The sequence below is a fragment of the Malus domestica genome, chromosome 01 (assembly GCF_042453785.1).
Source record: "Malus domestica chromosome 01, GDT2T_hap1".
Lineage (NCBI taxonomy): Eukaryota > Viridiplantae > Streptophyta > Magnoliopsida > Rosales > Rosaceae > Malus > Malus domestica.
This window is the reverse complement of record NC_091661.1, coordinates 30,626,579-30,696,142: the sequence shown is the minus strand read 5'-3', so window position 1 is coordinate 30,696,142 and position 69,564 is coordinate 30,626,579. Positions and strand designations below refer to the sequence as shown.

The following is a 69,564-nucleotide window of genomic DNA, read 5'->3' as shown; positions in this document are numbered from 1 at the left end:
GGTTCACCGTCTTCTTCATCGAGAAGCTCGGCAGGTTCAAGATCCAACTTATGGGATTCTTCATGATGTCCTTGTTCATGGCCATCATAGGCGCCAAATATCATGACCTCAAGCAAAACAAGTTCATGTTTGGAACCTTGTACGGCCTCACTTTTTTCTTTGCAAACTTTGGCCCCAACAGCACCACGTTTGTGCTTCCGGCCGAGCTGTTTCCGACTAGGGTTAGATCCACGTGTCACGCGTTGAGTGCGGCGGCGGGGAAAGCCGGGGCCATGGTGGGTGCATTTGGGGTGCAGTACTATACTTTGAGTGGTAAACCGGGAGTTATTCAGAAAGCTATGTTTTTCTTGGCGTTTACTAACATGCTAGGGTTTTTCTTCACATTCTTGGTCACTGAGACCAAAGGCCGGTCCTTGGAGGAGATCTCGGGTGAAGATGGTGGCGGCGATCACGAAGCTGGAACACAGATGACTGGTATCAATACATCGGCAACAACAGCCACGCCGTACTAGGTAGTTAATTAAGGAGTTTGATTAGCTACAAAGCTTTACTATTTAGTTAATTAGAAAAAACATCAAATAAATTAGCTCGATGTACACATGCCTTAGCATACCAAATAAGAGCTGCTCTAAGTGTTCCGAACCTTGAGGTCGAAGAAAAAACAAAAGTTGATGTTGTAGTGAAAAGAAAGAACAAGAAATAGTTAATAGTTTAGGGAGAAATGTTTCAATGTGCTGAAATATGATCTGGTGCATCAAATATCATGATATAATTGGTGGAAATTTTTTTTTAAGTTTCCAACCGGTATATTATTACATTTGATGTAATAAGTCGTATTTCTGACAGACTGAAAAATCTCTCGAGTTTGGGTGAGGTTTATATTTATTTACTTTCTTTCTTTCATTTGAATTCCTCGTTGTAACAATACATGAAATGAAAATGAAGATGTGCTTAAATGTTTACTGCTGTGATTTCCAACTTTACACGTGTAGCTGACTTTGACCACATTAAATCCCACGTGTCGCGCTTTGCAAACGCCACGTAACGAACCCGAATCGCTTAAGCCGGACCACCCCTGAAAAATTGAATTAAAAACCCTAGAAAATAAAACAGTTTGGTTTTCTTCTTCCCCCAAATTTCCCTCCATGAAATGGGACATGGAAATCGAAGAAATCGAGGCAGTCCTCGAGAGGATTTGGGACCTCCACGATAAGCTCAGCGACGCCATCCACTCCGTTTCCAGAGCTCACTTCCTCAACTCCGTCAAGTCTCGCAGAAATTCCGACAAGAAGAAGCGGCGGCGGACCAACGACGCCGCTGCCGATGAGAACCGGGCCGGATACGTGTATTTGAAGGCCTTCCGAGTCGGGCACGACGATGACTCGGCGGTTCGGGAGGCCAAGAGCCTAAATGCCATTCGGACCGCTCTCGAGAACCTCGAGGACCAGCTTGAGTTTTTTCATGTAAGTTCATGGCTTTTTTTTAAGGGGTTGTTTGGTTATGTTGTGTTTGGTTGCTGAGAAAATTGGAGGAAAATTGAAATACGAGTGACGAAATGCTTGATTAGGTCTTGTGGTTTGAGATGTATTCTTTCGAAATTAGACGTGTAGATATGTGAATGCTTGGATAATGTACATAAGGGCTCATTCGGATTCCAAATTATAAGATGTCTGCGAGGTTTGCTGCCGTTACGTGTAATTTAGTTAATTTCTGTTTGGTTGCTGAGAAAAATGGGAAAACAGGGTCGGAATTAAAGGGAAAATCAACGTATGATATATGGTTTGTGCTATTGCAATTTTATAAATGCTGCAGTAATTAGGTAAATGCTTGCAGTTTGTGAAATTTGGAAAACTGCTCTGCTTGCGTTCCTTCTTTTTACCAGAACACTAGTGATTTCGTAGATGTGATTAGATGGTGTTAGAGACACGTAGAACGGGGACTAGTTTCCATAGAGTATAAGGAAATTGTGATGAGTAAGATATAAGAAACACAAATGGTTGTGAAACTGCTGGTAATTGGGCGGGATGCACATCACGCACCTCGACACCTGTTAAAGGTAAATTCTTGAGTTCGATTGTGCTGAATGCATTTCATGTCCCGTTTTGAACACATGCTTAGAAGTTACAGTGGGGATTTGTTGCGTATTGATGACAATAGCATTGCTCTTAAAGGGTCAAATTCTCCGTGTTTTTGTTCATGCCGTGTGGCTTTGCTTGTTAGACTCTGTATGGATTTCAAATTTCCTATTGTGGCATATTTCCAAGCCGGATATTTATGTCAGTTGTTTTCTTTTAAAGACTGTGCAGGTGCAGCAGCGGGCTGAGAGAGATGCTGCAATTGCACGCTTGGAGCAGAGCCGTATTGTTCTAGCAATGAGATTGTCTGAACACCATGGTAAGAAGTACCGATTTATTGAGGAAGCCCTTGCCTTCGTTGGAGATGTCTGTGATGCAAGTCGTTTAGTATCTCCTGAAAGTCTTTGTGGCCCTCTGGTCAGTCCTTCTGGTGAGAAGTTGGTGACCTCCAAAGGGAAGAAGCGAAATATTTTGATCAGATTTCTCATTTCAAGTATCACATTTGTTAAGAAAACCCTTAAGTTGGATAATACGGGTGGAATACTTGGAAATGCTGCGTTGGTGGCGCTTAGTATGATTGCGTTTGTGCATCTGAATCAGGTAGGTATTAAGGAGCATCAACAGAAGCTGGAAGATAAAATCTACATCAACAGAAACGTTAGAAAAACTTCCCCGTCTATTGGTCATTCCAGCAACTTGGATGTTCTATTGGCTAGAGGTTAGCTCTGAAATCTTAATTCTGTTGCAGGGAATTCAATGGTAGGTGGCCATGCTGTTGTTATAGTCGTATTTCTTCTTACCACGGAAAGTTTCGGAGATTTTGGCAAAGAGTTTTTTTAGAATTTATTTGTATTTTTACTAAGAATTGATTCTAAAAACATTTTCACTAAAAACGCCTTCAATCATTTTAAAAGCACATCCAAACGAGCCCATTCATAGGTCGTTTGGCTTGTTTCATTTGTTTAGATGATGATGAATTCCGATATCTCAAGATATCGCGCCTTTTTCTTTCTTTTCTTTTTCTTCGTCTATTGGAAATTCAGTGTATATCCCAGTTATGGCGATCTCTCGTTTGGAGGGAATTGAAAGCGATTAGTTTTCTTAAATCAGTAGTTTATCTTTGATCTTCAAGTTTGCCGCATTTTTCCAGTTCTTCCTAGATTGAATTTACCATGAATTTATTAGATCTTGCTCATCAAACATGTCCTCTTTGTTGTCGAAATCAACATAATCCCTATGATCGATCACTGTAAGAAACTGTTAGTGAGGTCTCGACTTACATGAATTACGAAAGCGTATATTTTTGTGTGAGATCGGTACTAGCTTTAGCAATATCCGATTATCTGTTAAATTGAAGAAATTATCAGTTCAAGTGGAGGGGTTGATTTAAAGTACCTTTACTTTAACGGAGATTTTTCACGGAAATGCCAAAGTAATTGACGGTGGAGAATCTCAAATATTACTTGTATCGATTTTAAGTTTCATGGACTAAAGTGAAAATTTATATTAATCTCATGAACCAAAATTTGGTTAAAAAGATTATAAAAATAAATTACTATAAGCTATGAACTTATAAATTGTTAAAGGCTCAAAGCACTGGCCTCGCTCCTGAAAACTTGGGCCTGGGTGGCTGTTTATACGGGCCCGCCCTGAGAGACTTTGGAATGTCGTCGTCTGAAGTCAATAGCGTCTTTGAAGCGCAATTTGGTCAACCCTAATTTGAACACGGACTATTTAGGTGGTATTTTTCTAGCTAGTCCGACCGTTGCCACAGCATTATCACACGCAACTATGAAAACCAGAACCCATTTGTTGACGAACCCTAGCGGATTTTAAATCTCCATTCCGACTGATATCAAGATGAGAGATGCTGAGGGGACTCTCTGAAAATCGGATTCTTTATAGACTCTGTTACCACATAATTTTGGCATAGTGTTTTACAATATCGGTATATGAATTGATGTTAACTGTGAAGTGGCAGATAATCAATCAAGAACCTCACTTTTGAGATAGTTCCCTTGACATTTCTTAAGATGAGAATTATGAATGCTAACGAATGTTTAAACTCAATAAATATATAATTATGGGAAAAGAGTGCCAAATTACAAAAGGAATAAAGTCGGAAAACTATAAATTCTTTAAGCTATTTTTTTGGGTTGGGGGTTGCTTTTAACTTGTTTTATGAGGCAAAAAGGGGAAAGTTGATGAAAGGGTTTGAACACAAAATAAACGTCATAATTTTCAAGTGGTGCGTGTAAACACTTCCTCGTGCCTCCTATTGGATGCATGACTCAAAAGTTAAATGTTAAAAGAAAAAAAAAATAGAGAAGATCGACAAGGTGAAAGCATTATTTCCTTTTGTTCAACTTTTCTTTGTTTGGCGGGCCCTTTTGTGATCTTAAATTGACAACAAAGATTTTGTGTTTCTTGTAGAGAATGTCAACCAAACGAGGTACTAGCTAGGTCAACTCGAAAAAGAAAAAGGAAATTGCATGAGAATTTTGTAAAAAAGTGGGTAACGTAAAATCGAAACTATCTTTCTTTTTCTTTTGAGTTAATAAGCGGGGCACGAAACCCAACCCACCGCAACGTAAATAGACATAAAAGTAGTGCTAGATAGACTAACATTTAGATCATATTTGCACACCATGTGATACATCATTAATAAAAAATAAGCATGTTAGTAATTCAATCATCAACAACTACGTCATATAGTTTACAAAATATAATTTAAATAGATAATTTCACTAGTATTACTGGAACTCAAAAGATAAACTTAACCCGTAAAGCTAGAACAAATAGTTCTTGACCAAAGCACACCACCTAAATCATTCAAAACAGTAGCAGATATTTCGGGAGGAGATCCTAAAAGAGAGAACAATAACCCTACTTTAAAGAAAGACCGAATTAAAATGGTAGGTTGAAATACCAAGTAATTAAATTACAAAATAAAAAATAAAAAAGATGTGTTTATCTTTTCTTTTTGGAACGATTCAAACACAATCTCTTTTATGCACTATATAATGGTTTGAGTTTTGTATCTTTCTTATTTATAAAGTTTATTTTCTTTGTCTTTCTTCTTGTTCTCAAATGTAGAAGTGTTTTTTCATAAAGATACTGAGATAAACACGTGAATGCAGGCTCGCACATGTTTATTACAGAAATAATTAAAATTATATTATGCAAATATATAACTCCGCCTGTGTAAGTTTATCTTACATTGCCGGTCCCAAGCCCGGATAAAGAAGGAGGGGGAGGGCGTCAGGTAGTCAACAGCTGACACTCCTCTTTTACGTCGAATCCTTATGAAAATGAATCCAGAACGAAATCGCGCTAAAGCTAGAGCGTCACTCGTAAGTGGCGCGCTGTGTGACCCGAGCACAGTGATAAGTGAGCAAGGGTCACAATATCTCCATCGGCACCTGGATGCAGTGTTAAATGAGCAAGGGGGCCATAGACATGGATCTAACGGAGGACATGACACAAAACCGAGCGCAATGACGTTCTAGGATTTACATAGCCGACCCCACTTAGTGGGAAAAAGCTTTGTTGTTGTTGTATATTATGCAAATATATATACATACAAATTATGAAGGCATACGAACTGCTAAGTTTCAGTCGTCGACACAAAAACATCCCAGTTTTTTACGTGCATGTGGTATATATGATATTGCAGCAAATGTTTATACAAGTGCATTCTTTACTTTTGAAAAGTTTTGATGTACTATTTCATCTAAAAACGACTATAATGTTCAAATAAAACAACATAAGAAAACATGTAGTATTATCAGTGGTAAATGTATATTGGGACTAAGGTGCTCTCAGATTGTTTGGAGTTTGTAAAATATATATGTGAAGGTCTTCCGAAGATCCTTCAAATATTTAGTATGGATCCTTTTTGTGTCCACCAAGTGTTTGATGTAATGCATGCTAGACATATTTTAGCAACACTCGACAGGTTGCATTGGTAGCACTCGATGAATTCTCTTAATAGCACTCATCAGATTGCATATGTTGAAATCTGTTAATATGTGCACAAAATGATTCGGCTGATGACAACAAACCAACCAAGTGTTCGACGAAATGCCTTAGTGAATAAACTAAATTTTTTTTGCACGCTTCACGTTTTGGTTTTATTAAAAAATTTAAAACCTTTAACGTTGAGACCCTCCAATGTTCAAAACCTTCTCAGGTGACCAAATCTCAACATCATTTTTGTAACGAATCGGAACACAAAACTGCAATTGATTTCGAGAATAGATGGGTTGGACAAATATTCCTTACTTTATCTTGTCTGTTGTTTGCCTCTTCGTAGGCTCTCTTGTTTCATCTATGGTCTCTGTGCCCTGGAATGCACTTTCCTTGATCTTCAAAAAAAAAAAAAAAAAAAGAAATCATAGTCTACCTAATTGCTGTGTGACATGCATTAGATTTGGAATTTGACATGTTACATTAATATTAACAGAATTTGAATAGAAAAAGGCATTGCTTTGGTCACAAGTTTAATGAGTAGATTCTGTCCAAATCAAATCTTCTTACCTGCACCATATGCCCATGCCACCATTGCCAAAAAGGAGGAAAGAGAAGGTCGAAGGGTGTGGAATTTTGCAATTCTTTTTATTTAATTAACGTAAAAATTATAAAATTTTATAATCCCATAAATATGCAGAATAATTTCACACAATATCTCCGGGACTCCTTCCCATATGGCCATAAGTCGATTAACCATCGTTGTCGGTAGGTGAAATTTGAGTGCTTTGCCCTAGTGGGGCCACAGTGCTTGCCGGTGACACGTGTCAAGTGATAAGCAGTGCTGACTCTTCTTGAAGCCTGCCACGTATACACACAAATTGGAGATAGTGGCAATTTGGGTAGCAGACAGAGACCCGATATATATTTCCACGTGTTACGTACCCACCCGTTTGTCTTCTTGGTTCAGGGCCCCCTCCTGAAGAATTTTGGAGAAAAATTATTTGAAAAGACAAAGGATCGGAGGGTCGACCATCATTCGTCAATTTTCAACTAAGAAAGTCAAGATTTCCATTAATTTAGCATGATTGGGTGGAGCATATGTTAATCATCCTAATCACTTTCAAAAGATCAAGTAGTTAGGTCCTAGTCCAACTCAACCTAGTAATAGAATACCGGCTTTGTTCTAGGGCTAGTTATTTCTATTTATTTGAAGATCTTACGGATACATGATATATTTTTTACGATGAATTTGACATGTAATTATAACTAAATTTGTATTGTTTATTGTGATAATGTAGCTTTACTATAAGTGCATTAATCAGTTAGTAATAGCATTTTTGTAAATATCTTATCGTTTGTTAAAAACAAACCTAACTATCAGGTCGGAATTAATTCGGATAGATCGGAGCTTCAACAGTTTGCATTGAAACTTTGATAACAAATAGATAAATTAAATTTACAACCAAATATGTAAAACATATCCTGAGCATGTAGCATATAAATGTAGCCCGAAACTATTCAAATATTGATATCTAGGGTGGTTGAACCATGCTAAGTGGTGGCTGTTTCCTGCAGCTGCTGCAGCACATGAAGGCTAGCTGAGTGAGTGGGGGGACCAGGCATGATAGCTATCCAGCTGATGAAACGAAAGCAAATAAATCAAAATGTAGATTTGAAATACAAAGACAATGGGCTCCTCAGATGTGTGTTGTCATTGTTCATTAATTTGATAGACACCAAAACTTAAAAAAAAAAAGGCACTCAACACGGTGTGAGTGAGAGAACTCGCCACTCGCAACACACAGCAAATATACCAGGCACATCAACATGCATATGTGCAACTTGCAACTGGTGTCTCTGACATTAGAGCCTCCTCTCTCAGCCATAAAGCCTGCTACTTTTCCCCTCTCCGTCCTTTGCCTCACCCCATTGCCCCTCCAAGTTTTAGGAGAATATCATTTTGTATATTAACTGAGACAACTTTTCAATCATCTTGTTTTTGTAATGTACAAAATTGTGAACGATTGTAAACTGTTTATCGCTATGAAATTAGATCGATAAGTTCTGTATGATGATCGGCAAACCAAAATCAGTTATCTACATGTGCGAGCAACTGATTCTAACATATTTCGGTTATTAATTGTTAATGGTGAAATATTAACCCGATCCTGGGATACCTTACAGTGAAGTAGTTATATGATATTTTAGCTGATGGGATGGGGTTTTAAAAATACTTCCACGGAGAACAGTACGACGAGTGCGTCCAGATTACAACAAACAGAAGCTATACATGTAAAACGTGGACGATGTTTCTGCCTTTTATCCTAATTATTTACTGGGTTATTCGTCCATCTGCCAAAGTGTGCAGGAAATCTTATTGCAGTTTTTATGTCCAAATGCATGATAAACAATCTTAATCTTCTGAATCCATTTCGAGTGTTTGGTTTTCCACTTTTGTTTTATCCCTTGGATTTGTTATTTGGTTTCTTGCTAGATTGCCATATATTCTCAACAGTCGTCCTAGCGAGTAGTGACATGCATAATACTCTGCATGGACTGCATGCCCACATTAAATATTTTTACCATGGACTGCATGCCCACATTAAATATTTTTACCTAATTCCATCTGTATATATAGAAAGAGCTCAGTTTTACTTTATTGTTTTGGCAACTACGTACCCATAATTATCAAAACTGTTAATGGCCGTTGCGAGCGTACAATTGGGAATTAAGTGAGTAGTGAAAAAAGTTGTTGAACAAAATCAATTTGTAACCTAAAAGTGTCAGTATTTGTTTTGGTGAAGGTTGCCAGCAGCCAGCAGTAAGAGATTATTACCATCGCACAATCTTCACCAGCTTGCAGGATACCAGTTTGCCAGTTTGACCTGACCATAATTTGTAACCCTAGCTAACTTTGTTCAAACATTATATACAGTAATAAAGTAATTGATTTAAGAAACCAGATGCAGCAGCTCCTCACGTGAAAAAGAAATATCATGAAACAAGGACAGAAACTAATTAATCAAAGTTTACACACTTAATCAGAAGGATAATGCTTTCAAATTTTCAAACCCCAACTGTGTGCAATCATTCTGTGATGATTGAGAATTTGAGGGAGTACAGTGCGTGGTTTGATTTAGTGTAACCCCTCCAACCCACCTTATATAATATGCCATTTTGGGAATAACGAGATTTTCTTGTGTACACCCCGTGACTTGCATCACCACCTCTGTGCATTATGAGCTATATTGGGAATACAATTAGTTTGTGATACTTTCTCCTATGCGGAATTGTCAAAGAACTTAATTAATCTAACCATTTAGCTTTAAGCTTGGTAGTTTTTTTGCAGTTAGTTGGATGAGTTTGATACCTAATAATGTGGTTAGAAGCTAGTTTCATTACGGTGACATATATATTATTCTATGCGTGTCACCCGTTACAAAATTATCTTTGTAAGATAATCTAATTTATTCATGTTGTATCATTGGAAAATATCATGTCGTGAGAATTTAACAGACTTACTAATGGTCCGGGTAATGGAAAGTTAGCTTAAGGTTAATGTACAAGTCTGGGTGTCTTACAAGTCATGATGTACCAATTTAAAAATAATCCATGAATTTGGGGTGTTATTAGTACTTGATGCAATAATTAACATCAACTTACGGAATGATATACCTGAACATTAGTATTATTATTTCACTTAAAGTATAATGATCTTTTTATTTTTTGTTAGTATATAATAAAATTGAGACATATCAATCATGTTATGTACCATATTTTAATGTGTGAAATGTTAATCTACTTGATCGTGTTTTTTATACATAAACAAAAAATTTCTCCAACTTATGGTTGGGGAAAATGTAAGATAACTAAACACCATATTTTACATGGTGTAAAGTAGAATCTCTTCAACCATATAACACGATCACCTTTAAAACTGTTCATCACGTCGTGTCTTGCATAGTATCATCATCTTCAATCGATATTATATGTCAAAATGCAGGGACTGGATTGTATGCCCTCTCCCTTCCCATCTCCTTCCTATCTACTCCTATTTTTATGGTCACGGTTAAGTCACGTCAACATTTGATATTCCATTACTTTTTGTCTTATTATTTCTATAAAAAATCAATATAAAATGTTAATGTGGCTTAATCGTAACCACATAAATAGAAGAGGATAGGGAAGGCAAACAATCCAGGTCCAAAATGCAGCGGCAAATAAAAGCCGTGCTTTTTCTTTAAATGTTGTGTGCTTTCACAGTCTATTATATTGAGTGTTTTTAACTAAATTGTGCAGCAAAATATTGAGAGAGGAGGGTACAATAAATAAGCAATCAACGACCTTACCAAAAAAACTGAACCCCGTCGTTCAAGGGCATAAATAGCTTTAATTTGATTAGCTATATATACTGTTACTGTTACAGCCTTATATTTTGTAGGAAATAGGAACAAAAATGTAGAAATTTGAGGTTATGCAGTAAAACCAATTGGCAATATGAGAAGTAGTCTACCTTCTTATAAGCCCATTTAAGGTCTCTCCTTCCGTCAATGTGAAAATGTCTCTTCCTATCAATATGAGATTTATTCTCAACACAGGAGACACCACCTATAGCTCTAGATTTTGTCCAGAAATTGGTCCTCGAAGGATCCAAATGCGTTTATTGAGATCTTAAAGGTTCCAGGTGACAATTTAGCTCACTTTTCTGTAAAACTCTCCAGAGAGGAAGCTGAAAACTAACATTCATTTTTCCTTTTAAACTGCATGCAATATTTATATAGTTTTATAACTAGGAATTGTTATTAGCATTTCAAAAATCTCATTTAGCACTCTAAACTTTTTATAATTAGAAAGAAAAATACACTTATGAGGAGTACTGTAGAATAAAAATTTTAAAGTACTAATAACAGTTCTCTTACTAAACAAAGACCCAATTCATTCATTTTTGTTACCAACCGGCAACGGGCTAAAAAGGACCCCTCGATCTCCATTGCCTTTTCGATCTTTACAGCGATGTTACGCTTTCATCTTGTAATATCGATCATGGAGCTGGAGCCCTTGGAATAATGGTGGACTGGAGCAATGGTCAACTCAAATCGAATTATATATATGTATGTTCACCTTTTTGTTAGGAAAAGGAAAGGTAGAAGTAAAATCTTTGCTTTCCTTCCATTCGAATCGAACTCTAAACTGATGTGACAGTAATTAACGATGCCAATCTGCAGTACAAATTAATTACCATGTGTAAAACGAAATTACAATTTGATTATTATATCTATTTTTCTTTTTTATTATCATATTTATTGTACATTATTACGTAAAAACCAAGTAGTGGATTGTTAGTAATATAAGGAGTAGTTTAATATATTTATAAACTTATGCAAGATTCATTATATTTGACGTGGAGTATGTGTTTGTTGGACTCTATACGTAAGACAAACTGATTCTGATATCCTAAAGAAAGTTGAAGTTTCATCAATAAACCAATTAACAATTTGAAAAGTAGTCGGATTTACTTATAAGCTTATGCATAGTCTTTTTTTTTTAATCAATATATGATTCATTCCCAACGTAATCATGTGGCTACTTACCCTTTCTTTTTCCATTGCCCTCTTGGAATCCACCAAAAACAGAAGCAAACCGACTGTTATTATCATACAATTTTAACCTTTTGAATCCCTATAATTTCTGCATCGTATTCCTGATAACTCGGCTCTGATCTATATCATTTTATTTGTCATTGCATTCCTCCTTTTTTTTTTTTTTTTTTTTTTTGAAAAATGTTACAAAGATTGTATTCTATCACTACTCTAATAGCAGCTCAGCTCTGGTTTGAATCTCTTCAGCTGTCACTAAATTCACTGTACAACGCCAACATTTATTTTTGGAAAACGTTACGAGGACTATATTTTCTGTCAGTTATGTGGTAACAATTATGGTTTTTTTTTTTTTTTGAGAGAAGTACAATATTTATTGATATAAGATAAAACGTACAATTACGATTTGAATCCCTATTATTTGTCATTGCATTGACCGTAAACGCCAACGTTTATTTTTAGAAGATTACCGAGACTATTTTCTATCACTTCCCATCGACTGTAAAACGCCAACATTTTCTGGAAAACGTTAGTATTTTCTGTAAGTTCTCTAATAACAACCATAATTTGAGTCCTTTATCTGTCATTGCATTGACAATAAGACGTCAACAATTGTTTATGAAAAATGTTACAGAGACTATTTTGTCACTTCTCTAATTACAACCCAGCGTTGATTCGAATCCCATCATCTATCATTGGATTAGAATAAAATGCCATTGTTTTGTTGAAAAATGTTACGAAAACTATTTTTTTGTCATGTCTCGTAATAATTCATCTCTGGTTTGAATTTCTTTATTTATCATTGCTTTCGGTGTAACGCCAAAATTTTACGTAGACTATTTTATGTCAATTCTCTAATAGAAGTGCAATTCACATGTAACGCCGTAGCTCTAATTAAAGAGAGATGGAAAAATGGTACAAATTTGCCAACTTTTGAACCCAATCCAACCGGCCACAACCGCAAATCGCGGTACCACGGTCACTCTCCGAGTCAACTCGGTTGAGCAAAAAGAATGCCACGGTGGGTGAGCTCAGTAATTAATTAATTAATTAACACCGCAAAACTCAATTAATTAAAAACATTATATAAATTATCATTATTCGGCCAAAATTAATAAATAATAATTATACACTCCTGGGCTAAAATCCTCACCTCAACTAAACTCTCCGTCAACTTTTAAACGGAGACGTTCAAACGAATAATTAAAGTAATTACTAATTACCAATACTAACGCAGCAAAATAAATAAAGCCGATATTTCGTCCGAAACAAAAATCTGGCCGATATCTCGGCCAGCCAACGGTGGCAAAACTTTGTCAGCGGTGGCTCAGTTCTCTCAGAGGACCACCAGCGGGTCGGAACCAAACAAAATGTCTTGAAAGTAGTCATCCCCTTGGCACATAGACGACGCCGTATGCGACAGCGACGCGTCGAACGTGTCCCGGAACAACTCGCTGAAATCGTCCTTCACAGAGCAATCCGGAAGAGTATCGGCTGCTGCGGCGGAGTCGTCGTCGAAAAACAGAGGCGAGTCGAACAGCGGCGACTCCGAAGCTGAGAAACTGAATGCGTCGTCGAAGTAAGGCAAGTCCAGCGGCAAATAGTTAGCGAAATCGGACAAATCGTCGGACAAAATGTTCGTACCGGTTTCGTCTTCATACTCATCGACTCGGTCGAACATCTGGAATCTTTGAGCCTCGTCAACTTCTTCAATGATGGGTTGGCTTCTGAAATGGAGGACGGAGGTCGGAGAGGCCAGATTGTGAGACTCGGACCCGGAATCGTAACCGGAAACCGACGATGTTCCGTTAGTCTCCACCTCGACAGGCTCGTTAACCAGCGGCTCTGGCTTTTCCTCCTCTTTCGGCGGCGGAGCCACGAAATTAGTCAAAGCGTCGGGACCGCGGAGCTTAATAGCGGCATTATCGTACACCATGGCGGCTTCCTCCGCCGTGTCGAAGGTCCCCAGCCACAGGCGTTGACGTCTGGCAGGATCTCTAATCTCAGCCGCCCACTTCCCCCAAGGCCGTTGCCTTACGCCGCGGTACTTCTTGCCGCCGTTGGTCGGCGAAGCTGCGTTCTTCATTGGCCGCCGGTTGGCCGGAACCTCAGCAGCCGGCCGCTTCCGGGCGTTGTTCTTGATGACAAGGCTGTTCCTGAAGTCCTTCTCGATGTTGACTTCGTTAATATAGTGCTTCACTCTCTGCCGCCCGAAAAACTCCTCCCCTTCGTCGCTGGAGGAATCCGTGGCGTCGGGATCGGTCACCGATATTCGTACGATTCTCGGGATGACTGACGAGTTGAACTCGGCTGTCGACTTCTTTCGCGGTTTGGTCACTTTCCTTGTCCTGCTTCTGTGCTCCGTGTATTTGATTGGACACAAAATACACGACTCCGCATCCAAAGACTTCATTCTTTCTTCCGGGCTGCTCGGATTTTCTCTAAATTTGCATCGAATGCGAAAAAAATCAGATACCAAACAAAGAACAGAGCCAGATCAAAACACCCGGAGCAGAAAAAGGACCGTTCTTGTCAGAAGTAAAGAAAAAACAGCAAAAATGGTATGCAAATAAATCGACCCTTTCAAACTCTGAGAAATCGACCGCTTTGAGTGTAATTTTTCAGAAAATTATGATCGGAAACCAGAAAATTCTGAGAAATCAAGCGAAAGGGAGGGAGAGTTGGAGAAAGCTGGAACTCTGTACGTACGGAAAGCTCGAGCTTTTGAGAGAGAGAGAGAGAGAGAGTGGTGGAGAGAGAGTGAAAATTTTGAGTGAAGACGAAGCGAAAGAGTAAGCGTGGAAAACCAAAACACTGAAACCGCTGTTATATAGGATCCACCAGCCGAAATTGGGAAAGCCTCCCGAAATAATTTATTAATTCATTAATTTACCTCCCTAATTTTTTTTATATTCTAAAATATTCCACTTTTTAATTATTTATTTTTAAATAAAGAAAAATATCGGGGTAATTTCGCTTCCGGTGACGGCCGTGGGAGGATACAATACAGGAGAGATACCAAATACGGTCCGCGACATCCCGAGACCGCATCGAGATTCTCACACGTAAACACCGTGGGCCCCGCGAAAGTTCGGCCCCAATGAGCGCACACCGCACGGTGCTGACTCGGCAAAATATCATTTCGTTTCGTTTGTTTTTATCTCGAACCCCGTGCGGCCTGTCACGTGAGGCCCAAGATACCCGGCCCTGCTCCGTTTCCCGGTCAAACAGTTTGACCGCTCAAAAGGGCCAACTGGTTAATTTACTCTCTCACTCTTTTCTGCAAGTGGGTAAATAAGGTGAGAAGACGAGGGTGGAATCGACATTTGGGAAATGCCAGTGGGTAAATTTTTAAATTTTATTTAACCTGCGTATTTTAAAAAAAAAAGAAAATTACTTTTTTAACAGCTGGAGTAACGTGGCGGGCAACTTTGAATTCGCCGCCATAAATAATTAGTGTTTATTAGTACTTCTCTGGGTGTTTTTCTGCTCTATTTTTTCGGTTTTACCGAGATATGCTCACCTTCCAAATCTCATCGCTTCAGTTTCGTCCGCGGTAATTTCTTGGCAACCAAGTCTTTTGGAAAATAAATATATAAAAAAAATCTACCAAAAATAAATAATTTCTTGGGAGCCAAGTTTGAGGTGTCACCGTACACGTCATTGACGACGAAGTCCACTTGTGATTTACTTGGCAATTATTAATTCTGATTTATTGGGATTAAATCATTTTCCATATTGTAGATTTCTTTGCATTCAAGAAAAAAAATGCAGTTGTATAATTATAGCAATAATCCAGCCTACTAACTTTTTTTTAAAGGCAACGAGCTGTTGGCTTTGTCATGCCAATTTATATTTTTGAAATCAGATAGATTTACAAATGCATTTTAGTCTCTTCTAGTCACTATCATATGATTCACCAGGGTTAAAAATCAAACCAGAAACATGTCGTGTGATTGACGCCAACACTAATCTCAAGTGTCAATTTTATGAATCATCTTTGCAATCACACAATTAATTAGTAGACTTGAATTATCACATAAAACCAAAAAGAAAAGAAATAAAGGGGGATCAATTGGTGGCTTCACCACAGATCCACCATTTTGGGGGACGAGAAGACTCACAAAAGCATTTTAGCCTCCCTTGGCCACCATGGTACGTGCCATGTGGAATACAGGTCTAAAATTTATCTACAACCATTGTGTCACCCGTGGTGATTGGTATATATTTATTATTGATTAGTATTGTTTGGGTTTTTTTGTGTGCCCCATTTTTTCAACCAAAAAAAAAAAGTCAAAATTTATTTGACATTTTAAGCCAAAATCCAAATTTGTTTGATCATATTTAATTATAGTACAACATTTGCTAATAAATTAATAATTACTCAAAATCACACTCAAGTTCCCAAAGTTTTGGAGGACAACATAGGAATCTGAAAACGGGGGATTAAGATTTGCTTGATCATATCGAATTTGTTTGGATTTTGAAACTTAAGTAAAGGAAATAGTTGACCCGACCCTTCAAACTAGAGTTTAGGATTTAGGGTTTAGGGTTTATTGTCAAATGTCAAACGGTTTGTTCATTGACCCGGCCTGATTTGCTTAATTGTATTTTTGTAATTGCAGATTGCCCATCGTTTATAGAGATAATTAGATACAAGTCCAAAAAAGGAGTGCATTATTAAGTTTAATTCGAGATATTTTGGTTACCAGTTTACGTTAACTTTTATTCCAGCTAAGCAAATTTCCTTTTTTTTTTTTTTTGGTGACGATGAGTTACCGTATTTAAAAAACGAGTTTAGGGCCCCAAATATCTCTTATACCCTTCAGTTGTTTAGGGCCCCAAAATGGTAAAGTAAAATTGATTTTGCCACAAATTCTTAATTTAATTTACCATGGTCTACGAGATTTTGTTGTTTCATTTTTTATTTTACATGTCCACAAAGTAATTAATCAATGTTTTTGTTTTTTAAAAGGTGGCAAGCCACGGTTATCCACTAATTTCAGAAGTTGGGAATACTCACAAAAGCATTTATGATCATCGGATAGAGCCTAGCTAGAGGAAGGTCTCTATCTTTATCAATATAAAATGTTCCACCCAATCATAAGGTTGCTTGAAACTCCGTTGTTAGCCCATTAAACATCAACCTGAAAATCAAAAACGTGAAGAACTGTTAAATCTTAAGTGGAATGTCATGCAATCAAATATGATGATAGAAAGAAGCTATAACCGATATGTCAATTCTACATGGATTGACATAAGAGTCTTTTACTGTCAGATTTGACATATGAAGAAAATGTTGCCAATTAATTCTTTAATTATTTTATTATGTGGGTTACATTGATGCACTAATTATTAATTTTGATAAAAAAATTATTTTAATTGATTTCTTTTAAATAAATTGGTCCTATAATTATCATTTACATCGAGAGTTACCCATGAGTTTCTTACATTTGTAAGAGAAATTTTTTAGTGTGCCCGAAACACATGGTGGTCTGCCACATGTCATCATACAAATGGAGCAACACTGGATAGTTTACATGGATGGCAGACCATAGATCTGAACCACTCATTTTAAATTTTATGGCCACCAGTAGCCCATTTCACTAGCCCACCTCACAAAAGCCAAGAATTCAGATCGTTCTCTCTCTGCTGAATGCCCTGAATCTCTAAGTTCGCTAGCTCCGGATTTTGAGATATAGAGAGGATCTCAATTCCAACTTTAATTATGTGATATGTGTTTGTATTAGATGCAATAAATTATAAGGAAAACTAATGAAAATGGCTTGAAAACTTTGAGTTTTAACAATAAGGACAAAATAAAGGGTAAAGTGAATAGTACCATGATTTACTTTTTAGTGTAAAAATGTGGGTTTTCGTTAAAGTGAACAGTACCGGGAGCTTTTCGTTAAAGTTCCCTAAATTATAATGGGATAGGACCGGAACTCATAAGCCCCTCGTTTATATCAATCATATATAATCATAGTTCAACATTTGCTAATTAGGTTGACTATGTTGTCTTTTTCATATATGCTTAAGGAATATGTGGGTATATAGTACATGTAGTTGTCGTTGTACTACCCTCATTATCCTTACCGTCAATTCCCATGCAAGTAACAAAAACTCCAAGGACTAAGGAACTCGATTTTAATTGATTACTAGCTAAAAACACATCATTTCCACGATATTTCTTGCCTGCAATAACGAAGACATGGACGACGGCCTTGTGTGAATAATTTGACCTTGTTTAGTTGCTGTACAACGGCAGTTTAAGAATGGAGATGACAAGGATGGAACTTCAATCTTCGTTGTAGTAAGTGCTCTGCCACTACAACTACAAACCTAACTTGTAATGCCACATATATTTTGAGAATTGAGAAGAAAATGTCCGCATACCTCAGAACTAGGTCATGCAAATGTTGAGTTTTGAGAAATATGATAAGTAATGCGATTGAAAATATATGGCATAAATAGTTTTAGGGTTTTGAAAAGAATAAGGGGTGTATCATGGGTTGCATGGCTTGAACGTTAATCATGAATATCGGACATTGACTCCAAAATGGTGAATCAAACAAATCGGCCGACTTCGTTTGTTTCCGTTTAACTTGAAACTCAAATCATACAAAAATAATGTAAACTTATGATACTGGTGACCTGGCTAGATTCACAGCTCCAGCGGTGCAAATGTTTTTATGTGGCAGAAAATGATTGGTTTGTTAGGCCCTCACAATCACAGAGTTGGGCATTGTTAGGCATTGTTTTTATAGCTTACCTGAATATATATGAACAAGAAGAAGAAAATAAAAAAATATTTGAAGTTAGCAGATTTTTTATGGAGTTTTGGTTTACATAGCATCAGCTTGCGTTTGAAAATACGTGGTTTTTATTTTTGAAGCATTATAAGCAAAAATTGGAAACGGTTTTGTCTAAACCCAAATACCGTAATGTAATGTTTATTATTACAAGCGATATTACTATTTAAATTTTTTGTACTTTAAGTTCAATATACTGTTTTTATTTCATTGAAGTGATAACTCATATGTTTTTATTAATATTTTTTAAATATCGTGGTAATTGCTCCTAATACACATTAAAATTTCTCAGAAAATTGGGAGGTGGTGGCGGTCCAATAGAGCCCCATTTGTAGGCAAGCAAAAGCATGAGGATCGACTTGTCAAGCGTAGCATGCCTACACGTAAAATCTGATGATATATTAACATCGACCATCGCCTTGTAGTTGTAGTAGCCACAATGTCACATGCATGCATGAGATGATGAATAAATATGAATTGGAACACATTTCTAGACTTTTCTGGAGTGTGTGGAACTTCTCTATCCCTCACTCTCACAGATCCCTCAGTCTCACTCTCTGTTTATTGTGATTACATGAAAAGTCATTTTCCACTTTTGCCTTTACTAGACGGCTCACCTAATCACAGTGCTCCATTTACGGAGTTTTAGAGAGATAGAAGACAAATCGAAGAAGAAAGAAGATGAGAGAGAGAGAAAACAGAATCAGAGAGTGCAAGATTTTCATTAGAAAGCTGTTATTCTCACCTTAATGTCTTATCTTCCCATCCACCTTTTAATGATTTTTTTAATTACAAATTTGTCAATTTGTAAAATGACTAATAAGGACCTTAGTTACCTTCTTTTGCATTATTTCTTTATATATATATATATATATATATATATATATATATATATAAATAAAAAAGAAAAGTTTGGGTTTGATAACTCTTTAGACTATTTATCTTCCTTAAACCCTAGCTCATACTTCTCATCTCTCATCCTTCTCATCTCTTTTCATTCAGAGAAAGCAAAATCATTTAGAGAAAGCAAAAGAATGAACTTAGAATATGACGTTTTTATGGAAGAAGTAGAGGATTATGTTTCCATCGAAGAGGTAAAAGAATAAGTTTTTGCGTGCAATTTGTTAGGAGTTGTCAAAATTCTGATTAACCTTTATGTCCATCTGATTAGACAATTCAATAGCATGGCAACTTGAACTTGAATCATTCATTAAATTGATTCCTATTTGAATGTGTTGTATCTACGATTTTGCATTACGTTGCCGTACAATTTGGCAATAATGGATAGTGTATTGTGATCAATCGAACTAGAAACATGAAGCATGGTGTTGTAATTAACTTGACTAAACTCAGTTTGATAAAACAACGAAAACATGAATCAATTAGAAGAATAAAACAACGTGACTTGAGAAACGGTGAAAGTGCAACATAGAAAGCAGAGTTGAAAAAAAAAAAATATATATATATATATATATATATATATATATATAAAGGGTTATTTTAGGAATAATAGTGGGTGGGGAAATAACATTTTAATTTTTTAACATTTTATAGTGGGTGTAAATATAACGTGGGTGGAGAAATAAGACAACGGGGTGGGTCTAGCAGCTCTCTTAACTTATTAACATTATCGTTTGTAAAAAAAATAATATAACTAAGTACATTGTTTATGTACATTAAGTTAAGACAGAACGACCTATTCTAATTAATAAAGGAACTTTAAAGAAAAGCTCCTGGTACTGACGAAAAACCACATTTTTACACTACAAAGTCAATCATGATACTATTCACTTTATCATTTATTTTGTCCTTAACGTTAAAACTCAAAGTTTTTAAACTATTTTCATTAGTTTTTCTAATTAATAATCCTATGTGGCATACTCAACCAATAAGAAGATGACACGTGTCAATCACTATAACCAACAGTCTAAACATATTCACAACTACAACGGTTGGGTTGGGTTGGATTGAATTCAGTTCCGATATCATGTCAAGATTTTAAAAAGTATGTTCATCGTAGTCCACTACAGCTGACTCGAGTCCTTCAAAGGTGGAAGCAAAAAATAAATATTTTAAAAACCTATAACAATTTTAACAGATTAATACACTTATTTTATCACAAATAAATATATCTGAGACGGAAAATTCCCTCCTGAAAATATATTACAATTGAACAAATCATATTGTCATTCAAATGCATAGAATAAAAGGAAAACTAATGAAAAGAGTTTGAAAATTTCGAGTGTTAAAGATAATGATAGAATAAAGGGTAAATTGAATAGTACTATGATTGATTTTTTAATATAAAAATGTGATTTTTCGTTAAATTAAACAGTATCAAGAGCTTTTCGTTAAAGTTCTTTATAATTAATTGCATTAATATTTTACATACATATAAATGATCCAACTCCAAATTTGTTTCTGAAGGAAAAGAAGAGAAACTTAGTAGAATTTTGACCATGCTCATTCAACTAGAGTCTGAAGCTCTCCATTTTTTATTTCTTCTTTTTGGAGAAGACATGATAACACTACAGCTACTTTGGGAAATGACAGTGTTTTAGGGATTAAATACAAAGCAAATTCTAACTCTTCTATTGGGATTTATAGAATTAACTCATAGACTGTTTGTTTGTCTTAATCATAGGAAAAATACAAGGTGAAGAGAACATGTGAAAGTAATTAACAAGTCAGATCACGAGCTTATGTTTAAGGGACTAAATTTTCCAAGTTTACTAAAGCTGTAATTGTAAGTGTGATATGTATTGTTCCTATATATTATACGACAATTTAAGGTCTTGGAAGTCATTAGTTGTCTAACTTGGTTAGGACGGAGCTATAAATTTTTTTAGCAGAGGCAACCTTAACCTCCAGTTATATTTGACGGAAAATAAAATAAAATTCATGATAGTAAATTCTATAATGTCATTGCTTTTTTCCCTTCTCACATTTCAGTAGGCCAACTTGCATACAATTTTTCACAATCATAATTTATTATACATATATACTATTTGAAAATTTCAACTAATCCGTTGAATACTTAAATACCATAAATTCAAGTTTTCTCAACATCATGATTTTTTTTTCTCTACACAAAACTTCAGTGGGGGCAGCTGCCTCCGTCCTCGGTGGTATTAGAGTTTTCTTCTTAATTGGTCCTGAATTTGATTAATGTAATCATATATATTCCTCACTTATGTGGTGATTTCAAGGTGTGAGCTACGTTACGCCTATATATTTGTCTCTCTCACTCTTAAATTAGTTGGCAACATAAGAAGTAGCTCAACTCCTTCTACAATCTTCCACGATACTTTCCGACGTGGGACGTTATTAACTTCCCATCTTCACATAAGAGCGAATTAGAGAGAAACAAGATGGTTAATTTGAAGATCCCATCATCATCATGTTTAATGGGGAGAGATGAAAATAACATTAACATGGGGATTATACGGATTGGGAAAGTATACAAAATGAGAGTTGTGCGCTGGTTCTTGGAGTTTGGCCCCATGCCATTGAGCCACTAAACAAGAACATCAAATTCGACAAATCAACGGGTGGCTTGCTTCCTACTTGTATATACTTTATTTTGTTATAATAATAACGTTGGTGTTTGTTTTCATTTGTGGAACTCATATACTTGTTTTTTGTTTTTATATATTTGGAACCATATACATTACTAGTTTCCTAAAAGCCTAAAACAACTGAAGATATACTTGGTTGGGATAAGTCAATGTGGAGTCGACTCAATATATATGACAAGAAATTTTTCAATATAGTGGGAACACATCTCAATACACTAAGTGATATCTGTAACATCTCACATCGCCCAGGGGAGTGATCCTTAAATGTATATTTTCATCCCTACCTAGCACGAGGCCTTTTGGGAGCTCACTGGCTTCGGGTTCCGTCGGAACTCCGAAGTTAAGCGAGAAGGTGGCCAGGTCACTCCCATGATGGGTGACCCATTGGGAAGTTGCTCGTGAGTTCCCAAAAACAAAACAGTGAGGGCGTGGTCGGGGCTCAAAACGGACAATATCATGCTACGATGGTGGAGCGGGCCCGAGAAGTGATCCGGCCTGGGCCGGGATGTGACAATTGGTATCAGAGCCTAACCCTGACCGTGGTGTGCCGACGAGGACGTCGGGCCCCTAAGGGGGGTGGATTGTGACATCTCACATCGTCCAGGGGAGTGATTCTTAAATGTATATTCCCATCCTTACCTAGCACGAGGTCTTTTGGGAGCTCACTGGCATCGGGTTCCGTCGGAACTCCGAAGTTAAGCGAGAAGGTGGCCAGAGCACTCCCATGATGGGTGACCTACTGGGAAGTTGCTCGTGAGTTCCCAAAAACAAAACCGTGAGGGCGTGGTCGGAGCCCAAAATGGACAATATCATGCTACGGTGGTGGAGCGGGCCCGAGAAGTGATCCGTCCCGGGCCGGGATGTGATAATATCATTTTAAGATTTTAAAAGTACGTTCATCAAAGTTCACTCTTAATGATTTCAGTGGTCGGAAGTTGGAAGCAAAACTACTTGATTATACATTATATTTTGACACTTTTTACATTATTTAACAACACAAAATAAACTATAATAAATATTTTAAAAACCTATAGGATATAACATTAATAAATAAATACACTTGTTTTAATATGAATGAATACATCTAAGACGGAAAATTCGTCATGAATATTATACTACAGTTGAACCGACTATTTCATCCTATATATATTCGTTACTATTTCATTTGGTAAGTGGTCTCATAAGTGATATTATCATATGTATGTGGATATATAATACTTGTATTCTCTTTTTTTTTTTTTTTTTTTTTTTTTTTTAGGATTAGCTCATTTCTCTGCGAATAATGTATATTTATAGTACAAATTCATAATTGAGATATTGTTCGATTTCTAAATTTTTATTGAACATCATCTTCAAAATATTATTTGATTTGAAGATCATTTAGTCGTTCAAATGTATAAAACTAAGTGCATTAGTGTTTTACATACATATGAATGAACCAACTCCGAAATTGTTTTCGAAGGAAAAGAAAAATACATGAAGAGAAGTAGAAGTTTGACCATGGTCCTCCAAATAGAGTCTGAAGCTTTCCATTTTTTATTTCCTCCTTTTGGATAAGACATAATAACACTAGTTTGGTGACACACTCTGATCCTAGAATCAAGGCGTGCTGGCCGATACGTGGGCGTGACGTAATCAAAAGTGCGATGCGGAAGCAATAGATAAGAGAAATACGAATAAACAAAAACCAAATACTAGCAATAATAACCAAGTAACGTGCTAGAGTAACTTAAAGTGTGAAACACACATATTCAAAGCATAAGTACTAGGTGCAGTCAAGTAGGAACATTACTAAATTACAACACCTGAAGGTGAGTCCTACATGAGTACTTTGTCAGAATGCCGTGGGAATCCTCGTGGGCCACCAACGATGCTAACTAGAACCTGGAGGGGCGCAAAACAAAGTTGAATGGGTCAGTAAAACAAAGCTTTTCGAAAATCATTTCATTTAAAACATTTCTAACCCCTCGCTGTAAAACCTGTATACTTTCCCAGAAAATAACATAATATGCATATAATCTTCATATATCTCAAATCACAATTCTTTATCAAAACCCAGAAAATATGTCATGCCATAAATGTCAATAACAGATTAAGAATGCATCAATATAAAAGGTAACATAATGAATCAATCGGAGACCCTGCAATTGGTCATGTACGGTTAATTCCATAGCTCAATATCCAAACCAACCGAAGTCACCATGGTGACCTGTACGGCACTACTCTGCACATAAGTCGGAACTACCTGAAGTAGTCTGTATGACAAGAATGGTGTAATAATACGCTCTAGTGTTTCTCTCATCAATCATCTGTGCACATAATCTAAGGTCACCTACCAGCCGGAACCACCTATAGTGATTTGTATGACTAGCATGTCGGAACCCTCTCATGGTCTGTACGACATGCACCTACTTGGATCCAAGGTGAGGGTGCGGTGCGGTGAATATTATAAGCACTAACACCAGGGGTGAATGTTATGAGCTCTCAACACAATTCAAATCATCAATAAATCATATGAACAATATAACTCACATGTGCGTCCACAACACCATTTCACATATATATGCATCAATTACTAATTCATATAATTCATAATATGCATGCATGGCATTTTAAAAACATACTTTCATTTAAGTTCAGTTTATGGGAAAAATCAATAGTATATAGGTAAATACAGAAAATACTGCCCACTCACTAGTAAGTCGAAGGGTCTTAACCCCCGTGGCATCCCTGGATGTGCTCGTCCTCGGGATAGGTATCACCTATATGCGAAACAACTATAAAAACGTTAATTAAGGCACATAACCGACAATTCGAAATAACTTCTCATACACTGCTTAATTTGGGTATATGAATATACCACAATGATCTACATAACCTCAGGATCATCACCAAATTTTTAGAAAAATTTTGGACTTGCCATGCGCCCTCACGTGCCAGAGATGGCACGAACCTACGCGAGGCCCACGCGCAAGCACACGCCAGGCACGTTGACGGCGTCAGTTAACGCCGTCAGGAATATTCCGAGAATATTCCGTTTGTCCTGAATAATAATTAACGGCGTGACCTAACACTGTTAGCATATTCCGTTATACTTAACGGAATATGCTCTCATCCCTTACCTCCAGCTCCGTCGGAAACTGGGTAATTTTTCAAACCTGTTATTCTCCGTCAAATCTCAACCATTTTTTACGTATTTTACACCAAAATGAAGCCCTAGGCATGTAGAATCACATTACACAAGTTTCAAGGTCTAAAATGCACTAGATCTCACCTGCGGAAGTTCGATAGTTTGGCCAAATTTGAGAAGCTTCGTTCTCGGTCCTCCGACGTCCAATTTCTACCAATGAAACACCCTGAAGCTCGTGAGGACCTCCTAGAGCTTGTTATAGTCCTAAAATTCACAAAAACTTAAGGGTTTAAAAGTTCGTGAATAGTGACTAATTCGGGAATTTGAAAAACTCAGGATCCTTACGTCCAATTTCTTCGATTCTTCTTCTCCAAGCTTCCTTAGAACCTCACTAAGCCTCCTATGGGCTTCAAACTCCCTGAAACAACCATGTTTATGTCCACATGAACAGTACTCAAAACTAGGGGTTTGAATTTCACTAGATCCCGAAGGTTCTAAGTCCTAAAATTGGTATCGATAAACTCACAAGCTTGTAAGAATTCTAAAACTTACCTTTTTAGTCTCGATCGGTGAAGAAATGGGCAAGCTCTTCCTTGTACGTACATGCACAATGACAAGGTGCAGAAAATCGAGAGAGAGAGAAGAGAAGAAAGGTCCACGGGAGAAAGAGAAGACAAGTTGAGTGTGTGTGTGTCCACATTACACCCTAGCCACACAAATATGCACACATCCTTTAATCCAACTTAAATTTTCCAAAACTTAGGAAAATATACATTATACAAAACATGCCACACACATACCTTAGTAACCGTCAAGGGTACTTTCGTCATTTCACAACCTCGATAAATAGAATCTCGGGACGGGCTGTGACATTTGGGAAATGATAGAAGTTAGGGGATTAAATACAAAGCAAATTACAACTCTTCTATTGGGACTTATAGAATTAACTCATAGACTGTTTGTTTGTCTTAATCATAGAAGAAATACAAAGTTGAAGAGTATGTGAAAGTAATTTAACAAGTCAGTCTGGTCAGATCACGAGCTAATGTTTAAGGGCAATTTTCCAAGTTTACTTGAGCTGTAATTGTAATTTGTACGTGTCTTATGTATTGTTCCAATATATAGTCTCTGACAATTTAAGGTATTGGAATTCATCAGTTGTCCAACATGGTATTAGAGTTTTCTCGTAAGTGGTCCTGAATTTGATTAATGTATTCATATTCCTGTTGTGTGTTGATTTGCAAGGTGCTGGCTATGTTACTTCTATATGTTTGTTTCTCTCACTCATAAATTAGTTATTAACATAAAAAGTAATTCAAGTTCTTGTAAGATCTTCCTTGATACTCTCCGACCTGGGACGTTTTTAACTTCATCTTCGCATCAGAGAGATTTAGAGAGAAACAAGAGGGTTAATTTGAAGATCCCATCATCATCATCATGTTTACTTGGGAGAGATGATAATAACATTAACATGGGGATTATACGGAGTGGGAAAGTGGACAAAATGAGAGTCGTGTTGGTTCTTGGAGTCTGGCCGCCATTGATGAGAGTCGTGTTGGTTCTTGAAGTCTGGCCGCCATTGAGCCAAGTGAACCATTATCCTAAAGACAGGTAAACAAGAACATCAAATTCGACAAATCACCGGGTGGCTTGCTTCCCACTTGTATATACTTTTATTTGTAACGTTGGTGTTTGTTTTCTTATGTGGAACTCATATACTTGCATTTTGTTTATATATATTTGGAACTATATATATTACTAGTTTCCTAAAAGCCTAAAATGAAAATATACTTGTTTGGGATAAGTCAATGTCGAGTGAACTTAACATATATAAGGTGAAATTTTCGTGTGCCTAGAACATGGTCCGATACATCAAGTGTATCAATACATTAATAGAAAACATAAAAAAAAAAATTTCCAACCAATTATACTATACACTTTGTACACCAGGCAATGTTTCCAAACTACTGAAACTCTCTCATATATGAGATGGAGAGAAAGAGCAAGAGCTCATTACTTTTGCATAAAGTCCAAGATTCTTGTTTGATCCTTTCAGTAATCTCCCTAATCATGAATATTATGTTAATCCGGGGTAATGCCCTTGACGCCCTTGATGCAAGTGTTACCGGCTGATCATACTCCCTATGTCTAACTTTTTTTTCATTTTAAAAGTTTTATTTTAATCAGTCTTTTTAGTAACCAGTGATATTTTACTTCAAGTTAGAATATTAAAAAAAAAAAAAAAAAAGATGTTTCGAATTCATAATGCGGTGAAGGAGGTAGAACCATGAAGGGACCATAATGGTCTTAATTTCATCCTGAAAATTTTTTCACGTAGAAAATTTAAGCTTATACTTATGATTTTCAAGGTTTTTCCGCAAGTTCAGGGCCCCAATCTAACATTTTTAGTTTAATTTCCTTCATCGGGTTTGATTTGAGTTTGGTTGCTTTTATGAAGTTCAAGAAATCCATTGCTTGTAAGCTTTGAGGAGGGAGAGAGGAAGAAAGTCAGAGAGGTTTGGAGTTTAGATTTAAAGAAGAGGATAGCAGACCCAAATGTCAGTGTCGGTTGAGATACAGGAAGCGTTTCAGATTAAAAATTTTAAACTCCTTTTAAGCTAAAATTCTAGCCCCACCATTTGCTCTGCGCATCGCTTATACTTTTTACTAAAATTCAAATGAAAAAAGAGCATGCATGGTTTGCATTGCAGTACGTGAGTAATAATAGTCGACAAGATTTTTTACGTAGCTTATGCATTGTTGATTTAATTACCACTTCTTTCAAGAACCGGAGCTGTTATTTGGTGATTTGTGTGATTTAATGTGTGCGCCATTTGTTTTACTTTGTTTTGTTTTTTGTTCAACAGCGTTACGGTTGGGTCATATCTTTGGGCCCTTGAAGTCAGGACCCGTTTTGTACCAATTAAAAAAAATAGTAGAAAACCACACTCATGGAAATTATCTTAGCATTGGAAAACATCACTAGTGTACCATTCTTAATTATTTGCACTTGCCGGGAAAAGGAATGTTACACCTACCACAATTTTGTTATATTTGTCTTACTTTTCTATTAAAAGTAAGGCATTCGACACATATACATCTTATCTTTATTATAAAAATGATCTAAATAAGTAATAAAAACTGGAATAATAATAGCATTTTTCCGACTATTACCAGACAAAGGATTAGAATTAGTTACTCATTCGAAAAATAAAACTGCAATCCATGAGAGCAAGAGTTGGGACAATCCACCGCAGTTTCGTTATATGTCACCCAATATTATTATCTCATTTTGTTTTAGTACCATACAGTAATTTTTCAAAGACCATAACAAATGAAAATAAACACAAACATCTGTTTTTGAGAGAGAGAAACCATAAAATAAAAGGGAACAAACAAAATTTCATTGTGGCAAGAATGAATTGAAGCTCCGAATTTATTGCAAGTATGGCCATAAAAGTTGAGAAAAATTAAATTAAGTGGAAGAAAACCATGTACGCATATCATTTGTTTGGGTATTTAATCCCATCAAAATGTATAAAACAATGGAACAAGATCTATCGTGAAAAGAAGGGCCACTCCGCAGAGTTCGCAGTCCACCACAGTACTCCACACGACTTCGAACCAGCCAGGGTTTGCTTTGCTTTATTATCGTGTCGGTCGTAATGTGCGTGTGTGTTTCTTCTACTGCATCAAACAACTTTGCTCGGACTTTCATGGCCGTGTGGCTTAATTTTAAAGGTACTATCCGTTGAAGCAGAGTATTAAACTAGTTAAAATTAGAATTAGTATAATAATGTCGTATAGAAAACCACCACGAGCTTCTCTTTGAAGCAAGAGATGTTGGTCTCTCTCTCTCTCTCTCTTTCTCTCTAAACACACATGTAACCAGACAACCAAAGCATTATTAACGGAAAAAACAATCCCGTGATAATTTACTTAATTATTTTCAGCTTTGCAATGACTGTGGTTAGCAAGAGAGACTTTCATGGAACCGGATGACTGTTATTTTGACGTTTCGATAATTATTATAAAATCATGCATAAGACTTTCTTCATGTAATTTTGTGTTACAATCGAGGTAATCCCCTTTACACCCATATTCTATTCGTGTTTGAGAGGTATATGAAGATCAACGTTGTAAATTTATACATAGAAATATAAATGAAGATAATGAAAGCTATCCGAATCCTAGCTAGCTTTCCTCACAAAGTTGTTGTCACATGCGTTTTTGGGTTTTAGGGTTACTCAACAAAGGGAGAAATACACTTGAAAATGATCGTACAAATTTATGATCAATCAAGAGACGTGGAGGCATCGTGTCGAAAGATGTTCAGAGAAGAACACCTGTTTCTTTCTTCTCCGAGAACTACACCTGGACTCCATATATTTGTCCAACCGAGTTTCACCTAGTATCTTACTTTCTTTAGTCTTTACTTTAGCATCTGATGCGTACATTAAAAGAAACCATTATACTTTCTAAAAGTTTCAAGATAGAAACTTAATATTTTCTAAACAAACATGATGCATAAAAACCATTATTTGTAAGTGTTACATTGCTCCGGTGTATACAATTTTCTTCTTCAACAAAAAGAATAACAAAGTCTTATCTCATTAAGTGGTGATAGCAATATGAATTTTACAAGATCATTTAGTTCGGTTTTATACAAAGTCTTCCGTTAGCTCTAAGTAGTCCATGTCTTTTTCGAGATTTCTTTTCAAGTTTTCCTAGGTCAACTTGTAACTTTTTTGCACTGAGTCTCTGTCTTATAATCGCACTTTCTAATCGGAGCATCTGTAGGCCTTCAGTTCACATGTCCAAACCACCTTAACCGATTTTCTCTTATCTTATCTTCAATTGCGGTTACTCTTACTTTACTTCAAATATGTACATCGAAACTAAAATTCTTCTCTTCACTTTAGTGTAACTTAAAAAATAATATCGCTTATAATATAAAATGTGTTATGTGAACCATTAACACAGAGAGTGCACTACAGAAAATGCAAACAGTAACTCAACCCTAAAATATGCTTTATGATTGTACGTACGTTGCATTTTGTATTCAGTCTCATTCCACTCCAAGTCCAACAATTCCCATTATCTCTGATAATCTAATTTTCTATATTATTATTAATTACTACCGTTTAGTTGAATATCAAATACAATATCTTCTGCATGGTGGAAAAGGTTTTGGGAAACTCCTCCATTCAGAGATACATTGGCCATGGCCCCATGGAATGCTGACTTGTCTCGAGACTCGACGACAGTGGGTGACCGGCTCAGCTAGCCAGTGGGGACCCTGCTGACACTGATCACTGTTCAATCACCAGTTCCCGGCGGCGTTTGCGCCTTGACGGTGATAACGGAACTGCCGCGTGTGCTTCCCCATGTGGGGTGATGTGGCCTCACTTCGGATTAGCAACTTAAACTTTAATTTGCACACAATGACTTAATTAATTAAGATATAGAAGAACAGGATATTTTGCACGATGAAGTTAATTTGAACACTTGGAAACTTTTTGCTAATTGGGTGTCTGACATTGAGGGAAATGAGGGCTTTGTAAAATGAATAATGCAATTGTTTTGTGCCTCAAAGCAAGGGAGTTGGTAGAACATGTTTTAATCTTTTAGTCTCCAATTTTTTGAGAATAAATCTCATATTGGTGGGGTAAGAACTCCAAATTGCTTTTAGTCTCCAAGTTGTCTTACGTGCGAAGGGAAGCTCAAGCCACATGTGCTCTACGTCATTCCGTTTATGTTGTTTATGTGTGGCTTGAAAATTCGTCACAGATGAAAATACATGTTGAGAATGAATCTCACATTAATGGAATAATAACATCGCATTAGCTTATAAATAAACCGAACTATTCCACACATTATCAATAGTTTTATGACGAAACCTCAATTTTTTTCCTATTAACCTTTACTAACAAATGGGTTTGGTTAGAAATTAGAATAACAAATTTTCATTTCCAAAAGCCCAAAAATTGGGAATATAATTGTATAAAAGGATTTGGTAGAGAACAAATTTTATTGTCCCAAAACATAAGAGACCAAGACTATATAAATACTTCTAATTGCACAAACATAAAGACCAATGAATTTTTTTTCTTTTGTTGAGTTGTCGATAACTGATAAAAAAAAATATAAAATTGGCATATGATCAGTTGATTTAGTAGCAGTAGCACCTGCTATCACTTGAGGTTCGACTAACACATATGCTAGAACAATGTCTTTATAGTGAATTCAATACTAAATTGTCACTCGTTATGATTTGCTGTAACTAAATTAACGACTCGTTGCAAATCAGTGTAAATATCATATCCTTTCTAAAACAAAATAAGCAAAGTTGCAAGTTATAGTTTTCTAACGTAAATCAACTAGAAGACGACAGAAATTGAAGAGTGTATCTTTGTCCAAGTCAGTTACTCCCATTTTCTTTCCATGATTGTAGTTTTTAGCTAACATGCAATGTGTTCTATGTGAAAACTCGGTGGCGTGCATGAGAGAGAGCCTTTTCCAGTGAATATTATTAGTGCGAAATCAGACAATGATTAGTGCTCAATAATCATCTGGCCCATCATTAGTAGTTTAAGAAGTGATTGGAATTTGGATTATTGATCGACATGTTCTGCTCGATAACTGCTTTGCTTTGCTGCGGCTAACTTCCTCCAAAAAGTCTCTAGTGGAACTGGAAGTCATAGTTTTCTCGGCCTTTTGTTCCAGTCTTCAACCCAACGGAGATGAGTCGGGTTTTGTACATGACGTCTTGTCTTCCTTAGAAGCAAACTACGCTAAAAAAACTCCATCTCTTTACATTTTCAGTCATTTTTATAAGATAGTCAATACTTATAAGATATAAAATCACCTTGTGATATTTCAAATATGAAATCAGAGTACTTGTAGATGCAAATTTGGTAACTTTGCTCGAATATTTTGCCCGCTCTCTCATACTGTATTCAAGTTTGAATCTCTTTCTTTGTATATTTTAAATTTAGGATATCGATTCGTCAATAAAAGTAGAAATGGCATCTCGCGCGTTGGAGACAAGAGACCCCAAGTACATAAAACTAAGCTAATCAGGATTAAATCCGTCTAATGGTAATGAACCAGATTTCCAGGGACCATGCTCACCTCCACTCGTGGGCACGACCCTTTTGCCGGATTTTATTTTATTCTTTGAGTTAGGGTTTGGACTCAGATTCTTGCATGGAGGAAGATCTGACACTTGTGAGTTCATGCCAAAATCATATTCAAATTTGCAACATGGGTCACCATCTCCACTTTATTTGTTAAGTTTATTAATATTATGGCACCTAAAGTTCAAGGGGGCACATATGCATACATTTATATATCTATATGTATATATAATATATTTATGGGAAGTTGAACGTATTAAATTGGTCTTTGCATTCCTAGGCATTGTTCTTTATTTGTGACTTTCTGGAACTTCTTCTGTATTGTCTAATTTCGATACAATATTTGTAAATTAAAAAAATATATTCGATAACAAATCCTTTTAATTAGAAAGATTAAGATCCCACGACAGGGTAACGCTCGACGTATGACTAAAACCAAGATCACTACATTAGAAACACTAAGGAGATTTTCTTAAAAGTGCGACTCTTCGTAGATTATTTATCACCTTATGTTTTTTGCACAATGTTTTATATTGTAGCACGAGAATTAACGTTAAACTGTAAGGTGACAGAGATTCCATGAAAAGTCACTAAGAGAGAATCCCCTTAGCATTTCTCATACTACATTAATCCATGTTCAGTTACCCCTATAATATATGATTAATCTTATAATTAGTGGCCGCGTTGATCAAGATTGATCTTAGTTTCCCTGCGAGGTTGTGAGATGATTGAGACCCTTGAGGATTTGTGTGGACAATTTTCTGTGTGATTAATGCCTATGCCGATAAGTCTGACTTTCAGCATTCAGCTATTAGGACAGATGATACATCATCCATTTCTGTTAATGATAAATAGTTTGGAAAAACTAAATGTAGTTAGTTTTGTTATTAGTTGTGGTTAGTTAGGATTGTACAAGTTTAGTTAAGGAAGCTAAGGGTATAAATGTAAAGAGCCAAAAGGCTATATAAATGTACATCCATGTAATTGTTTATGCAGTCAATGAAATATAATCTTACAGAAGAAGATTTGTTTCTCTTTATGGTATCTCGCCTTTTTGCTTCACAGCATCGTATCCATCTTCCGCATCGATCGATCTTCTCTTGATCGATTCTTGGTGTTTCAACTCTGATTCTTCACTCTTTCTTCTCTGATTTCTCTTCTGTTCGTCGATCGATTCTTGTTCGAGATCATGGCTTCTCCGTCAGATTCGTCCCCAATTGGATCTTCTCCGACTCCAAACCCTAATTTCTCTTCTAATCCTCCTTCTCTGAATTCGTACACTTCTCTGACGATTCACAACATTGGTAGTATGGTGCCGATTAAACTGAAAAGCTCCAACTATCTTCCATGGCGAGCGTTGTTTGCTCCTATTTTCCGGCGTTATAAACTTCTCGGTGTGATTGAAGGCACTGAGATCTGTCCACCGCCTCTCTTGGCTGATCGCTCACTGAATCCCGCTTTTGAAGAATGGTATGAAAAAGATCAAAATCTGCTGATCTGGTTGAATTCCACACTTTCTGAAGAGATTATTCCGTTCACGGTTGGCGTTTCGTCCTCTCGCGAGCTTTGGGTGAAGCTTGAACAGCGTTTTGGTGGTGTTTCGGAGGCTAATATTCATCAATTGCGCTCACGCCTTCAATCGGTACAGAAAGGCTCAAATTCTATCTCGGGATATCTCCAGCAAATCAAGGAAATTGCAGATTCATTACATGCTGCAGGTGTTTCCGTCTCTGATCGTGATCTAATTGCTGCTACTTTACATGGTTTGCCTGATGAGTTTGAGTCCTTCATTGATTCTATAATGCTTCGTTTGTCTTCGACATCTCTGGATGAACTTCACGGTCTCTTACTTACCAAAGAGCTTTCTATGGCTCGACGGAAGACAGTCGCTTCAGCATCTGTGGTTGAACCATTTCAGGCTTTTTCTGTGCAGTCTCAGCCTCCTCTGCTTCCTACTTCGTCGGCATTTGCTGCTCAGTCTTTACCACTTCACTCTGCCTCTCGGTACAACTCCAATCGTGGCAAGCCTCCCAGGAGTCAATTCATTTCCAATCGAGGAAATCGCAATTCTCGTGGTAATTTCAATCCTAATCGTGGTAATCGGATTTATCAAGGCTCGCACAATCATCCCGGTTCTTCTACCTTCAAAGTCCAATGTCAAATTTGTGGATCTACCAGTCATGAGGCCCTTGACTGCTTTGATTGCATGAACCCCGAGATCTGTGGTCGTATTCCTCCAGCTAAACTTGCTGCCATGTGTGTACATCATTCTGCTAAACTATCTCAGCCTTGGTTAATTGATTCTGGAGCTACATCTCACATCACCAATGATATTGCTAACATCTCTTCTCCTACTCCCTACACTGGAGAGGACAAAGTGTATATTGGAAATGGTAAAGGTTTATCCATTCATAATGTTGGTTCCTCTTCTCTGTATACTCCTCATCATTCTTTTAAGCTGCAGAATGTTCTTCATGTTCCTTCCATGGCACATAATCTTTTATCTGCTTATCAATTTCTTAAGGATAATGATTGTGAATTAACTCTTGACCCTTATGGATCCACTGTCAAGGATCGTACTTCGGGGAGGATGCTTTTGCGGGGACTGGTTAGAAATGGTTTCTATCCACTGCAAAGTTCCAGTACCTCTTCTCCTTCATTACACTCTGCCTTTCTCAGTGTTAAAGCTCCTGTCAAAGTGTGGCATCAACGCTTAGGTCATCCATCTTCTTCAATATTTCGCAGGGTCGTCTCTACTAATAAGCTTGCAGTGCATGGTAAATCTTCGGTTGACTTCTTCTGTTCAGACTGTGCTCTAGCTAAGAACCACAAGCTTCCTTTTGGAGTGGCTTCTTCAACTTCAACTCGTAGCCTTCAACTGTTGCACTGTGTTTTGTGGGGACCTGCTTCAGTTAAATCTAGTAGTGGTTTCCAGTACTACTTACTTCTGGTTGATGATTTTAGTAAATATAGCTGGTTTTTCCCTTTGAAAGCAAAGTATGATGTATTTTCTACATTTGTTATCTTCAAAAACTATGTAGAAAATTTACTTGGAAATAAAATACAAACTTTGCGTTCAGATTCAGGGGGTGAGTTCACTGGTAACTCTTTTGCTTCCTTTCTTCGCACACATGGTATTCTTCATCAATTTAGCTGTCCGCATACTCATGAACAAAATGGATGTGCCGAGAGGAAGCACCGTCATCTTGTTGAAACAGCTCGTACTTTACTTGTTACTTCTTATGTACCTCATGTGTTTTGGGTAGAAGCCTTCTCGACTGCCATATACCTCATCAATCGCCTGCCCATCTCTGGTCTTACAATCTCTCCTTGGGAAATTTTATTTACTCAACCGCCGGATTATTCCAAACTCAGAGTATTTGGCTGTCAATGCTTCCCATGGCTCAAACCTTATGTGCATAGTAAACTGGATGCTAAGAGCAAGAGCTGTATATTTTTGGGCTACAGTCTTCAACACAAAGGCTATCGCTGTTTTGATCCTCTTGACAACCGAGTTTACATCTCTCGACATGTAATTTTTCATGAAGACGCATATCCTTTTCAGTCATTGCCTCTTCATTACTCTCGGTCAGCCACTGCTTCTCCAGTTTCTTCTTCTTCCATGGACCTTTACTTTAGCAAGTTCACTCAACCTGCTAATCCAGGTGCTGCTACTTCATCTTCCTCTAGCCCGAGGTCTCTTTCTTCACCGGGTGCTTCTCCTCTTGCCTCTATACCTGCCAGTCCTGCTGTATCACCAACTGCAAATCCTGATGTCTCACCAGCTGCATCTCTGCCTGCAAGTCCTGATGTATCACCACCTTTGCCACGCCCTCTTCCCATTTCTGTTAATGTTCATCCTATGATTACTAGATCTAAGGCAGGAATTTACAAACTTAATGCTTATGCAGCAACTAAACATCCACTCCCAGTTCCTCTTGATTTTGTTCCAAGCACCTATTTACAAGCGTCTAAGTATGCTCACTGGAGGGCTGCTATGGAGGATGAATATAATGCATTACTATCTACAGGGACTTGGTCTCTAGTTCCTTCTCATTCCACTCAAAATGTCGTCGGCTGCAAGTGGGTGTTTCGTGTCAAGACAAAAGCTGATGGTACTGTTGATCGATACAAAGCCCGGCTAGTGGCCAAGGGCTTTCATCAACAAGAGGGAATTGATTTCCAAGAAACCTTTAGTCCGGTTGCTAAACCGGTTACCATTCGAATTCTGCTTACTCTTGCTGTTCAACACAATTGGTTCTTAAATCAATTAGATATTAGCAACGCATTTCTTCATGGTGACTTAAAAGAGGTTGTTTACATGCAACAACCCCCTGGTTTCATTGATCCTCTCCTTCCAGATCATGTATGCAAGCTCAGAAAATCGTTGTATGGACTCAAACAAGCGCCTCGCGCTTGGTTTGATAAACTGTTTCAAGCATTACATGCTCTTGGTTTCACCCAATCCTCCTCTGATGCATCTTTATTTGTATTGCATGGTCCTCAGTTGGTTATAGTTCTTGTGTATGTGGATGACATTCTTGTCACTGGGCCTAACTCCACTCTCTGTCATCAGTTTATTCAGCAGCTAAGTGACAGATTTCCAGTGAAGGATCTTGGTCCTTTACACTATTTTTTGGGGTTGGAAGTTCAGAGGTCTTCCCACGGGATCTTTCTTCATCAAACAAAATATTTACTTGATCTTCTACAGCGGACAAATATGGAGGGTGCAAAGCCTTGCTGCACACCTCTTGGCTCTCAAAAACTGGATCACAGTGGGTCACTTCTCTCCAATCCGACTGAATATCGGTCTCTTGTTGGAGGTCTTCAATACCTCACCTGGACTAGACCGGACATTGCTTTTGCTGTTAATCAGTTATGTCAATTCATGCATGCTCCGCGTGATCAACACTTTCAGGCCGCTAAAAGAGTCCTTCGTTTTCTCAAAGGTTCTTTTTCCCAAGGACTGTGGTTTACCAAAGGTTCTGTTGCTCTCTCTGCCTACTCAGATGCTGATTGGGCTGGCTGCACATTTGATCGGCGGTCGACTACTGGTTATTGTGTTTTTCTTGGCTCTAATCTCATCAGCTGGAGTGCAAAGAAACAAAGCACTGTTGCTCGTTCTTCTACAGAAGCCGAATATCGGTCTCTGGCTCACACAGCTGCAGAACTCACTTGGGTCTGCAAAATTCTTCGTGACCTTCACTGTTCTATTCCTACACTGCCTACTCTGTGGTGTGATAACATCTCCGCCATTTCCTTAGCTTCAAATCCTGTATTCCATGCTCGCACTAAGCATGTCGAGATTGACTACCACTACATTAGAGAACTGGTTTTAGCTCATCTGCTTAAAGTGCAGTTTGTGTGCAGTGCTGATCAATTGGCTGATCTACACACCAAGTCCTTGTCCAAAACCAGATTTCGCTACTTGTGTTCCAAGCTTCCTCTTGGCATCACTTCTGATTCCTCCTCTCGCTTGAGGGGGTGTATTAGGACAAATGATACATCATCCATTTCTGTTAATGATAAATAGTTTGGAAAAACTAAATGTAGTTAGTTTTGTTATTAGTTGTGGTTAGTTAGGATTGTACAAGTTTAGTTAAGGAAGCTAAGGGTATAAATGTAAAGAGCCAAAAGGCTATATAAATGTACATCCATGTAATTGTTTATGCAGTCAATGAAATATAATCTTACAGAAGAAGATTTGTTTCTCTTTATCAGCATGCATTGCTACTTTAATCCTTTTTTCTAACATAAAATTACTCGAATTTATAGGAGATGGATTCGAGCTAATTAGCCTAACAATTATTTTGCGAGACAATCTATATCGATGGAATGAAAGTGAGGGGCCAATTACAATGAAAGGACGAGCTGAAGAATTGACTCGTTTATGATACACAGTCTCGTGAAACCTCTCTTCTTGTAAACCCTATTATGAGTGTTCCTCATTGGTTGTCCGCAAATTTCGTTACCAAGAAGTGTATCCACTTCATTACCAATTGTCTTGACACATTACTAATTTCCGCGGTTCTTCATAGTTAAACCCTATTGAGAGATTCAAAACTATTTTTTCAATGATTTTTTCTTGGGTCCAAAGTGAATGTTTTGTTCCAATGAATTACTCCACCCCAATTAATTCTAAATGTAGGTCTCAAACTCGAGAGGACCAATCAACAACAAGCTATAAAGAAACGAACTGAGATCCTCTTCGAATCTCTGTTTGGAGCTTAAGGATGAAGTGATCCGGGTTGTTAAAGAGAGATCTAGAACCTTGATTTATGTGAGGTGAGCTAGGAGAATGTGCTAGTGACTGCAAAATTTAATATGAGTGATTCATGTCGTTTCTAAACACAAAGATCCGGAAACACATATCTGGAGTGGATCTCGATTCATGACATACACTCTTGACTAACATAATCAAATCAGCGTGGTTACTCTTCAATCTTTGGTGGAGAGGACGTATTTTTTTATGTTGTTATATTTGACAATTGACTGTAAGAAGTTTTTATTATCTTTGCAAACTCCAATTTACACAATGGACGGGGCGTTATGAATCCACTGCCTTTGTGGATACAGTCCGACAAACCATATTAGGTCCCAAGGATTTAAAAAATTTGGTCCAGCCTGACCCAAATCTAGAGATTTTAGATCTCTGATCGAGTCTAACGGCCTCTTAGAACTCAGCTAGCCTCAAGAGAGTAGGAGAGGCCCGATATTGAGGCCTCACTCATAAGTAGTACATCAATGTCACGTGGTTATTGTAGGCGTAGGTTAAGTCAGTTAAGCAAGACAACATGCATCCCCTTCATGGCCGAGTTCAAATCCTTTACTCAAAAGTTGGCCTACCTTAGTTGGCCGTTTAAAGCAAAATAACATAGCCCACGAAAAAAAAAAAAAGGAAAGGGATTCTCTCAGGATCTCTTCCACCTAATCCTCCTTATTAAACAATCCGGACCTTTAAAATTCGATCCAACGGCTAATAACACAGACCCACTTTAAAAGTTATAATAATTTTAACCATTTAATCAAATTTCAAGAGCCTAGATTATCTGATGAGAAAGATTAGGTGAAAAGAATCCGAAGATGATCCCCTTCCAAAAATAAAAAACAGCCTAGCCTCTTTTCCTTCTCTTGTTCCTTTGGCATGTTTCCTAACCCCCTCTTGGGTGGTACTTGGTTGAGCGATGTCCGAGCGTTGCAAGCAAAGTCTCATGAATAGCACTAATTCCTGATGTGGGACTTGTGTCCCTTGCTTTAATTAGGAAATTCAATTTTGCTTAAGCCCAAGCCCAATACGAATTACTCGGGCTTCTTTTAATATCTTATCAATTTCCAAAGGCCCAATTTTATCTAAAAATACAAATAACGAAAGATCACAATATCCATACAAACAATTAATCAAAGCAACGTAGGTTGGCTTTTCTTTTTTTGGATTTTTTTTTTTTTTTTCAATCGAGAGGACAAGTTATGGAACTCTTTTCATTTTGGTCCATTTTTCTTAGGATTCAAGACATTACACAGACTAAAACAACGAGAACGATAGAAGGAGCCTTCCTATGGCACACATACCACACGCTCTTTTAGCCCATGGCGTATTTCTGGGTCCAGCTCCTCGCCGTCGTCTCGTATTTATTCCTGTCTGTCTTGTACATGTGAGCAATCTCCGGCACCAATGGATCATCCGGGTTTGGGTCCGTCAACAGAGAACAGATGGAAAGCAACACCTGATGACAAAATGTAACAGCGGTAACTTAAATAATGTGAACAGATTGGTGCGGATAGGAATTGTTTCCGATGAATAACCTGATTTCGAGAATGAATGGTTTTCATATTTTCTACGTTGGAGCTTTCACTTTCGAGGGATACAAGACAATACCTTGGAAATAGTTAGAGCGGGACTCCACTGCTCCTTCAAGATGTCAAGGCAAATACTTCCGTTGCTGTTTATGTTTGGGTGGAATACTTTCGTTCTAAATGCCACCTACAGAACCATCAAGGCATCAGTGACGGAGACAAAAAGAGATAATCAGAACTCCATGATCAGAAAAACTACACAGATTGTTGAATGACGAAAACGAAGAATGAAATTACTGAAAACGTGAGGGGTAATGGATGCACCAAGTAGAAGTGCTGGTGGTGGTTGAAATGGTAGTGGTAGACGAAGAAAACTTACTGTGTAACTACGAAAAACAGTTCAAAATATGGGTATTCAAGGTAGACTTTGTGCCGAGGGTGGTAAGTTAATATTACAGGATTAATTAAAGTTCGAACCACATCTAAAATCCATCACATCATTGGTTAAAATTTTCAAAGTTTCCGGGAATAATGGAGAGAAAACGAATCATGTCGACCACATACGTTCAAAGATAATGACACACTTCATTGCTAGAATTGGATAGTTAGTAGTACCTTTGGTGGTTTAAACGGATAATCTGGAGGAAAATGAATAGTAACTAGGAAAACACCCCCAGCATATGGACTGTCTGGAGGACCCATTATTGTTGCCTGCCAGTGGAACATGTCTTCGGCGACGGGACCTGCAATATCCCCAAAGAAAACAAGGCATGAAATTAATGAAACAATAAAAATACTGAAGGAAATGGAGCAGGTTTGTACAGATTGCTTAAACAAGGCCTTAGTTGGAATAACACAAGAAAGATCTTATAAAAGGACATTATCTCTCCTCAAAACAACTGTTTTCCTATACATATGTGTATCTTCTGAGGCAACCATGCATAATCATAAAGCGACGAAAGAAGCATATGCAAATGAGATTATATATTGTATTCACTTCCATATGCAGTGCAGGAAGAGTAATAACCATTTTGAATGTGTCTGGTCATGAAGAGCAAACTTCAAAATTTAAACCAGCCGGTCGTATGTAAAGCCCCTGACAAGACTGGATAATCCAGCTGCAGACGACGTCATAATCTGAACATCTGACCAGGTAGCCGAGCTGGATCAATAGAATCCATTACAATCTGGAAAGGGTAAAAATATCCAGAAAATGATGCGTACAAAATCACTTCAACCCGGTATCACTTTTAGCTAGCTAAGCAAGCTCTCTCACAAGATCGCCCACGAATGGTATGGCAAACCATAGTGCTTGAATGGTACAAGATCCATCGTGAGAAGTGAGAACATTAGTCAAATACAGAAAGTTACAGAGTTGAAGAAGACATTAATACGTGTATTACATATGCAGAACAAAGCATTAAGCACGCATATTCGTGACATGGTCAATTACATTTCCTGTACCACCAAGTTTGCAGATGATGACGGTGTTTGTGTCACTTTTTATGCCACGACACCAACACATGCTTATAATTAAACCCATTAACACCACACGAAAACAAATCAGTACACGAGGGCAGTTATATGATGAAAAGGGAAAAGGATCCGATCGTGATTATTTATCGTACACCGTGCAGTTAGTTTTCGTTAGGTACTATTTATATTTAATTTTAAATATCAAATTTCAAATGATTTCTGACCGAAAAATGTACGATGAATGGCCACGATCACGGGATCCTCGGGGAGGATCCTTTTCCGATGAAAAGCACCTACTTTTATGACAAACATTCTTCTTTATTTATCTAGAAATATACCCACAATTATAATCTCAGCATGGGCGGCACCACGAATTATGACATGCGTGCTTACATTAATTCTGATCTAATTCACACAAGTTTCGCTTTCCATACACATTTACAACATATATAAACTACAGAATTCAAATTTTCAGATTATTCATTGCAAAGTGACAACCAATCATCTACGAAGCACCAACGGATCACAATCAGCGGTATCATTAGAGGAAATTGATAAATTAAAGAAGAAATTTCGTGCGAGAATCTACACGGATTCAAAAATTCAAAACGGGAAGATGAGATTACCGGCGCTGCAGGACGTAGGTGGATCCTTCTGCAGATCTTTCAGTTCCTTCAAGATCCGCTTGGACGCCATCCGCGAAACCCTGGATAAATCAACACACACAGATCAAAATCCATAACCAAAAGCCAAGCGACACAACCAACAGCTTACACACCTACAAACAGAGCTCACTTCTCTCTCTCACAGAAGAAGAAGAGATCGTATTCGTACCTGATAGGACCAGTTACAGAGAGCGAAAGAGACGGAGGTGACGACGGCGACGAATCGAATTCGATTGAAGCGGAAGCGGAAACGGAAGAGGAAGGGAAACGCGATTGATTTCTGCCGATGGGGGAAACGACTTTTTATAAAAGTGCTTCAGCGGTCCGCCTCCTGGAATCGACCTGTTGTCGTTGATTGGCTAAAAATTCTGTTCCCTCTGTCTGGGTCCCACTTGGCGTTTTCTTTACGATAATCGCTCTCTCGGCTCTCCTCCTTTTTTTTTTTTTTCTTTTTCTTCTTTTGGTTCTTGTTTTTGTTTTTTTGGCACCGAAAGTCATTGTGGAATAAAAACTCGTTTAGATATGTTTTTAAAATGACTGAAAGCGTTTTTATAAAAAATATTTTTAAGTTTCAAAAGTACATGAAATGTTTTCTGCAAGAAGCATCAATTATGCCCTTCTTACATAAAGTACTTAAGTGTTTTTCTAATATTTATTTTCATTTTTACTAACTATTGATTTTAAAAATATTTTCCCTAAAAAACTTTCTATTATTTTAAAATCACGTCTATACAAACTCTAAAACTTTTAAATGAGATGACATTTTGCCGCTCCCGGTAAAAAGTCCACAGGCGCGTTGGTTGAACGGCTGGAAACGACTTGGTCTTTCTGTGGGCCGCCATTTGCACCGTTGGTTAGAAGTTTTTGACGAAGTGGTCAACCGTACGGGACGGAGACCGATGATTGGATCCATGGGCGGACCGTTTATTATGTGCGATTAATTTTAAGGATATGATATCCATACAACTCTTTTTACTTATTTCACATTTTTTTAATTTTCGGTCGTCGGATCAGATGAATTAAAAAAAATCAAATGACATAAATTAACAAGGGGTGTGAGATAAGTAAAAAGGAATATGTGAATAGCACATCCCTAATTTTAAATAAATTATGTTTGCAATTGCTAGTCCCTAGTAAATTAATATTTTTTTGTTTTTGTTTTGAACACTTAGTATCTATACTAAAGGGGGTGAGGCAGTGGCTTATATTGGGTTATCATAGTAATGTGGTTCAACTTTGCTTTGGACGATAATCGATCTTAAAACATCTTTCTTATAAGTGAACAAACACAAAAATCAGCTTTATCAATTTTATAGTGATCAAAGTGTGAAGTTATACCAATATCAGCATTATTTTGAGTAAAAAGCCTTAAAAATATGTGCTATGTAAATTATCACTTTTTTTTTTTTTAAAACATTAATATTTTTACATTAAGGGGAATGAGAGTTCGACTAAACCACATAATGGGCAACCTAATTTGATATCGAATTCGTCATCCATGAGATTCAAACCTAAAATCTCATATTTCCAAATGAAAATGAATATCACTAAACCGTAGTACTGAGTGACTGTAAATTATCAATTAGAATTGAAAGTTGTACAAAATTACTACATATTGTCATTACCTTCAACTTGACACCACATTTTGGAGTTAAACTTAATTATCCCAATTTTATCTACTTGATGCCAGTTGTCCTGCACGTTACTGCGACCCACCAAGCGCGAATGGACGGCGATTACGAGGGAAACCACTTGGCCCTCTTGCTCTTGTCTGATAGACGGTGGATTTACTCGTGGGTCCCCAGTGCCGACGTCCCAGATCGCATACAGTTCCTGAGCTGGTCGCAGAAGATCTCACGATTACCAAGCACCCAATCATCGACGTGTCTAACGTGCGCCGTTGGCGTAGATTGGATGATTAATTGGAGATTCGAGAATCCAACTCACCCCCACCTGCTGCACATGGTGCGCAGCAAACACCCGGCGCAAGTTAGCCTCCACCACCACCCGGGCACGCCACCTCGTTCCGCTTTTCTCACCGTCTGATTGTCCATCGACAACTGAAAATGGAGCGATTTAGGGTTCCGAGGCGGGTCCAAGTGGCCGAATCCAAACCCGAGATTCCCAAGTACGACGTGGCGGGCGGAGAAGAAGAGGACCACTCGGAAGCCCTGGACAACGACGACGGAGATGGCAGTGGCGGTATGCGGACAAGGTCGTCCGAAGGCAACGTGACTGAAGATCAGGAACCGTTCATGGGCGTCAAGGTCCGAAGAAAAGCTTCGTTTCGCAGAGAATACAGAGGCGACTACATCGACGTCCGTTCGAATCCGTACCTGATGAAAGTCTTGCAGAAACAAGGTCTTGAATTTTTCCATTAAATTTTCGATTTTTGTTTTCAATTTTGGTGAATCGAACTTCAATTGTTTTGAATTTGTTCTCGTTTGTTTTTTTTTTTGGTATTGAATGGGATGAAGATTTGGGAAATCCAATTCCTCTGTTTGGTTTAGGGCTTAGAAATTGCAATCGCTGCAATCATTTGTTTGAATTCCGTTGGCATTGGATATTGCAGGTGATAAGGAGGTTCTGTTTGCCGATAAAGTGTTGAAATTTACTGCCTCCGGGAAGATGAAGCGGCGCATTTTGATGATCACTGACTTCGCCATCTACATTGTTGACCCGGATGCCGATGCGCTCAAGCGGAGGATAGCTCTTGCAGCTGTGGAGAAGATGTGCTTGAGCGAATTGAGCGATAATTTCTTCGCAATTATCGTTCCTACCGAGTATGATGTGCTGATGGCCAGTACTCGCAAGACGGAAATAGTTACTGTCTTAGTTGAAGCTACTAAGAGTGCTTCTGATTACGAACTTGATGTTTGCTTCGCTAACAGGTAAATGCAAATTTATGCTTCTCATTGTGAGTTTTTATTGCCTTTCGTGTTAGACGGATAGTTAGGAAGCTCGAGATTGATTGCATTGTGGATTGGTTTTCTTTCGGCCATGTTCTTTTGTAGCTTATGCAGGCAGGCACTATATTCAGTAATCTTAGACAAGTTTCTACTAGCACAAGTTTTTCGTTTTTATGTTTTGTATCGGACAATTCCTCGTTGTGTCTGTCACGCCTACTACCAATAGTAGAGAGTCGATAGATTCATTTCCGAGTGCAGCATGTAACCGCGTCCTTACCACTTGTTCGATGCTATGAGATGGGAATATCAGCTTTACTTTGTGAGAGGGAGACGTGTAGGATGTCGCAGATGTGGCGTCTATGTTAGATTGCTTTATTCTGGAAAAAGAAAAAGGAAAGTGTTGCTTGTTTGGACGGCTGCTCTGTTCTTAGAATCTTCATGATATAAGATAATACCTTAGCGTAATGATCGAAGGCATCGTTTTTAGGAGCGTTTTGTTTTCCTTTACGGTTCACTTTTTCAGTGGAGGACCTAGTACTCGGCATTACTTGTATATGTTTTGTTATTTTTCCAACTGTGTTAGCATTGCAGTTGTGTATCTTGTAACGGAATGCTGTGTTATATACAATTTTGCAGTTTTGAGTATAATGCAGCTGCAGAAATCGTGAAGGAGGTTCAGTTTGAGGAAGTTGAAGGTCTGGTTACCCTTTTGTTTTACGTTTTTGCCACTTCCAATTTTCCCAACTATTCCCTATTGCTCCGGTAAATGATTACGCTGGATTAGGTGACCCTAAACCGTTCTGTTTATATGAATTTCAGGGGGTGTTAGAACAAAAATTTTGAAGAAGTGATTGCAGATTAGATTTGCTGTGTTTCGTAGACTCTGCAAAAGACCCGCTCTGTCCATCGGAAGGATGTATGATTCTTTAGCTATTTCACGGCAAGGTTCTGCTCACCGTCAAGTCCAACCCTGTAAGGACAACGTTGTCTTTTGATCTTATTTCAGTGTGATTCTTATACGAACGAAAGATACATGTAATTTTTCAAACTTTAAACCAGTTTTATCTGGATGTATGAAATCATTGAATTGACATTGTATGTAGATTCGAGAATCCATCAAAAACTGTTTGCAATTGCAGTCATTTGCCTTTAATGCAGGTCTCTTGTTCCTTTCCCGTTAATCAGCGATTCGGATCGAACCAGTTTTATTTGATCGTTAACTTTCTTTCAGAACATTGCCATGAGGATCGGTAAATTTGAAGTCTGAAATGCGTGTAGAGTTGGACATGAAATGTAACCATTTACCCAGAAAATTTTGACAAAAAGAGCAGGTTATGATTGAATTCGTCGATTAAATAAGTTTACGAACATCATACTCTAACCGATATGATCATCGATGAAATACAAGATTCTCGTAGAAACTACAATCCAAATCCGAATGAATTTCAACTTGAAAGAAAATTTATATCGCAACGAAGAACTAAGAAAGAATCTCACTGGGGTAGAGAGGAAGGTCCTGCTATCTCCGATGGAGGAGTCGGTGTATTTAAGATTGGAGTAGATAATCCTGATGATGGTCGAGTTCCGGTGTTTACTTGACGGATTTCTTCCACCCTTTTCACCAAATCCGGCATATTTGGTCGTTGCTCAGGCATTCTTGCCACACAAGACATTCCTATTTGTAACATCTCTACCATTTCCTCCTCTATGTTTGGATACCGCAGAAGCTCTACGTCAAACACTTCTGCTGTCCATTCCTCTCTGACCACAGAGTTCACCCACCGGACCAAGTGAACAACTTCTTCGCCACCTATTGTGTGTATGGGGCTTTTTCCGGTGAGAAGCTCAAGTAGCAGGACCCCGAAACTGTAGACATCAGATGCAGGGGAAGACTTACGGGTGTCTTTCACTTCTGGGGCTCGGTATCCTCCAGTACGCGCTGCTGGTGGGGGCGTTGGACCCATCAGTGTTGGCAAACCAACATCGCACACACAACCGTATCCTTGAGAGTTGAGGAAGATGTTTGAGGCCTTTATGTTTCCATGGACAAGTTTCCCACCATTCTGCGTGTGGATATGAGCGATGCCTCTTGCTGCACCGATTGCTATTTTCAGTCGAGTCTCCCAGTCGAATGGAATCCTGCCCTCTCCTCTTTTAGCTGCAAGATTAAAGATGCATAAACATCATTAGAACCAATTCAGCAACCTTTTATGTAATAATCTGATCTTAAGTATAAAAAAAAAGGTAGAGAGGAGAGCTTATATACCATGTAACAGGGACGAGGCGCTTCCCTGCTCATAGTAATCATAAACAACAAGCTTCTCATCTTTTGAATAGTAATACGCCCTCAGCGAGGCTATATTCTCATGCCTGATACTTCCCACAATCTCTATTTGCTGCTCAAATTCCTTTTTTCCCACACTCACTTCCTTCAACCTCTTCACCACAACAGTAGTTGCATCTTCTAAAGCTGCCTTATATGTCGTCCCGAATGTTCCCTTGCCAAGAACGTCAGCAGACGCCCTCAACAAGTCCTCCAGATCAAATGCAAGATTAGAACCCTCGAAGAACGAAATCCTGTTATTCTTATCATGCTTCCGAGAAAGCCCTTCCTTCGAAAAGAGTTCTTTCTTTGGTTTTTCAACTATCCCATTTTCGCCTTCTTTGTTGTAACGGCAAATGATCATCAGAACAGCAATTAAAACAAATCCCAGAACACATCCACCAATCACAATACCTAGCATTGCATGCTTGCCGAGTTTCACTTTCTTCCTCGGTTTAGAATTAGGTGGTTGAACCGGAAGAGCTGGAGGAAGGGACGCAAGACTGTTACCAGAAAAGGCCCAACTTGGAAATCTTTGAAGAGATTGAGGCACATTCCCTGAGAGGTTATTGTTAGCCAAATCAAGCTGCTGCAAACTAGGAACATTGAGGTCAGGAATTTCACCCGAAAGCGAATTGTTAGCGAGATTCAGAACTGTGAGGTGAGTCAAACTTGAAATCGAGGAAGAGATATTCCCACTAAATGCATTGTTTGAGAGATTCATGACAGTAACATTCTTCCAAACCGAAAAATCTAAAGGCAATGGGCCGGAGAAATTGTTGTACTGAAGATAAAGGGAAGACAAGTTTCTGAGTTTGGAAAAATCAGAAGGGAATGGACCTGTCAAGGTATTCGAACTGAGATTTAGAACCTGAAGCGCCGAAAGCCGGCTGAGAGTGTTCGGTGGGATTGGACCATGTAAGGCAGCTCCAGGCAAATGAAGCTCTATAACTCCGGACTGATCTTTGCTACAGACCACGCCGGTCCAGGTTTTGCAAACAGAAGAACTCTCATTCCATTTGATAGAGGTTGAGTGAGAAATGTTGTGAATGAAATCAAACAAGGCTTGCTTATCATCAACTGGGTCGGCAGTGACATGCAAGAAAATTGCCCCAGTAACCAAAACGACCAAAAGCTCTACTCTTTTCTCCATCTTCTCGAGCAATCTGAACACGAACTGCTTTTGGAGTCTTGATCACAACTACAGCATGAATTTGGATTAGAAGAAAATCACAATATCAGAATCAGAAAATCATCAGAAACATTAGTAAAAATGTAAATGAGTTCCGATCATACAAGCAATGCTAAAATTATAGAATACACCTGTGTGACAATTTAACGGCTGGATGCACGCTAAAAATCTAAGAGTATTCAACGGGTGGATGTCATCCGCTTAAAAGACAATGTATAGAGTCCTAAAGTTGACTTAATTAACGGCTTTAAATCCCAAATCCTTGAATTTGGAGACCCAGTCAAAAAAGCAGTTCTATCAAGTTTGAAACTTTGCATTAGAATAGTGGTGAAAAGCATAGACTTTCCTAATCCCACCTACTTTGTTAGGCTGCCAAGAAAATCCCACACCAATGACTTTATTAATTCCCATCACTTTCACATAAAATCAACACACAAAAAAACATACTTTTTGCTTCAGATCACACCACAAACATGGCAAAAACAAACCCAACTCTTGAAATCTCCCCCTCCTTGCTCCCTGCTGCAAAACCCAACTTTCAGAATTGGGTCGTTTGAGAACGCAGGACGGGTGGGGTGCAATGATGGTGGCGGCGAAGCGCTTATGGTGGAGATAGATACTGAGGTGGGGTTTGCTTGGGGGAGTAGCATGGCCACATGCAGAGGGAAGTCAGGAAACCATGGATAAGATATTCATTGTTTATTGGTGAGAAGAAAAGGAAGAGCCAATGTGGAAAGATTGCTGCTTTATTTTATGGCATACGAACGGGAAGATGCATGTGGATTGCTGTGGAGAAGACCAAGCGACGAAGAAGACGCTGAATATTATTAGTTAAATAATGGTTGAATAATTTTGTCTAACGCTGGCGGTGCAGTTGGTGTGCTCGAGAATTTGTTATTCATTTTTTAGGCATATTTTGTTTCATTCAGTTCATGATTGACGTATTTTAGATGTATAAATATATCACTTAAAAAACTTATCTCGACCGTCATTTAAATATAATATGTATAAGAAAATGTTATTGGCACGTTAAAATTTTCATTTTAGACTCTTTGTATATGTATTTTTCTTGCTAAATATAAAAAGTTTGAAGTGCAAAATGAGAATCTTGAAGTACGAGTAATAATTCCCTATGGATAAATGTTGATTGGTATGATAGAGGTGACCGTTTAAACGATCTCTAATTTGATTTTTTTTTGCAAAAACAACTATTGTTTTCAATGCATAAATAAATTTTAAATAATAAAGAAAAAAATAAATAGTTAATATTATAACGTTTATATAAGGCTTGTTAATTGAATTACTCTCTAAAACTTGTCATTTTCATCTTTTTTAGTCTCACTTCACTCTACCCCATTCTATTAAAGAAACATTAAGTTCAAGGGGTTTTAGACATTTCACTTTTTATACACCTCTCTTGTCGTGCCTCCATTCAGCTCTTTAGTTCAATCGATTGATATCCTCGGCAAAGCAAATTGTGAAAGAAATAAATGATTTATTAGGTATGAATTTAACTTTTTTTTTTACAAAGTGAGGATAAAATAAGAGCGAATGAGTTAAAAAGGACTTTTTTTTTAAAACAAAAACAATTTCATAAACTAATTGAGACTAAAATGACAGCTTCAGACACAATTTAATTAATAAGCCTTTATATAAAGAAAAACTAATGAAAATGACTTGAAAATTTTGAGTTTTAACGATAATGACAAAATAAAGAGTAAAATGAATAGTACCAGGATTGACTTTTTGTGTAAAAATATAATTTTTCGTTAAAATGAACAATACTAAGAATTTTTCGTTAAAGTTCATTTTATATAATTGTAGAAGACGCAAGCATTGGATTATTTTTTTTCTTCTAGCCAGCTGGGTTCTTGTTTAATATCTTATCGTTTTGTTGTAATTACGCACCAAAAAGAAATTTGTATTTTTCCTTTTTTTTAAATGTTGAAAGTTTTGGGGCCATATTTTTGTCACTACTCCTGCGAGACGATGACGTGTCGATGGACAAGAACTCAAGTAAACCAATTTTATAATAGATAGTCAAATTGCTAATCCCCACTCTCAATTAGCGCGTGGACATTAGTATTTTTATATGTGACGAGCAAATCAAATACTGAATCTCGAGTGCAAAACTAATTACAACAACTCAATATGTCATTAATGTTTGAAGTTTTCTAAAGTACATTAACTTATATTGGGATGATCCATTGAGCTATTTGGCTGATTAAGTAATGTAACACCGCTTCAACAGAATCCATCATAGTCCTTACATTTGGTTGTTTGAGTGGTGTAGCACCATTTCAATGGTTTTGTTCGTCATATAAGAATCACACTTCTACAGTAGGCCGAGAAAAGTGAGTATGATATCAATACATTGAACTCATATAAGAATCACACTTTTACAGTTGTGTGGTACCAATTTATTCAACTCATGAGTTCAATATATTAGACTCATGAGTTTAATATATCAAACTCATAAGTCTGGTACATACATTGAAATCACACTAGGATAGCAGTAGCATTGTAGAAATCAAACTAAGAATGTCTGATCCATATATATAAATATTGTACTCATCTAAATCATTGTAAAAGGCCTAATAGATGAGTTATTGATGTCCGAATTTAATACGTTTATGTACCTCAAAACACCGCAATACTAACAGTTGTTAGCTTTTCAATGAGAGACTTGCAAATGACAATAAAAAATGCAATGGTCCGATGGATTAGGTACTTTTTTATGTGAGTAATTTTTCATAATTTCATAGGATCTGGAGTTGGTACTCAGTTCCATTTTTAATTGTTAATCATAGGGAGTAATCACCTATTTTAGTGTTAAATTTAAGAGAATTTTAACGAAAAGCTTATGGTACTGTTCATTTTAACGAAAAATCATATTTTTACACTAAAATGTCAATTATGATATTATTCATTTTACTCTTTATTTTGTCCTTATATTTAAAACTAAAAAATTTTGAAACTTTTTTCGTTAGTTTTCTTTAAATTGAATGCATAGGTCATCAATTATTGAAATTGTTAAGGCCACCAATCAATGGTAATGACAAATTAGCAACTATCTTTTGCACTGCTCACCTAACCTCCATAATACCAATCAAGATCCTCTATGGATCTAGAATTACAGAGCTAGCGAACTTAAAAATTCAGGTCGTTCAAAAAAGAAGAAAAGATTCACAATTTTAATTTGTGTAAAATGAATCAACAAATAAACTAATAAGAATCGTAAAATTAAAATGACTGATTCAGATTTTTGAATTCTTCGATCCGAACACAAAGATTCGAAGTGTACTTCATTCAATTAGTCCCATTGGAAATTTCACACGCCTACCGAAAATGGCGCGAAGATTGCTGTTAGGTTAGGCCTACCCAGGCATCAATCAACGGGTGACGGCTTTGTAGGCGATGTCACAGCGGTCCATGAGATGTTGCCACGTGGGGAAAAGAACAACGATCGTGGGCCTTCTGATGTAGCGCTGACGAGTGCACTGGAACCAATCAGAGCCATTCATTTATTTTTCCCAGTCCTACTGTACTGGTCAATGATTAGCAATTTGGCATCCAAAGGTTACAATCAAATGGGTCCCCTACTTTAGCAATGTCCCCCAAAACTTAGGACGATTTAAATTTGCCTCTTCAAATATCAATTTGGTTCTAATCTTTGTAAGCTTTTAAAACGTGTCAATTTATCGTAATTGATAAATTTGTCAACTTTTTAGTAAAACTATTAATAGATGAATTTAGAAAGAATAGTGGAGCTCGAAACTAAATTAACATTCGAAAAAGTAAATCAGAAAAAGGTCATAAATTCAGAAAACATTGCTACATTGTTCCTTATTTTTAAATGGGGATTTTTTTTCTCGACAAGACGACATTTTACATCATACTTGCCAATCGCTATTCCCGATCTATTTTTTATACAATGTAATTGAGCCTGAAGTACTAGATTTGGCGCAAGAAGGGATGAGTAAAGAAGGAAGGCCGTGACTCTCGAGCCTCAACCCAATAGCGATCCTTACCAAGTGGATTCTCAAACCATAAAAGGATGATTAGACCGAGCCCTAATAAAAGTGGGATTACTAAGGGATCAGACTTAGGCGTGGCTTGGTGGAGCCTTGCTTTGATAAGATTCGAATTATTCCAGAAATCAAAACCTAGGATTGGTCAGTTAAAATGAATTAAGTGCACTAAAAAAACTAGGATCAACATTGGATAAGAAGGGGTGAAAATTATGTTTCGTGAAATCCGAACTCACAACTTATCACCTACCAGCAAAGAGAAATATTGTTGATACGAATGGTTGTCGTGAATATGCAAGGCAGGCCTAAAGCAATGAATTTTCGGAAGTAGAAGCCCACAGCCCACAACCTGACCGCGATATATCGTCAAAGAAACCCAAAAAGTTAACAAAAAATAGGAAATAAAAAATAAAAAGTTGAAAAAAGAAGGAACGAGAAAAGAGAGGATAAAGAAGAAAAACCTAAATCCACACACAGTCCGGGCGATACAAAACGGAAACCCCCAAACCTCCGATTTATCGCGATAATTAAAGAAAAACCCTGAAAAATCAGCCCTCCTCCGTTTTTCTCTCCGTCGAGAACCAATAACCAGTCTCCTCTCTCCATCTCTGTAAGTTTGGCTTAAATTTCTCGCTATTTCTCTTGTCAATTTGCTTCTTTAATTTCTCCAACAATTTCAAACATTTGCATCTCTCTGAGAAGTTGAATCTTTGATTTGGAATTTGGGATTTTGATTCGTTTGTTTGGTTACTGAGAAAATGGAGGTGAAGAGAGAAACGCTGGTAGTTTGCAGGGTTATCTGTTCGCCGGGGACATTTTGTTGCTTTCCTGGAAAATGAAGGCGGAGCTAAAGATATGAATTTGAACTCATTGGGTGCCAAATTCTGCTTTAAAAATTGAATTTCCTAAAGCAATTTTGGAGATTTGTGGATTTAGAGTGTTAAAGGTTACAAATTTATGTGTTGGAAGGAAGGAAGAACAATTGAACATGAAGTTGTAGTGAGTTGTAGCATCTAGGCGTCGGTTAGGCTAGTTGGCTTGGGCCGAGTGCCCATCTACTTTACCTGAGTTTGAACCCCCTTCCGATTAGATTAAAGTAGTTTAGAATATCGCTTTATCGTATAAAGAAAAACACTTTAAAGTGAAAGTTGTGTACTTTGTCTTGCGCTGCAAATCTGCTTCTGCCCATTAGGATTCTTCTGATATGTTAATTTCATCCACAATCTTTTTGCTTCTTAATTTTTTACCTTTTTGAAATGTATGGAACGGAACAGGCGCAGGCATGCGCATACCAGAGACCCGATAATCAGCTACTTTCTGCTGAGTTTTGCTTTGCACCGTCGTAGGTTGACATACAGCGCCCGAAAGAAGTAAGTTCATCGCACTACAGTGATGTTGTCTTGTTCAGAATGTAGCCTCTGCAGCATTGTGATTTCATTTTTTTCTTCACAACCTCTATGCATCATTGACAATTCCATCATCAAGTACAATGTTAGCCACTAGCATGTCTGTTTGTTAAATTTACTTCGCGTCATTGCATTATTGTGTTCAGTTCTTCTCGTCAGAATAGTTTTTGTTGCTGCATTTTTTGATGACGTGAATTGGTTTTCTGGTTATGTTGTAGCAGTGGTTCGAGAGAAGGACTCCTGTTGGGAATATGCTGATAAATTGGATGGAAACAAGGTGAGATGCAAGTTTTGCCAGAGAATTCTGAATGGTGGCATTAGTAGATTGAAGCATCATCTATCTCGACTTCCAAGTAAGGGTGTAAATCCGTGTAGCAAAGTAAGAGACGATGTTACTGATAAGGTGAGGACCATAATAGCAGCAAGGGACGAGATCAAAGAAACTCCTAGTAGTAAGAAGCAAAAGTTAGTAGAAGTGAAATCTCCTGGAACTGGAAATGTCTCTGCTAGTAAATCTCTCGTGTCTTTGGACACACCACAAACTCCAATTCAGAAAGTTTTTCCTAACGTCACCGTCACTCCAGTGGTCCTTTCCGGGCCTCCCCCCTTGAATAGCCATGAGAATGCAGAGAGAAGTATTGCGCTGTTCTTTTTCGAGAACAAGCTTGACTTCAGTATAGCCCGTTCTTCGTCCTATCAGCAAATGATTGATGCCATAACAAAGTGTGGTCCTGGATTTGTAGGTCCATCTGCAGAAACTTTGAAGACTAAATGGCTGGAAAGTATCAAGTCTGAAATGAGCCTACAGTCAAAAGATATTGAAAAAGAGTGGACTACCACGGGTTGCACCATCATCGCTGACACATGGACTGACAATAAGTCAAGAGCCTTAATCAACTTTTTGGTTTCATCACCCTCACGGACCTTTTTTCACAAGTCGGTGGATGCATCTGCGTATTTCAAGAACACAAAATGCTTGGCGGATTTATTTGATTCTGTTATACAAGATTTTGGCCCGGAAAATGTTGTGCAGATCATCATGGATAGTAGTTTCAACTATACTGGGGTTGCAAACCATATCTTGCAGAATTATTCGACCATTTTCGTGTCTCCTTGTGCCTCTCAATGCTTAAATCTTGTTTTGGAGGAATTCTCGAAGGTAGATTGGGTGAATAGATGCATCTCACAAGCACAAACCATTTCGAAGTTCATCTATAACAATGCCCCGATGCTTGATCTGATGAAAAAGTTTACTGGGGGACAGGAACTCATTAGAACCGGCATCACGAAGTCTGTTTCCAACTTCCTCTCCTTGCAATCTATCTTGAAGCAACGGTCAAGGTTGAAGCACATGTTCAACAGCCCTGAGTATTGCACCAACTCATCTTATGCGAATAAAACACAGAGCATTTCGTGTATTTCCATTGTCGAGGACAATGATTTCTGGAGGGCAGTGGAAGAGAGTGTGGCCATCTCCGAGCCATTTCTCAAAGTGTTGAGGGAAGTGTCTGGAGGAAAACCTGCTGTGGGTTATATATATGAGCTAATGACCAGGGCCAAGGAATCGATAAGGACATACTATATAATGGACGAGAATAAGTGCAAGACCTTCTTAGATATCGTAGACAGAAAGTGGCGGGATCAACTTCATTCGCCTCTACATGCAGCAGCAGCGTTTTTAAACCCCGGCATCCAATACAATCCGGAAATCAAATTTCTTACATCTATTAAGGAGGACTTCTTTAAAGTTCTGGAGAAGCTTCTGCCTGTGCCTGAGATGAGACGCGACATCACGAGTCAAATATTTACATTTACGAAGGCAACTGGGATGTTCGGTTGCAGCCTCGCAATGGAAGCAAGAGATGTAGTTTCACCTGGTAAGTATGCAATTCAAAATTACACACACTTTGGTATTTATTTCTTACATCTGGAAACTAACTTGTAATGCACCTTAGGCCTTTGGTGGGAACAATATGGCGATTCTGCACCCGTGTTGCAACGTGTTGCCATCAGAATACTCAGCCAAGTTTGCAGCACATTCACATTCGAGAGGAACTGGAGCGCATTCCAGCAGATTCACTCGGAGAAGCGCAATAAGATCGATAGAGAAACACTCAACGACCTCGTCTACATAAACTACAACCTCAAGTTAGCAAGGCAGACGAGAACGAAAGCTTTGGAAGCAGATCCGATTCAATTCGACGACATTGACATGACATCGGAGTGGGTGGAGGAGAGTGATAGTCCAAGCCCTACTCAATGGCTTGATCGGTTTGGGTCTGCTCTGGATGGGAGTGACTTGAACACAAGACAGTTTAGTGCTGCCATGTTTGGTTCAAACGACCACATCTTTGGTTTATGATTGTGACTGCCTTTTGTATTCCTTGAAAGGTACTTCCTCCTGTAAGTGCTATTTGTACTCATCCGAACAATGTTATTTGTAGAGGCGAGCCTCACTTGGACGGAAGAATAACTGTTATAAAAAGTTAGTCAATAATATAGTCTAAATAGCAGCATTCTCTGTCTTTTAAGAGCCGATACATAAAATTTCGGAGCACTCCTAGGCCAAGTGCTAACGTTAGAAGCTAGTCTCCAGAAACGAACTTTCGAACGAGGAAGGAGCTATAAAACTTGACCTTCCCCACAATAATTTGATTCATTTTGTGACTAAAATATAAAAAATAGTGAGCAAACGTCCTCCTACTTAGATGTCGTCTACTCATGGAGTTATGTCATTTATCAGGTCATCTCCAATCGAGTTGGCCAAAGGATTATAAGTCATAATATAACCCGTTTTAAAACAAAATTGAGGGTTTAGGCCAAAAAAAATTGAGATTCACCGTGCCAAAATATAGCCTAATGGCCAAAGGGCTGGGCAAACATAGCCAACTAGTCAACCTTAAAAGTTGGGCCCAGCTCTGCTGCTAGCTGATGTCATGTAGTTTTTTTTTATGGGAGTTTTAACGAAAAGCACACGGTACTGTTTACTTTAATGAAAAACCACATTTTTACACTAAAAAGTCAAACCTGGTACTATTCACTTTACCCTTTATTTTGTCCTTATCATTAAAACTCAAAGTTTTCAAACTCTTTTCATTAGTTTTTTTTTTTTATCATACGACGAAATTTTAAAAAAAAAATCAGAAATTCTAATTTTTTTCCTATAAATACCTAAGTCATTTATACACAATTTCTCACATCTTTATCACTCTTCCATACTATCCAACCTCATTTTAATGTCTAAGTTGTTAACGTGCAAGTAAAATAAAATATTTATGACATGAAATTTAAAACAACATTTAGTGACAAGTGATCCTTAAAATATGTCAAGAAACTTTATTTTAATATAGTAATTTAATTTAATTAACTGATAAAATTAAAGAACAAATTTAAAATAATAAATTATTTAGAGTACTAAAAAATAATCCATTTAATTAGAAATTATATATAAATATGACATATTAAAAAATAATTTTTTGTAAGATTATAATGACGGAGGCTAAACATAGGTCTTTTAATTGGAGATTGCCTCATACGCCATCTCGTTTGTGAAAACCGACTCGTCGTTTAAGAAACCCCGCGTAACAAAACGCGCTCTCACGCTTTCATCTCAAAGAACTACACTTTTCTCGGTTTTCTTCGTCTCTCTGAATCTCGGAAACAAAATCCGGTGAGATAAATGGAGTACGATTACAGAACCCGAACCGGTCAAATGCTGACCCACCGACCCGCCACGTCATCAGCGCCTTCTAGCCATCCGATGTACGGACCTCCGTCGTCATCGTCGTCCATGTACCCGCGGGTGGGTCAGCAGAGCCACACGGCGGCCCCGCCCCCGTACGGCGGTAACGCAGGCCATCCGCAGCACCAGCCCCACCACCAAACCACAAATCCTCCTTCGTCTTCCTCCTGTAAGCTGAATCCAAACCATCCTCTAATGTTTCCCCAATTTAATCGAATTTGGTTAAGGGTTTTCTTAATTGATCGATTTTTGTTTTGCGAAAATTGCAGCGGGATTGGGTATTCGAGTTACTATAAAACCGGAGTATCGGATCACTCCTCCGGTAAGCTTTGATCTCAAAATTACTGTCGAGTAATCTGTAAAGTTTCCGTTTTTGCTTGCTTTATGTTCGTGATTATTGGGTAGAACTAGATTTTTGATCTGCGTTAGAAAGTAAAAAAATGGAAGAACTGGGTAAATTTCAATCGGCGAAATGCTTATTGAGAATCAAGTTTTGTGTTTTGATTATTTAGTTACTTAGACGAAGTTGGTGTAAGATAATGTTTGATTCGTACTATTGGGTTTGGCCTTGATTGCGCTCTTTTTTTAGCCTCCGTTGTCATTGCACGTTGGAGATATACCGCGGAGCAATTTCCAGTTCGATTTTGATCTCGAGAGGAAAGTCTTGGCTGAATTAGAGAAGGAAACTCCAAATTGGGCCAAGCTCGGGCTGGAAAACATTCCACCACCGAGGGCTGTAGAACCACCACCTTCCGCGGTATGTGATTGTCTCTTTTGCTTTCGCATCTTGTCTTTCTTTGCCATTGTAGCTGGTAACTAGTTCGTTGTGCAAGCCTTGTAATGAATGCGAATCCAACATGAGTTTCTTGGAGAGGTAGTTTTTCGGTGTATCAGACCTGTCAATAGCATGCAAAGTCCATTACTACGAAATTGGGTTCCGTTTCTGTGTTGGTTTCAGTTGAGCATGATGTTTCTTGGCTGGATTTGTTTCTTGAAATTAGGTTTGTGGGTTATTTTGGTATTGCAGGGTTCTGGCGCAGATCCCGTTGTCAGCAAATATATCGCTTCAGGGCTCAGCCGGGAAGCAGTTCCTCTTGCAGTAGCAAATTACGGAGACAATCCTACTAAGGTGCTTTCTTGAGCTCATTGCCTGCACGTTAAGCTTGAACATTTATACCAATGATAAAGGTTGCTGGTCGTTATGATCACGCTGAGCTGTTTTACCGTATGAATGCTTTTGTTTCTGTTCTCATAGGTTCGAGAATTCGTCAATGCATTCACCCTTCTACGAGAGATGGGATTTTCACCAAACGCTGTTGCTGAAGCCCTAATGATGTATGACAACGACACGGACAAGGCCCTAGCACATTTTCTCAACAGTTCATCTTGAGAGCGTGCGCGAAACGTTACTCCTGTATGTACGATGTTGTCTTACAAACGTTTGTTTCAGATTTGTTTTGTCATGTACACTGCGATTGTAAAGAACTGCTTTTAGGTTCACATATGGTGGTCTTAGTAATTGGCCTGAATCGTCTGCTACCGCCGTTTTTCGTATTATGGTACGCAACACATTATGTTACTTTTGATTGGAGACAATCGGATAAAATTGAGTACACGGGTCCAGCGTAACCGTAACGTCCTAGTCTAATAATATCATGTCATGTTTAAGTTTTTCTTCACATAACATGACATTTGACTTACATTCACCGTCACTGTAACATTCCAGTCTAATTGTATCATCTTGTGTGAGTTTTCTCCGCAAAACATGATAATTAACAAGCTTTTCGAAACTAATCATGTCGTATTATTATTAAATCGAGAACACAAATTTCTATTTCTTTGAACAAAGAATAATAACCCAGCACTAAAACTAGGGCGTTCTCCAAGACTACAGAAGAAATGTCTACTTCTGCTGCAAAAGTATCACCCTAATCCTATACTAATCTCTCCGAATTTGTATAATTAAACCTATACAACTATCATGACTGTTCGAAATCCCGTCTTCCCGCTCTCCAGTGTACAACATGCCGTGAGCCAAATCCAGTTTCATCTGATGAGCAAGAGATCCATATCAAAAGCTGTACATCATCATGTAAGCTGCAAACATCGCTAAGGACGCGAAAATACCTCTTGAACCATTTCCCTGCACTGATATTTTCTCCGCGATCTCAACGCAAATCAGATCAAACACCGGCACAAATAGCTCCTGTGAGAGCAGAGGCTTATGTTAATTAACCGCCTCTGGGGAGATAATCACATGAAATTGAAGTGGCTCGTAATTCTCGTGTGTGTGTGTTTGAGAGAGAGAGAGAGAGAGAGAGAGAGAGAGAGAGAGAGAGAGAGAGAATAAGCCCGAGAGGGAGAGAAAGAGACCTCCCGCCCAAGAGGAGCAACAAAACTTGGCTTCATCTACATGTTTAACATCAAGCCCAATAAACCAAGATCCGACACTGATATCATCGTGGGCATAAGTACGGAGTATACCTCTGCAGAATCAGTTCACCACAATTCAGTCACTGCTCTCATAGTGATGACAACCTGATGGAACCAGTTCATCGGAGAAGAAAACTCACCTATTGATTGAAACAAATTTGGCCAAAGCTTGCGATATGATGTACATCTCACCTGAAGCGTGGCGGAAATATCTGTTGGATGTAGAAACATAGTTTTCAGTTTTAAACTTTTAAGAGGAAAGTATTTTGGGAACTCAAAATGCATGACTGGTCAGTGCAAGGGAAACTATCAGATGTTCTACTCGAGCGGATGTTATTAACAATTTTTTGCATACATTTTGTGGACATCATCGTAAATAACTGTTTTCGGAAGTTAAACACACTAACATTCTTCTCCAATAAATAATCATTATGAGTAATCAAAAATATAATTTACTACTGATTGCATGATGAAATGAGTTGTGACGCAACTTACGATTTTCTATCCCCAAACTTCCACCATTCTGGTTCATACCATTTTTGGCTCCTGAAAAAGACCAGCAAGCACAAACATGATAAATTTACAGATCATCGCATTTATTTACCTCTTATCTTGTTGACAGGTTGTATTTCAATGTATAGACTATACTCACGGCTCAGAGAAAACTTCGCCTGATTTCATGCACCCCATATAAACACGAGGTTTGTCTAGATGAGTTGCAAGTGTAGCTCCCAGAGCATCTGGGCAGAGATGACCAATAGAAAAAAGGATAAGTCATGAAGAGCAACCTACAGTGTTAAACAAATGCTATTGACATAAAATGTGAAATGAAAAACGAGTCCATTTCGTAAATGATGTTACTGACCAATATTTACATAAACATCGTCGTTGACTTTGGAGTAAAACTCAGCATTCCATTTTTCAGCAGCATGAGCGAAGAACAATTTAGTCTTCTTTGGGAACTCTTTAGGTGCCTCTACATGGGTATCCTGACAATAATGCGAGCGAAAGTGATCGCGTTACTAAAGCTGACATTTGCCAGATGCATATGCGTAAGAAATTAAAAGGAAGTTAATTTTACTTTAATTCATTGACTGTTAAGACATACAAGAATAATGAAGTCCTTAGTTTTCCTGTTTTCGTTGTCAATGGCTCTGTCCAAGCTATCCCCAGGATTTGCGCTGCAGGACAACATATTATCGGATAAAGGGCTCTAAACAACTGTTATAGTATGTCTGGCATGGAGCATGACAGAATTAAGGAATATAGTGAAAAGTAAACCTTCGTCCAATAACAAATCGAGCGACTATTCCCTTCTCATTCTCCATTTTTTTCGAGGCAGCACCTGCAAAAATGAAAACCTTCGATATTCTTACTAGAACTAAAACATTTAGACGGGAACATTTCACAACATTCCACACTATCTGTAATTGTTTAAGAATTTATATGCAAGACCAAATTTATATGCGTTCCACAGTACAGTAAAACAAATTTAAATACAAGGAAGAGAAAATAGGCAATAGATAGAAAGATCGGTAATGTACCTGTTCCCATCCACGCCTGACGAATTGCGTCCCTATTATTTTTGCGACCAAAGGTTGTAAGAATACCAATCACCACTAGTGGCCTTCTCTTGTAATCAGTTCCATTAATCTCTGTTGAGCGCCCCACAGTAAAACCCTCTTGTCTAGCTGCAGTCAACTCCATCTCAAGCGCTGATAACTTCTTATGTTGTTCCCTAACGACATAATTGCCCACATCAGAATTATCGATTCATATGTAAACCAAAAATCATTAAAAGCTCAATCACGAATCTTCAACTACACCATAGAACAAATGACTAAATCTTACCTGCAGGCTATGATTTTCAATGTATCATCCACTGATATGACGGATCGCCCCTAAAGAAATAATGAGTTTCGAGTGATTAATTCGCGAGTAATTCAACTATCTATACAAGCATTATACATCTGACTTTGAGCTAGTACAGAAAGGCACTAAATATTGGCCAAAAAAGAAAAAATCCGATTGTTTTGACTCAAAAACCAAATTAATGGCCTGTTGAGGACTGCTTCTGCAAATGGTAAAAGCAATTCCTGAAAACCAATGGCAGAAAAAAAAACTTCTACGGTGTTTACGGGCATTTCCAAGTGCTGTTCAGAAAGCTTGGATTTTTAGTAAAGGAACTTCTAGTATAAGCCTCTATGAGCAGAAGTGCTTCTTACAAAAGCACCCACATGACTCAATGTATGAAAAGAACCGACATTTCAATCATAGATACAAAACCAAGAAAAACCCACCTGCCCAGTAATCCTATCAAGTTCTTTGATCAAATAAACCCTGCTCTCCGAATCCTGCCACAGCCTATACATAATCATCAATGTCAGAGAATTCCCAGATCAAACAAAAAGGGAGGGAAAGAAAGAAACAAAATTTATCACATGGGTCCAATCCAATTTTCTGCGAAATCAAACGAGGTGCGAGAGAGAAGAGAAAGAGAACGAACTGGCCGGCGACATAGATTGAGGCGAAAGTGGCGAACATGGAGACCAAAAGGGTCGGAATCCGAGATCGGAAAACGGTGCCGGAGAGACGAGCACTGGATCCCCTGCTGTGCATTTTCTCTCCCGTTGCTGGTTCTGAAATCCCAACCAATCCGTTTGGTAATCTGATAGAACAGTGGTTTGTGCGCAGAGTGCAGAGTGAGCTCGGAGAAGACGATGGATTGTCAGGGGGTGGACTTTTACTGTCCGGAAAGAAACAGATCTAGAAGTTGACTGGAGTCGAGATTTTTAATGTCAGAATAATCAGACAGACAGATTGGTGGGTGCGTTGCTTCCGTATCAAGTGAGTTAAAACGTTGGTGTTGGTGGTGAAAGAACAACGAAAAGGTTGTGGCTCAGACTGCTCTATTTAATTGGGAATATGAGATATTTAAGGGATTTATAAATTTATAGATTTTTATAGGATTTAATTGGTTCGTAGATATTTTATATAAAATTTTGATTTAATTTTTTTGAAATCTTATGAGAATATGTGAGATTTGTTGATACTTAAAATACATTACGAAATCTCTCAAATTTTCTTTAATTTATCAACTTTTTCAAATTCTTTAAAATCAATTTCTAATTGAATACATCTGAAATGTTATAAATTTATTTAAAATCATAAATAAATATACCCGAATTTATAAGGATTTTAATAAACTAAATTAAAATCTTTATTGAATACACCTTTAATTTCAGATAATCGCTTAAAATCCTCATTAAATGCTCTTAGATTCACTAAAAAATTAAAAAAAAATCAAAATTCCAATTAAATCCAGCCCCTTAATATTTAGGTTTCAGTGTCACTGCGTAAAGTTGGAGATCACACCTTTTCTAATTTATTTGCCGGCTTCATGTGACCTTTTCTCTGTCCCTATTAAAACTACTCGTATATTTATAGGTGAAGTTTTAGGGTACGTGATTTTCTTGCTTCAGAATTGGGAACCACTATGAATGAGAGTTTTAGGTTTGTGATTTTTTTGCTTCAGAATTGGGAACGACTATGAATGAGAGTTTATTATGGATACTGAGTGGGAGGGATTGAATGATCATTTTAGTCTCACGCGTAAGACTCACGTGCAAGCGATTAACGCACGAATGACATATCAGTTATGGACATGAATCCTCAAAGATTTTACCACAATAGTTTAATTCGAATTTGTTTTTGTTTTTTTACCATATAAGATATCTTCTGAATATCTTATAACCATATGAATCATTTATCTAATTTGGAAAAAAATAGATAGGAAAAAAACTAGGGTTACTTTGCCTTGCTTGAGGCCCAATACACTGAAGCCTTACTTTGCTTGAGGCCCAAACCTAGTGTTAGAATGTTTTTATCTCCTAGGCTTCTATGTTCACAAAGGAAACGCTTGCTTTTTTGGGTCCTGCCCAATGAACGATGAAGATGTTCTCTTTCCTTTGCCAATCATTCAAATTTCAATGATTGAAGAAAGCGACGTGGAAAATCTGACAAACTAAAATACAAATTATATTCAGTGACATGTGCTTTACGTCATTTTTTTCATTCATGTTGTTCACATGTTAGGTCTGGAAATTCGCCATATGTGAGGAGGCGTGAGAGATATGAGGACAAAGTTTCACATCGGTGAGGGACCTAACCATGCAAGGGTTTATAAGAGATTGAGCTACTCTCTATATTGTCAATTGGTTTAATAATGATGTTTGTACCATACTTAAGGCCTCCGTATTTAGATCTCGTATAAATACTCGGGAGACTTAAATATAATTATGTAATAAAGGAAGGGGCAAATATGTAATAAGTGATGAGCCCTTATTCTATAAAATGACTCATCACCCTCACAATTAGGGGAGGCTAATTCTTAGGCCTTAAGCTCCCTCATCCTCTCACATCTCCTCTAACATTACAGAGGTTTTCTCTCCCTCAGAAATACATAACCAGTGTGGACATAGCCCAAATCTTGGGGTGAACCACGATGCATCTTGTGTTATTTACATTTCTTGCATATTCACGGTCGGATTTACGTTGTTACAAGATCTCCAGTTTTGTGCATCAACATTTGGCGCCGTCTGTGGGAAACGATACTAAAAGTTGTGTTGGTTCTCTTTCATTTTTTCACCTCCACCGTGAATCTGCAAAAAACCCAAAAACCAAAGCTTTCCCAGATCCCACACGAGAGATAGATATGATCACCTGCAACAAATCCCAGATCCCATATTTTTTCTTTTGTCTCTGTTATTTCCTTCCAATCCAAACAAACCCCAACAGAGGGGGTGTCGAGAAAAGCTTCACCTAGTTGCTGATTGCTCGCCGAAGTTTTCTCTCTCTTTTCTCTTTCTGCATCACACTCTCAAATCTCCATTTTCTGATGGGAAAAAGGGCGAGTCAGACGGGCCAGGTCAGGATCAAGGACCCGGGAGTGGGTCCAACACGCACGGCGATAGGATGGGGATGACGACACCGCTTTCGATTCCCCGGCAACCTTCAACGACAATCCTCCCCTTAATTCTTCTCACAACCCAAAACACTCAATCATGGCGGAGATACCAGCTGAGAGAGGCCGCGGACGCCGACCTGGCCGACGTGAAGAGGAAGAGATGTGGGTTCCAGTGACGAAGCTTGGCCGCCTTGTAAAGGAAGGTAAGATCCGTAACCTGGAGCATATCTATCTCTTCTTTATCCCTGTCAAGGATATCTAGTCCTACTGTTTCCAATAGGGGTGGGTTGGAAAAACCGAAAACCGAAAAAAACCGACAACCGAACCGAACCGAGACCGAAAAAAACCGAACCGAAAAAAAAACCGAACCGAATCTGATGAACCGAACCGAACCGAATTTATTTGGTTCGGTTTCGGTTTTTGAGGTATGAAAACCGGACCGGACCGAACCGAACCGAAATATGAAAATCAAATAAAAATACTCAAAACCTGCTGGAATGAAGATTCGAACCCCTTCCGTCCAGGTTGGGGATAGCTCTTTCAAGCCAACTTGACAGTGGGCTTTGTATTGCTATAATTGTACCAGCATAATATTTATAGGTATTCTAATCTTTAATGTTTTATAAAATTTATAAAGCTTACAAACCCTAGCAGCCGTCACTCCTTCACCTTTTCATTCTCAAACACACACTCTCTCTCTCTCCCATCCGCTGCTTTTCCTCTCTGCTTCCTCAGTCGATCTCTCCCTCCTTCCTCTCTTCCTTTCTCCAGACATCCATATTTGCGACCTCCATGTGACCTCCATATGTTTCCATCTTTCCGTATTCTCGCACGCCTTTCCCCTTTCAATTTTCCACCTTCTGACGCAACGTACAACCTGAAAAACCACACACCTACGCAGCCGAACCCAGACGCAGTCTCGCATTTCTTCTGCATTCCTCTCCATTCGCCCGCTGTAAGCTTACTCACATTCTTTCTTTGTTCTCCATCAAACTGTCCTGCAATTCCCAGTTTTTCCTTCAAATTTGCTTCCATTGGTTGCATGGTTTCTAAATTCTGTTCGTCTTCTCTGCTTTGGGATCTAGTAGGAGTAGTAAGTTGGTCTCTGCATCGATGCTCGGATGCTAAAAGTTTTGATTTTTGTTTTGTTTTTTCGTTGATTGATTCACTGCTGCTGTTCTCATCAACCCCTTTGTCCGTTTCAGTTTTTGGTCAGAATTTGTCACCATTTTTTTTAAAATAATATAAAAAATAAGTTGAATGAGTGGGGTGGGTGATACCCAAAATTTATTAAATTTAAACCCCTCTCAACGTTTGTACTCGATTTTTGTTTTTCATGGTCAAAGAAATCCGAAGGAACAAATATGGAAAAACCGTCCTGGAGAGATGGAAACATGTCATATTTTTTATTTCTATCTTATGTTGTGGTTGTTTTGGATTTTTTGGAGGAAAAAAAAAAAAAAACCGAAAAAAACCGAAACCGAACCGGAAAAACCGAACCGAAAAAAAAACCGAACCGAAAAAAACCGAAAAAAATTTGGGCCGAACCGAAATTTCGGTTCAGTTTCGGTTTTGGCAAAAAACCGAACCGATAAGAACCGAACCCAGCCCTAGTTTCCAACCCTCGTTTGGTTGACGAGATGGTGAAACCACACCACCAGTTCAAGAATGTAAGACTCGGTTCTTTAAAGAAAAATATCGGAAAGTATCTCGGGCGCCATAAGAACCTTCCCAATCGGCGCGCCATGACGGCGTCTTCGATGGAACGATCTGCCACAACCTCTTTCCCACGACACGTCGTATTGAAACATTTTTGTTCCGATCACTTCCCCAAACCAAATTTGAACTTCGAAATTCACTTCAGACGCCGTCGTGTAGGCCTGACCCTGGCCTCTCTTCGCTCAAACGACACCACCAGTGACAGAAATTACGGCGGTGGTCACAGAAACCTAGTTAGAGTCACTATGGAATTGGAGAGCGCCTTGGAGGACTTCCCTTATGACGTCGAATCAAAAGACATGCACACTCTCTCGAGACCTTTATCATCGACCCATTTCTCCAATTAGGTCTCTGATGGCTCCCGCCATCATGTTGCATATCAAAAGGTTCATGGAGCATACAGTGAATCAGTTACAGAGAAAGCGTATCCAAATTGCGAAGCAGTGCCTTGTGAACAATTCGATACTGCTTTTGAGGTGTGCACTAGCTTGTGTTCAAACAACAGAAAAAGAAAAAGGAAAATGAGGTCCGTAGCTGATGCCAAAGCAAAAGCAGAAAATAGGTGAGCCCTATTAGGAGCTGAGAGATCAAGAAAAGCAGAAAAACAGTGGGGAACAAAGCAAAAAAGAGAAAGCAAAAAAAACAAAAGAGAAAGCAAAAGAGAAAGCAAAAGGGAGGAATAAACACCCCACCAGAATGATGTGATTTACTTTTCTTATTTCTGAATGATGTAAATTATTTTTCTTATCTTTCGGAGACATCTGTATAAACCCCATCAAAGGGTAATAATAAAAATAAATAAATAGAAAAAAGGTAAAGCCCAAAATAAATGGGCTGGCATGTTGTGGAGGGTGAATGCCCATAAGCCCAAAATAGCATCAACCAGGTGATCAAAAGTACGCCCAGTACTTCAAAATTATTCGGCAACCTACCGCTATTACCACCAACCAGGTGATCAAAAGTACGCCCAGTACTCCAAAATTATTCGACAACCTGCCGCTATTACCACCAACCAGGTGATCAAAAGTACGCCTATTACTTCAAATTATACATGAGCATTACTCATGTCAATCATACATAAATATTTATGAGCATTACTCATATCAATCATACATAAACATTTATGAGCATCACTTATGTCAACATTCATGAGCATCACTCATGTCAACATCCATGAGCATCACTCATGTCAATCAACATAAATATTCATGAGCATCACTCATGTCAATCAGCTTCAAAAACTTCATTTACAAAAGCTCTAGCTTCAAAAGCTTCATTTACAAAAGCTTCATTTACAAAAGCTCCAGCTTTAAAGCCTCACTTGCAAAGCTTCACCTACAAAGCTTCAGTGCAGGGTATACAAATACCACATCCGACCACTGCGGCCCATACATGGATTCAATTTGAAGTCTCCAGCCAACAGACTCTATTGACCGAAGACTTGGGGTATTACATTATGTACCATATATTGGGCCTCAACTGGGCCTCATGAAAAAAACTCGGGGGACTTAACCCATCACTTATGTATTGAGGAGCGAGTCATTATTCTATAAAGGGGACTCCCTCACTTTCATTAGAGAGCACCCATTATTCATGTACTGATGAGCGAGCCCTTATTTTATAAAGATGACTCCCTCACCTTCATTAAAGAGCATTGCGGCTAGCTGAGCAACCGCCTCGCCGCGAGCATCACTCCTAACCCATCATTTATGTAGTGAGGAACGAGCCCTTATTCTATAAAAAAGACTCCCTCACCTTCAACTACCACAAGTCGAGCCAACCAAGGCAACATAAGCCACAAGCCAAGCAGTCTCGCAACATGTGCTACATCTAGTTGAGCCTCATTTCACATTGAGCACCGCCTCATATCGAGTATTCAGCTCTAGACGACATCTAGTTACTTCGGCCCACACATGAACTGAATTTCAAGTCTCCAGCCAAAAGACTCTCTTGACTGAAGACTTGGGGGACTACTGTTTGTACCATACTTAAGGCCTCCGTATTTAGATCTCGTATAAATACTCGGGGAGACTTAAATGTAATTATGTAATAAAGAAATGGGCAAATATGTAATAAATGAGGAGCCCTTATTCTATAAAATGACTCATCACCCTCACAATTAGGGGAGGCTAATTCTTAGGCCTCAAGCTCCCTCATCCTCTCACATCCCCTCTCACATTATAGAGGTTCTCTCACCCTCAGAAATACATAATCAGTGTGGACGTAGCCTAAACCTTGGGGTGAACCACGATCCATCTTGTGTTATTTACATTTCACAGTCGGATTTATGTTGTTTCAAGACCTCCAGTTTTGTGCATCAACAAATGAAACCTCAACTTTCTCATGGTATCAGAGCAGCTGAAGCCTAACAACCACACTTGCTTCACATCATCTGATATATTATTAACTACTTAAAAATCTAAATTCACACTTATTGAATGGTACATGCGCATGTAATTAAGTTGATATTGATTAGTAGTGCGTCTTTATCAAAAGCATGAATCATATCAGATCATGAGTTTGGTAGCCTGAGGTTAACCACTACTATTACTCACCGGCAAAGATAACCACTACACACTATCACCAATCAATGTAATCATCTGTT

At 38.0% G+C, this 69,564-nt stretch overlaps 9 protein-coding genes across 13 annotated transcripts in view; 5 read left to right on the top strand and 4 right to left on the bottom strand.

The window, feature by feature from the left end:
- LOC103417912 (low affinity inorganic phosphate transporter 4) overlaps positions 1 to 869 on the top strand; it is a 2,211-nt gene extending 1,342 nt beyond the window's left edge. Inside the window, exon 2 of the mRNA XM_008356069.3 lies at positions 1 to 869. This exon is cut by the window's left edge and continues 183 nt beyond it. Within this exon, the coding sequence (XP_008354291.2) occupies positions 1 to 512 (512 nt within the window). The 3' untranslated portion in view covers positions 513 to 869.
- Positions 870 to 1,096: 227 nt separating this feature from the next.
- Positions 1,097 to 3,206, top strand: LOC103406577 (plastid division protein PDV1-like). Its single transcript, XM_008345561.4, has 2 exons — positions 1,097 to 1,463; positions 2,298 to 3,206. The coding sequence occupies exons 1-2, from the start codon at positions 1,146 to 1,148 to the stop codon at positions 2,796 to 2,798; spliced, it is 819 nt and encodes a 272-aa protein (XP_008343783.2). The 5' UTR covers positions 1,097 to 1,145; the 3' UTR covers positions 2,799 to 3,206.
- Positions 3,207 to 12,713: 9,507 nt separating this feature from the next.
- LOC103443450 (ethylene-responsive transcription factor CRF4) lies at positions 12,714 to 14,439 on the bottom strand. Its single transcript, XM_008382308.4, has one exon. The coding sequence runs from the start codon at positions 14,055 to 14,057 to the stop codon at positions 12,981 to 12,983; it is 1,077 nt and encodes a 358-aa protein (XP_008380530.2). The 5' UTR covers positions 14,058 to 14,439; the 3' UTR covers positions 12,714 to 12,980.
- Positions 14,440 to 39,697: 25,258 nt separating this feature from the next.
- On the bottom strand, positions 39,698 to 42,737 carry LOC103443412 (ubiquitin-conjugating enzyme E2 10-like). 2 transcript variants are annotated; one of them, XM_029104267.2, is made up of 6 exons: positions 42,408 to 42,556; positions 42,200 to 42,279; positions 41,125 to 41,259; positions 40,713 to 40,840; positions 40,180 to 40,284; positions 39,698 to 40,027 (listed from the first exon to the last, which is right to left on the bottom strand). In XM_029104267.2, the coding sequence occupies exons 3-6, from the start codon at positions 41,144 to 41,146 to the stop codon at positions 39,884 to 39,886; spliced, it is 399 nt and encodes a 132-aa protein (XP_028960100.1). In that variant the 5' UTR covers positions 41,147 to 41,259; positions 42,200 to 42,279; positions 42,408 to 42,556; the 3' UTR covers positions 39,698 to 39,883. The 2 variants fall into 2 exon arrangements, with proteins under 2 accessions (XP_028960100.1, XP_008380473.2); XM_008382251.3 differs by lacking the exon at positions 41,125 to 41,259 and having other exon boundaries at positions 42,408 to 42,737.
- A 1,304-nt stretch (positions 42,738 to 44,041) lies between these two features.
- LOC103426495 (uncharacterized) lies at positions 44,042 to 46,300 on the top strand. The gene is made up of 4 exons (XM_008364577.4): positions 44,042 to 44,599; positions 44,811 to 45,129; positions 45,784 to 45,842; positions 45,967 to 46,300. The coding sequence occupies exons 1-4, from the start codon at positions 44,305 to 44,307 to the stop codon at positions 45,996 to 45,998; spliced, it is 705 nt and encodes a 234-aa protein (XP_008362799.2). The 5' UTR covers positions 44,042 to 44,304; the 3' UTR covers positions 45,999 to 46,300.
- A 160-nt stretch (positions 46,301 to 46,460) lies between these two features.
- On the bottom strand, positions 46,461 to 49,589 carry LOC103443431 (probable inactive receptor kinase At4g23740). Of its 3 annotated transcripts, none has more exons than XM_008382274.4 (3): positions 49,110 to 49,589; positions 47,414 to 48,671; positions 46,461 to 47,305 (listed from the first exon to the last, which is right to left on the bottom strand). In XM_008382274.4, the coding sequence occupies exons 2-3, from the start codon at positions 48,621 to 48,623 to the stop codon at positions 46,641 to 46,643; spliced, it is 1,875 nt and encodes a 624-aa protein (XP_008380496.2). In that variant the 5' UTR covers positions 48,624 to 48,671; positions 49,110 to 49,589; the 3' UTR covers positions 46,461 to 46,640. The 3 variants fall into 3 exon arrangements, with proteins under 3 accessions (XP_008380496.2, XP_028960096.1, XP_070676715.1); XM_029104263.2 differs by lacking the exon at positions 49,110 to 49,589 and adding an exon at positions 48,794 to 48,997; XM_070820614.1 differs by lacking the exon at positions 49,110 to 49,589 and adding an exon at positions 48,767 to 48,958.
- A 3,493-nt stretch (positions 49,590 to 53,082) lies between these two features.
- On the top strand, positions 53,083 to 56,615 carry LOC103443443 (uncharacterized). The gene is made up of 4 exons (XM_008382296.4): positions 53,083 to 53,303; positions 53,968 to 54,063; positions 54,321 to 55,976; positions 56,055 to 56,615. Coding segments are annotated over exons 2-4 (2,064 nt in total). The 5' UTR covers positions 53,083 to 53,303; positions 53,968 to 54,062; the 3' UTR covers positions 56,462 to 56,615.
- A 1,016-nt stretch (positions 56,616 to 57,631) lies between these two features.
- On the top strand, positions 57,632 to 59,420 carry LOC114825512 (uncharacterized). Its single transcript, XM_029104257.2, has 5 exons — positions 57,632 to 58,010; positions 58,111 to 58,163; positions 58,431 to 58,598; positions 58,869 to 58,970; positions 59,097 to 59,420. Exons 1-5 carry the CDS (start codon positions 57,779 to 57,781, stop codon positions 59,229 to 59,231), a joined length of 690 nt encoding a protein of 229 aa, XP_028960090.1. The 5' UTR covers positions 57,632 to 57,778; the 3' UTR covers positions 59,232 to 59,420.
- A 202-nt stretch (positions 59,421 to 59,622) lies between these two features.
- On the bottom strand, positions 59,623 to 63,209 carry LOC103406576 (hydroxyproline O-galactosyltransferase HPGT1-like). 2 transcript variants are annotated; one of them, XR_003774274.2, is made up of 13 exons: positions 62,781 to 63,209; positions 62,575 to 62,638; positions 62,126 to 62,175; positions 61,819 to 62,012; positions 61,556 to 61,619; positions 61,383 to 61,455; positions 61,140 to 61,263; positions 60,927 to 61,014; positions 60,770 to 60,820; positions 60,415 to 60,486; positions 60,215 to 60,327; positions 59,969 to 60,047; positions 59,623 to 59,891 (listed from the first exon to the last, which is right to left on the bottom strand). XR_003774274.2 is itself a non-coding variant. In XM_029104251.2 (12 exons), exons 1-12 carry the CDS (start codon positions 62,891 to 62,893, stop codon positions 60,025 to 60,027), a joined length of 1,029 nt encoding a protein of 342 aa, XP_028960084.1. In that variant the 5' UTR covers positions 62,894 to 63,209; the 3' UTR covers positions 59,623 to 60,024. The 2 variants fall into 2 exon arrangements, 1 of the variants encoding a protein (XP_028960084.1); XM_029104251.2 differs by having other exon boundaries at positions 59,623 to 60,047.
- Positions 63,210 to 69,564: the final 6,355 nt, after the last annotated feature.

Bases quoted from the DNA above. Each gene is read 5' to 3' on its own strand.
- LOC114825512 (XM_029104257.2), top strand. From the start codon at position 57,779: ATGGAGTACGATTACAGAACCCGAACCGGTCAAATGCTGACCCACCGA. The intron at 58,011-58,110 runs GTAAGCTGAATC...CGAAAATTGCAG, and splicing joins TCCTCCTTCGTCTTCCTCCT to CGGGATTGGGTATTCGAGTT. The intron at 58,971-59,096 runs GTGCTTTCTTGA...CTGTTCTCATAG, and splicing joins ACGGAGACAATCCTACTAAG to GTTCGAGAATTCGTCAATGC.
- LOC103443431 (XM_008382274.4), bottom strand. From the start codon at position 48,623: ATGGAGAAAAGAGTAGAGCTTTTGGTCGTTTTGGTTACTGGGGCAATT. The intron at 47,306-47,413 runs GTATATAAGCTC...TTAATCTTGCAG, and splicing joins CGCCTCGTCCCTGTTACATG to CTAAAAGAGGAGAGGGCAGG.
- LOC103443450 (XM_008382308.4), bottom strand. From the start codon at position 14,057: ATGAAGTCTTTGGATGCGGAGTCGTGTATTTTGTGTCCAATCAAATAC.
- LOC103406577 (XM_008345561.4), top strand. From the start codon at position 1,146: ATGAAATGGGACATGGAAATCGAAGAAATCGAGGCAGTCCTCGAGAGG. The intron at 1,464-2,297 runs GTAAGTTCATGG...TTTCTTTTAAAG, and splicing joins ACCAGCTTGAGTTTTTTCAT to ACTGTGCAGGTGCAGCAGCG.
- LOC103426495 (XM_008364577.4), top strand. From the start codon at position 44,305: ATGGAGCGATTTAGGGTTCCGAGGCGGGTCCAAGTGGCCGAATCCAAA. The intron at 44,600-44,810 runs GTCTTGAATTTT...TGGATATTGCAG, and splicing joins GAAAGTCTTGCAGAAACAAG to GTGATAAGGAGGTTCTGTTT. The intron at 45,130-45,783 runs GTAAATGCAAAT...ACAATTTTGCAG, and splicing joins GATGTTTGCTTCGCTAACAG to TTTTGAGTATAATGCAGCTG.
- LOC103443412 (XM_008382251.3), bottom strand. From the start codon at position 42,269: ATGGCGTCCAAGCGGATCTTGAAGGAACTGAAAGATCTGCAGAAGGAT. The intron at 40,285-40,712 runs GTACTACTAACT...ATGGTTCTGTAG, and splicing joins ATCCGTTTAAACCACCAAAG to GTGGCATTTAGAACGAAAGT. The intron at 40,028-40,179 runs GTATTGTCTTGT...TTTTGTCATCAG, and splicing joins CCGCTCTAACTATTTCCAAG to GTGTTGCTTTCCATCTGTTC.
- LOC103443443 (XM_008382296.4), top strand. The intron at 55,977-56,054 runs GTAAGTATGCAA...AATGCACCTTAG, and splicing joins AAGAGATGTAGTTTCACCTG to GCCTTTGGTGGGAACAATAT.
- LOC103406576 (XM_029104251.2), bottom strand. From the start codon at position 62,893: ATGCACAGCAGGGGATCCAGTGCTCGTCTCTCCGGCACCGTTTTCCGA. The intron at 62,639-62,780 runs GTTCGTTCTCTT...GATTATGTATAG, and splicing joins TCAATCTATGTCGCCGGCCA to GCTGTGGCAGGATTCGGAGA. The intron at 62,176-62,574 runs GTGGGTTTTTCT...TTATTTCTTTAG, and splicing joins TTGATAGGATTACTGGGCAG to GGGCGATCCGTCATATCAGT.